The sequence below is a fragment of the Corvus moneduloides genome, chromosome 7 (assembly GCF_009650955.1).
Source record: "Corvus moneduloides isolate bCorMon1 chromosome 7, bCorMon1.pri, whole genome shotgun sequence".
Classification (NCBI taxonomy): Eukaryota; Metazoa; Chordata; class Aves; order Passeriformes; family Corvidae; genus Corvus; species Corvus moneduloides.
In genome coordinates this window covers 14,120,749-14,192,626 of record NC_045482.1, presented here as the reverse complement: position 1 = coordinate 14,192,626, position 71,878 = coordinate 14,120,749, and the positions used below count along the sequence as shown (strand labels likewise).

The window sequence follows — 71,878 nt, the reverse complement described above, 5'->3', positions numbered from 1 at the left end:
GGTCAGGTTGGACCGGGCTCTGGGCAACCTGTTCTAGTTGAAGACCTCCCTGCTCATTGCAAGAGGGTTGGACCAGAGATCTTTAAAGGTCCCTTCCAACCCAAACTACTCTATGATTCTGTGATCTTTTCTGAACTCAATTCTTTCATTCCTATCAGGTTCATCCTGTTTCTTATCAGAACAATACAGAATGCATTTTCCCATTTTCCTAGTTGTTTTGTTCATTCACAAAAATGGCACAACCTCAGGTTGCCAGACCACGTGTTAAAATGACCCGTATCTCACTCAGTTTAGTAATTTTATGTAGATCTATACTTGGCACTACAGTGAGTCTACTCATGGCCTATGAGAGAGACTAAAGAAACAGGGTTCTTCTCTAACATCTGACATCAGTAAATATGATTTCTCTCTCATGATTTGAAGGGGCTCTGGAGAACTACCTTAAATGCAGACACTTGCATTGGCTAGCAGCCTGCCTTAGGCACTTCCCAGAAAAAAACCTTCCCACCTCTTGTGCTCCACTCTATCTTCTGTTTGGCTCATCTTCAGTTTGAGCTGGGTATTCTGCCAGAAATCCTAAGAAAATAGAATCATTGCCCTAGTCCAGAACATCAGCTGGAAAGGAAAAGTGATCTGGGCAGGGAGTAGCAAGCTATCACTGCTGACATCCATCTGCAGCAGAGCAGGTGTTCCCTCACAGGTGGGTAGAAAACTGCTGCTTCTCCAAGCCAGACTGCTCAAGCTGGTGCAGAAAATTCAGATTAGAAGAGAAATCCTTCATCTGCAGACTTCTTTATTCTTTTACACAGTTAGAGAATTTAAGAAGAAATACTGTGGGCTTGAGTGCTTGTTAAGAGAAAAAGAATTTAAAAGCTTTACAGTGTGCAGAGCTCAACAGAAGCAGACAGCAGCCAAAGAGCTACTTAGCTCAAGTGGCCTCACAAAATGTGTCTATGCCTGCTCAGCTAACCATGTCAGTGGTACAGCAACTCTTACGTGCTCATTTGGGGGATGGCAGTACACTGCTCATCCAAGCCCGGCCACCCTCTAAGAGCTACAACACTCAAATGGGTCTGAGGTGTTGCCTGAAGTAGTTGTCTCACAGTGGGAAAGGCACAAGCAACAGCTCTATTTGCTCTTTCAATTTTTACTTGGCTGCATAGAAATTCAACTTTTCCCCTTGAACACATGGGCAGCCTTTGAGCTAGAAGAAGATAAATAAAAAACCCCAGAAGGACATAAATTAACCAAGATTTAAAAGGAGCATCTAATACCAAAAGAGGAAATGAGAAAATATAGAAAATGATCCTGAAATGTAATGCACACCTATGCCTTTACTGCTTTCAGAATAAAATGGCAACAATCATAGTATTAAATAGACCACTGTGTGTGCCTAACACCTGGAAATTCAATTGCTTTACTAAGGGTTAATGATACGAGTGTGCAATGCAGAGTGATTTCAAAAAAAAAAAAAAAAAAAAAAAAAAAAAAAAAAAAGCTTCATTCTTGCAGAGGAGCTTTTGAGTCATGGATATTAAATCAAAAAAATGTGGTCGAGATCATGTTTTACTTCTCCAATCTCTCCAGTGAGTGGATTATGTACCCTCCTATTTGCTATAGGTCTACTTGCGGGTGTGCTGATGGAATAGCAGTGGGCTTCAGCAGCATCCACAATTTACAGAAAGCTGCATTCACGCTGTCATCTCCTGTTCCCGTGCTGTGGTCGCAGCCAGTGACTCCAGGCTGAGGTACGCGCTGCCCCAGAGCTCGGACACGCCAAGCCCGCGCACGCCCCCTCTGGCGGCACACAAGCGCACTCCGTCCCCGCCCGGCCCGTGCAGGGGCACAGCGCTGGCTCCGCGGCGCTGCTCGGAGCGGGACGGAGCCCCGGGCGGGGCCGGGCGGGGCCGGGCGGGGCCGGGCGGGGCCGGGCGGGGTCGCGCTGTTCCTGCCCGCGGCGGCAGCACCGAACGCCGGGCCCGGCCGCCAGCGCCCCCGCGCGGCCGCCGCTGCGGCGGCTCCCGCTCAGCCCCGTCCGGCAGCCCCGAGCTCCCGCGCTGCCGCAGGCCCCCTCCTGCCTCTGCCCGCGCCGGGCCCTCCGGAGAAAGCCATGAGCTGCTGTTCTGCACCAAGAGTCTGCAAACCGCCGGTACGCGCCGTCCCCCCTGCGCAGCCGAGGGCTCGTTCTGGCTCTCTTTCCATTCACATTGATTCACAGACCTTTTGCCGCAAGCACCTGGGGACAGGAGAGTAGCTAGGAAAGGGGGCAGTCCCTGGTATCTCAAGGAGCAGTGTTTCTCCACCTGCTAATCCATGTAGATCAAAATTCTTCTGCCTTTACAGGCCCGCAGGGAGCTAGCTAGCGGCACCCCACAGATTGTGGCATGTGCCTCACCTCAGCTGTGGCCCATGGATCTAACTGCTCTGCTGCAAGCAGAAGAGCTAAGCTACACAGCTGGAAGGAACGCTGTGTGTCCCTTCTGGAAAACCACCTACTCTGATGGCCTGCTGCACATGATGGGCTGCAGTCCTCTGTTCAATATGGGCACTTTGTGAGCTGAGCCAAGAAAAACTGCATGTGGGAAAAGGAACTTGGAGGTGCCTCTTCAGCTGAGATCCCATTCAGCCTTTCCCCAGGGTCCAGAGGAATTTGATGCATTTCCGAAAGTAACAAATGTTCTTGAAAGCAGTGACATTCAGTGCTGAGTATCAGAGGTCTCCCAGGACAGCATTGGACAGTTCCCACATGAGAGGATGTGGGGAGGAGAGAAAGAGGTCAGGGGTCTGTTTGCTCATTCTTTATATGAAGGCCAGATGAGGGAACTGGAGGCTCCAGAAGGTTCACCACTGTTCTCACAACTCTGTTCATTCCATAGTGCTTACTTGTCTCAGTTGGTAAACAAAGCCCAGTAGTACAAAACCCAGAAATAAGCTTTACTCGATCTAGTCAACTATTCCAGATTTACACTTCTGCTTCCCAGTTTAAAACTCTGCAAGACAAAGTATGACTCCATCCCAGGACAGCAGGCAATATTCCCTACATTTCCCATGAGCTCCCGAACTACTGATAGACTTTGGGCTTCTCACCTCACATCCTCAGGCAGTGATATTCCTTCAGCCTTGTAAATTATGAAAACACCAGTGCTGAGCAATGACAAAATGTTCCCTGGCGGGAGAATTGGGCTCTGCACAAAACTGGCCAAAGGACAAAGCCACTGGTTTTCCTCCTGTGTGGTGCTCCCACCAGAACACCTATGAGGATGCTACATCTGCCATGCCTTACCTGCTGACTGGGGAACGGCGTAGTGACTGCACAGTGAAAAATGAACTTGAAATATTGGACTTGTCCAATATTGGGTTGGACCCCCATGATACTGATAGCGCCTTTTCCCTATCTCATCCAGCACCTGCCATGCTGTGCCTTGTGGGCCTTGTCTGGGTCCATGTGAATCTCTGTGACTGGACCCCGGTGCAAATGGTCTGTGACCTACAGAAGAGCACCGAGCTTTCAGCTGTGGTCTTCCCAGCACAACTGTGAGCAACACAGAGTAGAAAAAGCAGGGAGCACGTTTCCTTCTGGAGGACATCTGAGGGGGGCATCCAGCCATGCAGCCACTCCGCACTAAAGCAAAGATGAGTAGTGCTGAGGGGGATACGAAAGGACAGACTTGGCTGGCTCACACGTGCTTCATAGTTACCCTCGATACTTCATCATTCCTGCCAAAGGCATGGTATTGCTGGTTCTGAGAATGTAGCATGTCAAGTGACATTTGGCTGTGGTAGACCTATTTTACAGTGACGCTTTCTACAAACCCACAAACTCAAACTGAAAAGGGGGAGGGCTTGCGAGAAATGAATTCTTCAGGAAGGTATGGCAGATGCGTTTCTAAGAATATATTGCATGATAAGACATAATGCCCTTGACAAAGGGGAAAGGCCAAAGATGTATATTGCCCTGTTCATCTATCAAGGAGGCCTGGTAAGAACATTATTGCACAGTCAATATGTTTTTACTTCCAAGTTATTTTATTCCTTACCCATTTACACCAGAGTTTTTACTTAATTTGCTATGCTTAAATATTTTGGAGGGATGCTGAATTTAGAGAAATTTAGCTGAGATTCACTCCCCATCTCTTTTTATCTTCCCTTTTCTTTGGGGCTGTCAAGTTATAGTGGTCAGCAGCTGTTGTTTCTTGTTACACCCCCACTTAAAAGGACTAGATACAAGATGACAAACCTGGTCCTAAAGTGAGGATGACAACACCATAAATGTGAAGCATAAATATCATAGAATCATAGAATATTCTGAGCTGGAAGGGACCCATAAGGATCATCAAAGTCCAGCTCCTGGCCCTGTACAGGACAACCCCACACATCATACCATGTGCCTGACAGTGTTGTCCAAAGGCTTCTTGAAGGTGTGGGTGTATTTTAGGGGAAAAACTAACAATACTTTTAAGAGTTGAGGCCCACTCTTTAATGTAAAAGGTATGTTCTTCCTAGAAGTGGAGAAACTTGTGGGTTCCTTATAAAGCCTCAGGGTTCCAACCCCCAGAGTTACAGGAACATCGGCTCAGAAAGCTTGCAAGAAAAAGTTCCCTTCGCACAATTTCCCTCGGGTTAAATCTCGGTCTGTGTCTGTTAGTAAATCAAATGGGTTCAAGGACACTCCTGTGAAAACCTCTCAGCTTCCAAAGCTGGGTGGCTGCATCCAAACTGCTTATCTGGAGCTGGTACTGGAACATCCTCACTCCACAAGTGTGGGGCCCTTTGGTGAGAGCACTTGCTGGCTGCCCTGGGGTAAGGGCTGGCTGTCCCCCTGCCAGCACCATGAGCTGGTAACTAACACTTGAGCTTTGAGTTTAAATACCTTACAACACTCAGGCATGGCTGCTGGAGAATGGTGTGGGGACAGACAGGGTATTCCTGGAGCCCAGGGCCATTCATTCCAGAAACAAGTATCTTGTGGCAAACACCCAAAGCAGCATCTGCTGTTCACAGAGACATGTAGCAGGGTTCCTCACATCTCCATCATTCCCATAGCTATTGCTGATCCAACAGGATTTACCTTATAAACACAGGCAACTAGAGTGAAATCCTGGGCACCCCGAACTCCTTTTCCCTGACCTCCCTCTTTGAGGTTCCCAATATGCCCACATTTGCCTTATCCTTTGTAAAGAGAGCTCAGCCCTGCTTTAACCCCATCACATTCACTGGATATGTCTGTCTGTCTCTGTAGTGAACTGTGTGTTTCTGGAAGACATTCTCCTGTTCAAATTCAATATTTCTGATATTTTCACAGCTCCTCCTTCAGCCCTTTCTATCAGAACAAATGTACCATTTTGCTAGAAAACTTTACTACAGCAGTCATTGCTTAGAGGGCGTTTGAGGTCAAAGCTGAGTAGACCTCAAGTGCCTCACCAGACAACTGTGCAGAAATAAATTTCAATTTCAAAGATTCATTCAATTCATTTATTCCTTGAGCTGACACTGTTCACAAGTGTGAGCCATATCACACTCGTGTGTCAAGCCATATCACAGACTACATGGTTAGGATTTAATTATCTTCACTATATATTAGATGTACTGTATACAGTGTGCTGGAGAGTCAAGACTTAGAAAGATTTAAACACAAACAAAATGTATGTGGTTGAGGAGAAAGCCTTGAGGAATTCTCCAGCCCTATCCTGACTGTCAGGAGTGTTTTGTGCTAGGTAGTATTTTAGGACATGTTTTCATGATCTGCTTTACCTGATCTCAGTCAGCATCATCAAGAAAAGGCAGCACCATCCAGACTTCTTCTCTGGCCTCTAGCTGCACCACCACTCTGTTGTGGTGGCACTGGGATTAATTTGGCAGTGGCATGAACTGGAGCAAAGAAAGGATTTAGCTTGCACAGTTGCACAAAGGCTAATGCCACTACAAGGGAGAGAGAGCCACTGGGCTACTCAGCTAGGGATTTGGGGGAACAGGCAATGATCCTGCCTATTCTGGTAGAAGTTGCTCTTCCATGGGGTTAGACTGTCAGTGAAATTACACCCACAGGACAGGGACCCTTCCTTCTCTGTGTCATCAGACAATTCAGGCACTGTGCAGTGTCTTCTCGCTTGGATCACAATGATTTATACAGTAAAATCCCACAAGTTTAATCAATTAAAAGGTGGTGGTTTTAGCCTGCCTGAGGGAAATGATGAGTTGGGAGGGTGATAGCTACTTTAGTTTAAGAGATAAGAGCTGAGACCTGGCAGTAGCAGGTCAGTAGCAGGCCAGTCCTCCCTTGGCAGGGAAGGCTTAGTGCTGCCTTGTGTAAGATTGCGGTCACAAGAGGAATCTTTTAGCAGCTCAAAAGCAGCACCACAGTGCCTGCACGGAATGTGTGCCCACGGTGTAACAGTAGAGGTGGCCCTGTTGGTTGGCAAACAGTGCTGCTCCCTGAGGAGAATTTCCTCTTGAAGGTTGACAATTGCCAATGCAAATTAGAGCTGCCTGCAGTTTTAGGAGTACAAGGACAAACTTTTTGTCATGTCTTCACCAGAAATCAAGTCACATGAAACATGATTTGCCACTGAGACATGTTGAATGTCTGGGCTTCACAATGTCCCTGAAATGAGCACAAGCAACTCAGGAGGATAAGGTGCCGTCAGCTAAGCTCTGCTCCTGCCTGATCTTCAAGGACTGGAGGTCTCGGTGGCATTGGAATTAAAGAACTGATCTGTCCTTGATAACATAATACCTTAGCATCTGCCTTCCCTTTCCTGCTAAATGATGGTTGCTGTAGGCACACACTCTTGCAAAAAACTTCCAGATATCAAGGGGAAAAAATGTCCAACAATGACACAAACAACTATAGTAGGCATTTAAACAGCTAGGAGGATACAAGCTAGATGTGGCCTTCATGATATTTGCTATTAAACTAGATTACTGAGCAAAAGCCTTGAAGAACCTGTGGGCACTTAAGTGGATCCAAATAATAGCAAATGCAGGTTAATTAAAAATGCAGTTAAACTCTGAAGTTCAGAGCAAATGGATTACCATGTGCACTGTGTGCAGGTGGCTGCTGTCCATTTTAGTGCAAGGGGAAGGACCTGTGCTCAGCTGGGGCACCCAGGATACCACCCCGTGGCCCCACTGGCCCTATGCATGAGTGGGAAGTGCAAGAATGAGAACATTTCTTGTGCAAATTGCAAGCAGCAATACTAAAGCAAGAGGCAGGAGTGTTCCTCTTTAAGGTCAACTGAAAAGCCTGGCAGCATGAGGGTGAATGAGGTCAGACTCCTGCTTCAGAAAGGCTGCTGGGGAGGGACTGACTGTGATTCACTTTAGGAGGGTGTTGGTTGACAATAAGGAGGAGGCTGGCAGCCTTTGCTTCCCACCATGCTCACTGGTGCAGTGTTGGCAGTCGCAGGGCACAGAGAAGAGGGAAATGAAGAGATTGGTGTGGCTGCAAAAGGAGGGGGGAATCAAAGCTTCTTCCTTTCCCTCCTCTGCTTCTGGTCCCTCAGTTTGACCGTGTGTTCTGTTGTGTTTCTTGGTGTTTGTTTTCCTTAGAGGTTCACCTGCAAGGACAGACCTCTGTGAAGAGAATCCCTCCACCGTGTGCCAAAAAGAACTCCTGCTCTGCTAGAGATCCTGAGCAACATCAACTGGCAGGCCAGGCCTGCTCTCCCTGCTCTCCCTGCCATCCCCACCATCCCTGTATTGGTGCTACCTGGGGGTGCCATGGGTGCCCCAGGGACAGGTGGCTGCTCCTCGTCCTTTCTGCTCACACCATCAGAGTAGTAATAGGTTTTACAAGTAACTTCATGAACCAAGTCATGGAACCATTTCTGTCATCTCAGGTGCATTTGCCTCACAGGATGGCAGCATTTGATATCTCAAAAGATATAGAACATTTTGTTGTAAGCAAAAGAAAAGTAGAGAAGATTGATGATGGTATGAGGGAGGCTGGAAATGAGCTCAAAACCATAGACAAGGCATAAGTCTAAATAATCAGATGAGTGAGGAGGGTTATAGTGTACAAGTGAAGAGTCATTAAGTCATGTTTCAAGCTTGTACCATAAAATGATCTATAACTATTTCCCAGAAGGTGATTAGTTTGCATAATTCGGAAGTTTTATGAATGGTGTTCATTGGAACTCAATGAATAATTTTTTTTTGTGTTTCATTGGCAAATTTGGAAAGTCAAGAGGACTCATTTCAGTCAGACTGAAAGGAAAAAATTTGATTCTTTTGTGAATTGAGATGTAAACCAGTAATAATTTGGAGGCTTCAAAACAGACATTTAATCCTAAAAAAAATTAAGGCCTGATTTTGATTGTGGCTATTTAAATATTGTTGAATATTTTAAAAGAGAGGGATTTTTGAAAGAAAAATTAAATAATTTAATTTGAAAAAACATTGAGAATTATTTAATTTGAAATTCTGAATTTTTTTCCTTGATATTAAAGAATTATGATTGTACTGGCCAAGATCCTGAAGTGTATTACTATCTCCTGTGCTAAACTTTTGGCTGCAGAAGTTTATTTCAAAAACAAAAGCCCCATTCCAAGGCTTGACAGTATATTGGGCAAATCCAAATTTCTCAAGACTCCAGAGCCTGCAGCTCCATGTGTCTCTAGCTCCTCAGTGGCCCAGGGACTTCAACAAAACACTAATCAGTCACTGCCAAGTCACAGACAGAAATTATAGCTGCATCCTCTCCAGAGCCGGCTTTTGCCAGCTCAGTGCATTACGACTTAGTATGCAATCTACCATTAAATAGCTTGCAAATGAAATTACTCTGTTTCAGGATGCAGTATTAAAAGAGCAACAAGAAAAGTGCTCTTACAAAGCATTAGTAGTTAAACCCCTTCAAGGCAAGAATGGGCAGTGCTGTAGTTCAGTAGCTGAAGGAATGGTACTGAAGGGGGACTGAGTCCTGCTTCACCCGTGTAGCCCAAAGCCCTTGGTACAGAGATACCAGGTATTTTCACTGAATCTTGACCTCTGGCAATAACCCAACACAGGCTGATACATGAGGCATGCAGTATTGCAGCAACATCCCTTACAAGGCTGTGGCAGCAAAATTTGTTGATGTGCTTAGGTCCTTAGAGTAATGAGAACTAGGCAGTCTGCTTTCTTCTAAAAGACATCAGTTAGTTGCTGACATTTGAAACTCACAAAAAGTGGGTTAATACAATGGCCATTTGAATGAGCAAACATAGCAAAAAACCTTAGGAAGTGAAACTTTCTCAAGAAAGCTTTGCTTAACTGCAGTTCCTCTTGCTGAAAAAGGTTCCCTTCACCTTTTTCTCATTTCACCCATTATTGGTTCTAGATAGAAAAAAGAAAAATTTTTGCCAGTATGTAAGACACTGCTGGGTGGCTTTTTTTGAAAAAGAGCTAATAATTAAAAAAAAAAAAAAAAATTGTTGGGGACTTTAAAAAGTTTTATGAAAATAGGTTCATGCATTTCCTAAAAAACATTTCTTCAAAATTGTAGAATTCAAAACATTTCTTCCTATTTTGCTTAGAGTTTGATTTTTATTGGATCCCATCCAACACGTTTGTTTTCTTTGTATGTACCAGATATAATCTCACTGATACAGAAAAAATAATTCCCCAAGTGGAGTGTTACCCACAAGCCCATCCTTCTTTTTATATACCCTCTAACTGATTTTGCAGCCTTTTTTCATAATCTCTTTCCCCTCTAGGAACACATTTGCAAACTTCCTTGATTCTCCCCTTCATCCCTAGTACACAGGCCAACAAAGCTGTTCACTGTCATATGTTCTAGTATGTTATCCCTGTGGCCAAAACATTAAGAATTCTTTTGGAGGATGGATTTGAATTTTAAAATGTAGTTTTTCCTCGCTGAGTTTTCAGGTATGATAGCAGGAGGAACCAGCTAGAGCTGTGAAGAAGCACTTAAGTCGAATGCTCAGTGCAGTCAGAGGCTTTATAGCAGGCATTAATCAGTGCTCAACTTAAATAACCAGGAGAGCAAGCTGGCCACACACATTCAACTTAATATCCTATGAGTTGCTATGATGTGACTGTCTAAGAATATGAGAAAGATAAAGTTTGTAGGGAGCACTAATGTCTGTCAGCAAAGAGGTAGAGTAAGAAGGAGCTTCTGAGCAGAGCTTCTGAGTAGAGGCTTGTCAGCTATTTCAAACTTCACTTTGGCTAATGAAAGACTTCAGCCTCCCCTTGCACATCTGGTCTTTCAGACATTTCAGGGGTTTGTTTTTGTACTTAGCCCTGGTAGGCACTTAGGGAAAGGGCAATTGCTAAGTCCTAGAAATGTGGTTTCAAACACTTCATAAACTAGGGAAGACAAAGGGAGTTTGAGTTATCCCTAATCCGAGAGCAAGGCTTTGTACATGAGATCAGATTCTGTGGTGAAGAGTGGGTTGAACAACAAATCCTGCAGCTAATACATTTTGGAAGGTATAGGACCTGCTTTTAGTTTGCTGACTCACCTGATTCCAGCAATAAAGGCACTGCTTGGCTCTAGTGTTCCATTTGCAGAGCCGTCTGCCTTATGGAGTGACAATTTTTTTGTAACTGCTATACTTCAAAACCAGAAAGATTCTTGCAAAGTCTGGGATTTGTTCTACAATCCTCTGCTAGAAATTCTGTATCTTTGTTTTCCAGAGCCCCCAGCCTAGGATTTAATAACTATTCTAATGGCAACTCATAATCCTTGCATACATCACTGTAAACTTTCAGTAACATGTGGTGTCATGACCAAAGGCAAACAGATTGAATATTAAAGTTCCTTACATCAGGGCATCAACCCTACAGATCTTAGACATAATTCCCAGGAATACATTCTTGTACAAGCCCAGAATAAACAATCTGTGATAAAGCCACTATTCATTTTATGCTTTTTGTAAATAAAACTGCAAGGAAAGAGGCAAGGAGAAGCTGTCTGAAACAGAAAGGCAAGGCAAGGTTTATAGCAAGGAGGGATTCTGAAATGGTTCCCATCCCTCAGTGCTGTGTTTCCACATCACCTTGCTCTGTCATGCAAAATTTAAAGAGCATTATTGACAGGAATGGAGGTGGTGCATTATCTGGTCTTCACTAAAATGTTTTGTCACTCATAAGAGGCTTCTGGGGAGGTTTTGTCTGGAAGTATATTTCGCTCAGCCTAACAGTGACATCTGAAAGCTAAAAAGCTACATATACCCTTTACCGATCCAGGTACTCATATTTCTGCCAAAACATCCTTTCCCCCCATTGGTATTCCCATTTCCCTATCTCCATCTCATCACAAGCCCTCTGAAATTTCCATGTAGAAGCTGTTTCCCTAAGATGTCCAAGGCTTGTGGCCTGTGTTCCCAAACTTCGTGTGCCCCTGGGAAGAGATGCATACTGTGCTGTAGTTCTGAGATCTAATCCCTGCAAAGGCAAATCGGACAAAATATGGATGTGGTTGAATGTGGCCAAACAAGAAGCCTTAGCTCAGGATTCCCATACACCTCAACTGCTGAAACAGTATCTGCTGGCCTTGACAAATGTTGGCTCACTGCTGCGTATTCCAAATGTTAGTGTAAATCTGTCAGTTTGAACACCTTGTAATTCTCTTTGTGCCTGTCCAGTGACTTCTGCCTTCTGCTACATTACTGAATTCTCCCTTAATTTAATTTAATTTACTTTACTTTCATTTTCTAGCCCATCCCATTCTAACTATCAGCTCACATCCACTCTTCAGAAATGGCCTCCAGACTTTGGCAAATAAAGCTGATCTTCATTACTCACTTGTCAATAATTAGAGAAGTACTTTAGAATCTGCTCCACGCGCTTCCTTGGATGAACTTCACACTGTGAGCTTAGGAAAATGCCTTTCTTTGTTAGGTCTCTTTCAAACATCTGGATTCTCCATATGTCAACTGAGCTGGAGCACTATCTCCTTTATGTAAACTTCATTGAGTCCTTTGCTTTATAAAGGTTTAATTCTAGGTTTTCCAGGAGTCCTGCTTTGATCTTAATCATTTGAAATGCCATAATTTTCTTTCTTGGTTGGTTTTTTTTTTTTTTGGGTTTTTTTTGGGGTTTTTTTTTGTTTGGTGTTTTTTTTTTGTTTGTTTTTTTTTTTTTTAATAAGGGACTTCATTAACCCTGTGTAAACTGGAATTAAGCCCTTAATTATGCTCCTCATCTGTACCCTTTAAAAATATTTATTACCCATCTCATTTTTGATTAGAACATCATTTCTCACATGTTTTCAGCAAGACTTTATGATTTATTCTTGTGTCCCTCACTAAATTCAAACTGCTGCACTTTCAGAGCCAGAGACTCAGAAATATGTCTATCTTTTGCTGTTTTTCCTTTTTGCAGTGCTTTAAGAAATAAAGGAAAGTGGAAGTAAAACATTTCTCCAGTATTTCTCCAGTCATGGGGTACACTTAATGGCTTAATTTTAGACTTGGGGGATTCCTTTGGTTCTTCTCTGCTTATTCATGAAAAGAGACTAGCTTTCAATGTCTGCTTTGGGGTGAAGATATCTGCTTTATTCTGTGCGCAATCCCAAGTGATTGGTCTAGAAACAACAAATATGTGGAGCTCTGCTTTGGAAAACTCCTTCCAGTAAAGGAAAGTCATTAAACATCTGCCAAGACATTTATGGTCTCTTAAAATTTGTCCTAGAATCTTTCCCTTGCCACAACCCCCTAAAGGAAACTGGAGAAGAATAAGGAAGTCGGTGAAGACCTTTTGCCTGTGTTGTTTCTAAGCCTTGTGTCTCTATTTCCTCTTACTTCTGTCTGTATCTCTTTCCATACATCTCAGACCTTACATTCTGACAGTAAGCTGCAGGGGGATAGGGTGGGGGCAATACATTCACACAGGCCTGGTTGCTACTGGGATATAGGTGGCTTCTGACAAATAACAGGTAGCAAAGCCAGCCAGGTAAGGGCTAGAATGCAGACACCCAAGGCTAAATGAGAACTGGTAGCACGAAAAGTTGGGAAGAAATTTGCCCTCTGTGTTAGATAATTATAGATGCTGTGTGTATCAGAAAAGCTTGGATATAATTAACTTTACAGTAGGGGAAACAAAGCCTAGCTTCCAGAAAAGAAATACCAACTATTGTATCACAAAGAAAAAGGACAGTCACACATCCACCCCCATCTCAAATCTTTTTGGACAATCTGCTGGTCATCAGAAGTGCACAGGAAGACCAACCCTGTGTGCCCTAAGAAGTAGTGGAAAGAGAATTGCTCAGCTAGTGCTGTCCTCACCTCTTCTGAGGCTGGATTGAGGGCACAGGCTTAGGACTGGAGAGCAGCATTTACAGAACCAGGTTAGAAGCTGAAACAAAGGCAGTAATTCTGAGACACTTAAAAATCAGTAGTTTTGTGATGTGAATTGTGGTTCCTTCAGGAACTAAGCCTGATCCACCAAACTTGGTTACATCTAGGTCTTTACTTACACTAACCAGGTTTTAGTCCTTTAATGGTAATGAAACAGTATTTTTCCAGTCACTCTGTTATTTCCTTTTCTCTTTACCTCTTGTTTTGAAGATTTTTTTCTTCAGCCATACCATCTGAGGTATGGATTTTTTCAAATGACAGTGCATTTCAAAACCCCAATAGGTTTGTGGCAAACTAACATGGTAAAAACGTGAACTGTTGAACATAATAAGACATGATCTCACATTAGCAAAATATTCTGAAACCAGATACTTATGCAAATTATAAGAATTTCTTCTCCCCGTTACATCTCAAGCAATTTGCCAAGCAAGTTCCTGTCATAGAAGAAAAAAACATGGGCAGCATGAGACAGGCTTAAAAGTGTGAAAATAATTTTGTGAATAATAACATTTTGCAATGGGAATTCTGACAGAGTATCAGCAGGAAGGTTTGTCCTAACAAGTGTTAATGAAGAAAAGCAGATCACTAGAATGCAAGTGACTAACTCAAAATGAGAAAGAAACTTAATGAGAAGCCTAGTTATTTAACTTCCTAGCAATCTGAGTAATCACAGTAGTGTAGTCCAGTGTAAAACTGCATGGCCCTCCCTCAGCTAAGTTCAAAGAGGTTGTGAAGCCCAAACCACTCCTAAGCTGAACCCTTTGTTTGAGGCTCTGCAGCTTAGCACTGCAAAGCCCTCAGTCCTCTCCCGTGCTCTGACACTTTGCTGTGGTAGCATATGTAAAGTATAAAGATTTCCTGTGACATGGGAATTATTATCACCCCTAAGAACAAAGAGCACTATAGTCTAAGTATGTGCATTAAAGGAAAGAAGAATATAATATTGATCTTTTGGAGCACAAAGCACAAACTTTTAGAAACAGCCTGAGGAAATACCTCACTTAAAGACCTGAATCTCAAAGTCACAATTAGGGCTCTTCTTTCAGCCATTTCCTTGCCTGGCCACTAGGCCATGTGTAAGGTTCCATTTATGGGAAAGGGTGAAAGACGAAGAGTTCCCAAGATAAAACAGTCAGGGCAGGAAGATACCAGACTACACAGACAAGAAGGTGCAGTAACTAGGTAAGATAGGTCCTGTGCCCACAAAGCATGGCCTGTATTTTTCATGTGATATATTCAGGGAAGGTGGGGCAAGCAGAAGTCCAAGACTCTTGACCAGCTGAAGAGTAGTTAGATAAGGGATACAGAAGAGAGAAAAGCTGTCTTCAGAGATTCTTGTGGATTTTATTTTAGTGGGAAACTCATTCTGTTACCAATACTGTGTTCCATGCTGTAACTGAGCTGGGAAGGATGGGAGCAGTGAAAGTGAGATCTTATTTGGAACAAGATGTCTTTTACTGCATGATCTATCTGCTATCTGCATACATTAACTCAAGATCCAAAGTCTGATTAGGAAGGGTAGAAGGCACCATGGCAAGGTAGTCTCTATCCATTGGAAGAGATAACCCAAGGCAGCCTGGGCTCACTTCAGGCTGCCCTATCTGCAGAGACAACTTCAAGAGATTCCACAGGGAGACATGGTGTGCTTAACTTAGAAGAGTAATTGTCATAAAACAAGGCTTTTAAGGAGGAACAAGGGTAAAAAGGAAAAAGTAATGGATCTGAAAAGGCACCCTGAGAACAAAACATCCAGGAAACAAGATGAGTACTGCTGGAAACAAAGCTTGCTAGAGCAATCTCAAACAGGAGAGAGAGGAGTGCCAGAGCCCTGCCTCTCACTCTAGCAGTGCAAGATCCTGTGGATATGTGTGGCATTAGCACTGAGTTTTACATGGCAATCTTTCGCCAGTATTTAGTGGCTAATCGCACCATCAGTTTGCAGTCCCAATCAATCATCAGGAGATGACACTATGGTTGATGAAGCTCAAATGCATCATTTGTTTAACTGCATGCAAAACCCAAGCTCAAAAGATAGAAAAGGACAGATAATTTAGTTACTACTCTGGATATGAAAATGTCAGGCATAACTTGGTAATTTCATGCCATAAATCTCACTGATAGTCTGGTACATGATATTGCAATAGCATTTATTTAATATTACATTTAATATTAAAATTGATTTAAGCTTGTCTACCCATTAATACAGTATGTGCCTGTCTCATTATTAGGGTGCAGTTCTTAATTTTCCCATAGCAGTATTTATATTTATCATCAGTTCTGTTTTGAATGCTGGTTAAGATTAAAATGACTGTGAATCTGTCATTACAAACAAATATTGCATAACGTAGGTATGGAAGCAGTAAACTTATTTATATCATTAGGTATTTATGTGATTTCAAGACTAAGTATTTATCCTGGATCTTTGTATTGGATGGGCTAGTGTTCAAGAACTAATGCTGTTAGTTTTTCTAGGTCACAGTGCAAAAGCAGGTCTTTGCAATCTACTAGATCTACATATATAAATGATCAAGCACCTTCTAAAAGAACTTCTCAAAGTGCGGGTAAGAAAAAGAATGTCAACCTTCTGAATAACTGAAGTGAACCTTCATTTTTATGGAATTCTTTAGGCAATGATTCATGGATATGACAGGCTATCACATAAAAAAGCAAAACAATTTTCAGAGCTTACATGACTTTTAAAAGGCCAATGAGCAAAAACTGTTTCACTGAGATTTGAAATGATGCAGGTGCTCTAAGCAGAGATAGCAATAATCAAAGCTCCTGCAGTGTTTTTCATCTGTTGATATAAAGGTAGTTAGGCAGTAAAGTCTGTAGGTAGCAAAATTCTGTACAGATGTGAAAGTCATTAGCTATAAACCTAGATAATTTTTTCTTGGAAACACAAAAGCTTAAAGAGGCTGGGTTATGATTCAAGTCACATTGCTGATACAAAAAGATTAAGTAATTGCAAGTGTAATCAGTATTTTGAAGGGGGTAGCAATTTTTAAACATGAAAAGCACTAACATTAAAGCAAGCAAAGAAATTGGGGGTGGAGGCAAGTCCTCCATAAAAAAGCTAGCTTGCAGTGATTCACTGTGCCACATTAGGCAGAAGTACAGATCTCTGAATGTTGTCCTGGTAGGAAATATCTGATGATTGCTAAAATATTAAGTGCTGTGATTCTGCAAGCTGTCACCACCAAGGGGCCTGAACTGCTCTAATGATGATTACCTTTCCTCCCACCATTCTTAAAGCAGAATGGACGGCAGTTTCAGATTGAATATATATTTTCCATCTGCTGAATAGTTGTTTTTGACATGCTGTTTGAGGTTAACTGTGCACGTACTAATCAAACCCACTACTTCCTTTCTCGTAAAACCAAAACAAAGCTTCATACTACTCTCAGGCACAGCATCTGGGATCAAAGCTATATATACACACTGGCTCTGTGTGGTTTCAAACATTTCGAAGATTCAGTATCCTGAAAGGTGTCACCTCTTTTCCAGTCCTGAGAGTTCCAGTTTGTCTTAAAGTCTGAAGGCATCAGACACCTTCAGCCCCTTCAACATCTGTCCCAGCACAGGAATGCTCTCAATATTGGTCACCGTGGGCTTTCTCTGCACAGCCACTGCCACTGCTGAAGGTGGGTAGATGAAGGAGTCAAGGTATCTGGAGGTGTCGACTTGTTTTCAGTTTCATGTTCTTGCAGGAGACAGACTTGGTACAACAGGGAGAGGAAGGTGACATAGGACTGATGGGAGCAAGGTCTTGGGGCACTGCAAGGTGTCTGGAAAACCAGACACAGATTTCAGAGCAATACTACCTGTAGGGACACTGGGCAGCATTCAGAGTAGCTCAGGCAGGAAAAAAAGATCTTGAAAAACTAGGCCTTGCAAGTGAAGTTGTGACAGCCGATAACATGGGTATAGAGGTTTGAATGGATGGAGAAATTCTGCTCTTTATCTGGAATTCTTGTGTGCAGAACTGAAGAACATAAGCCCTGCCTCAAAATGGACTGATATAAAATGAGATTGAAAAAATAATACTGAGTCTTCACAGCTTACTAGAGCAAAAGACAGTGCCTTCCCATCATGTGTCAGTATAGAATACAGAAGTTGCAAAAAGCTGTCAGTGGGGCTGTACATGGCACAGTAATTTCCCCTGAAGATTTTTTTTGGCAGTCTGTTTATCAGGCTTTGCTGCATGCTGCTATATTGGCTCGGGGTATATACTGTTGCTATACTGTGGCTTGGAAGTAGCTAGTTAAAAATAAGGAGAAAAAAGATCAGAAACAAACATATGCAAACAGATTTTCTCTTCAGTTTTACCTTAATAGTTCTGTTCCATGTTCCATACAGGACGTCAACTTTTTTGTTCCTAAATGTAAACATGTTTATTTCTACCAGGCAGAAATTGTGGTTTAAAAGCTTGATTTTAAATTTCAAATTTCAGCCTTACCATCTATAGTCTACTTTTTTGGTTTTTCTTATGTATATTAAAAAGTTTGTGTTGAGGGAAACGGAAGCATGCAGGTCATTCATTGCTCAGTTAAGTGGGCCAAGTAACCTACTATTTAAGCAACAAGTAATTGCTGAGATTTATAATATCATTTTTAGTAATCAAAGCATTTCTTGAGCTTTTTAAAGAATATTAATGCAGTGCTAACATGAATTGTGGTCTTGGAATCCTTTCTTTGAAAGCAGCTTTTCTAGGAATCCCCCATGGATAATAGGAGGTGGCAGGAGTCCCTTCCTACTGTGCAGGTTTGAAGCAAATGACTTGGGATCCTTTCTTGACAGTTCACTTACCATCACACTCTTTACTTCCTTACAGTAATGGAAGTGACTCAGCCAGCAATGGTTCTGGCCAACAGGCAAGGAGTTGCCAGCTTGGTGTGTAAATACAAGAACATTGGGAATGCAAAGGAAATTCGAGTGACTTTGCTTAAACAGACTGGTGATGGCTTCACAGAAATTTGCGCTTCATCGTACACCACGGAGTTTAAAACATTCTTTGTGGAAGAGATCATTCAGTGCCATGTTACCCCTGGCCAAAACAATGTGACCCTCACCCTGGCTGGTCTGCAAGCAAATGACACCGGGCTTTATGTTTGCAAGATGGAGCGGATGTACCCCCCACCCTATTTTATGAACAAGGGAAATGGGACACATCTCTATGTCATTGGTAAGCCAAGCAGGTTTACAGTACTGTGATATTTCCAAATTAAGGGAGTTGCTATTACCTCTCAAAGGTTTTCAGAGTTCTGTTTGTAAGAAGTGAGGGTAAATACTGGTTTGAGCACTAAAAATCTTGATTAGCTGTTATTTCTTTCAGGTCTCCCTGCACACATCCAAAGCAAGCATAGCCATAGCCATGCAGTGTATTTAGCAGCTTAGGGATTTTTGATGGCATAATCAACACCACCAGTGTTGATCATGTGTGTCTAGGCAGTTAGATACAGAAGTGCAAAACTAAAAAAGTAAGGTGTATATGCTCTTCTACAGATAAAGACTCTTTTCATTGGAGCTTGAGTGGGCAGTGACTCAGAGCTCAGTCCTGGTGGTATCCTGGGATAACACATGCTAGAGGAAAGCTGTGTAGAGGCTGATTTACAGACTCTAGGGCCATCCTTATGAGGCTCATGTGTGACATGACTTGTGTGGTATCATATGTTTTAGATCCAGAACCTTGTCCAGACACTGCCATATATCTCTGGGTATTAGGAGCTACTGCCTCAGGATTTTTTCTTTACAGTATCATCATCTCAGCTGTTCTTGCAGGCAAAGCGGTAAGTCCCATCAACTCAGCCTCCTTCTGCTAATAATATCCCTTTGTGTGATGAGGACAAGGAGAAAGAAATGAGAACAGGGAAGAACACTGGGAACAAACCCAGTGGGATGCTCCATTTTACTAGTGCAATGCTATTACAGAAATGCAAAATAAGAGAACTTGATGGAGCTGCCACTTATATTTGTTTATGACTCATTGATGTTGCCAGTGTACTAGAAAGCACTCAGCTTCCATCAGCTGGACTGAGCCTTGGCTTAGGTCTGGATGCTTAAAACCAGGCAAAGTCCTGGATGCTTCTGTGATTGAAGGCAACAGTCTTCATGTGTACTATGATTTCACAAATGATTCACACAAAATCCCAGGATTTGTTTTTTTCCTTTTCTCACCATTCACCTCTGAAAAGCAAATTTAAGCAGGCTACTCCATGGATGGGGGAAGTGTAACTTAAAGCATTTTTAATTTCACAGCTAGAAATGTCTGCACAAAAGCATGCAAAATGTAAGCCTGCATTGCCTTTTTCCACAGGGGTCTGCAGTACTCATAGTCTGTTAGAAATGAAACTGAGCTTGAAACCAAACAATATCTCTGTCCCATATTTTTCAATCAGTCCTTGTCCCTAGAAGTTAAATGAAATTGTCTGGTGTGAACACTTCTAGCTTTGAACCAACACTGAACTCTGAAGCAGGAGCACCTTCAAAGTGCTAATGAATGGCAGGACTGTTTTTTTTAATATAAATATCCCTTGTACATCCTGATCCTCCCTGAAATGGTCTCAACAGATCTTCTATAAAGAGGCAGAGAAAGGTGTCTAGAATACATTCTACTCAGTAAAGGCAGAATATCCATTGGTGTCTCTAAAATGTGCTGGTCAATGATTATGCTGTGATCACTTGTTTATTTTACTTTCTTCCCGTATTTTACAGATAAAGAGAAGACGATGTCTCACTACAGGAGTCTATGTGAAAATGCCTTCTGAGAAGCTAGAGAAAAAAGTGATTCCATTCCACATCACCGTTAACTGTAACCAGGAAAGAGAGAAACCATTTCCTAGCTGGGATGGAGAGTCTGCTAACTCATTTCAGTTAAAGAAATAAAAGTAATTGTCTTTTTACAAAAGGTGTGCAGGAAGGTGAGAGAATAGCCTTTGTAACTTCTATGGTTTGGAGGAGAATAAATAGTATATGCATTTGTATTTGAAGATTAACCCTGTCACATAGAAATGGCTACATTAGGCCATTGACTTTTTTGAGATGTATTGTACCAATATGTAATATATATGTGTGTATAGCATTAAGAACTATTGCTGTTGCAGTTGAGCATCTTACTGTCAAATTTCATCATGCCTACTGATCAACTGAAATCCAAACACTATTATGACAGAGGCTTGTGTGTCATACAAGGGGGAAGGCTGACCCACAGGTCTGGGGGGCAGAGGTAGGAGAGCACACTAATGTACAAAGGAATGTTAACTTTTTTTCCTGCATTGGTATTTATTGGTTCCATTTCTGGCATTAGTGCTCTGCACTTCCACAGAGGTCTCCCCGTAGGCTGGCACTGATGACACTGCTGCTCTAGAAGACTGATCTTAGCTCTCTTCAGTGGCATTGTGTCCCAGAAGTGCTGTGATGGAGCTGACTGATGGTCTCTGAGCCAGTGCTGACAGTTTGGTTGGAGAAAAGGCTCCAGCAGGAGCCATCTTAGGCTGTGATGGGAGAATGTTCCAGCTCTGCTGGGGCCTTGTGTTTTATAAATGCTAAATTAGCATCTATCCAAAAGGCAGAAGTATGTTGCTGTGTTTAACGAAGTCTATTTTCCATGAAAATACTGACAGTGTATAATCTTGTTTATTAGTTATGTACCATTCAATAAAAACCTTGAAGCTTTGCCCAAATTCAAGTTCATTTCTTGTTCACCTTTCTCAGAAGAAACAGGAAGTGGCTACATGTTAGAAAGCAGTGAAGACAACATGAACCTTTCCTCTCTGACCCTGTGTTTTGCCCTTCAGAGACAGCCATGCCATGCTCATGCCAACACTTCTGTTCTCAGCTCTCCTCCTCAGCCGGCCACCATTACAATCTGTCAATTCTTCTATTTGTCTAGCTACAGCTGCTGTGATGTGCTTCAGAGACACTACCAATCAAGTTTTCACTTCCAGCAGAGTTACTTGCAGAAGGTAGCTGTAATGCCTTTGACAGCACCTCCTGTACATGTTTAAACAAAAAACTTGTCCTAGTTTCAAATCCTGTTTTCTTTGCACCACTTTGACACTCTCACTCACTAAATGCTAGTCAACACACAAAGCTGCTGAAGCTTAAAACAATTTCAGCATTCTCAGCTACTATCTATTAATATGACTCTTTGTTATCAAAATTTCACCTTGCAACACTGGCAGCATGTGTCTCTGTTTCACAGCTGTGAATCCATCTTGGCTTCACAGCTGTGAAGCCAAACCCCAGAGCTCTTTATTCCATGTTCTTGCAGTGGCAGCAGCTCCCAGAACACCAAATCTCATAGCTCTTCTAGGCTGCTTTCCCCCTCCTGCCCATTTATCTGGCACCACTCCAACTGTGCAAAGACACATTCACATTATCAATTTGCCAGTGTTTGCAGGTGCTAACTGCTCTCTCAGTGTTGATATACAAGTGTGCTGCATTAAGTAAAAGCAGCCTCTGATGACATATCCTTTTTTTGAAGGTATTTTAGTATTCTGACATTAGTCTGGTACTTTTCCATAATTTTTCACTACCCAGTGTTTTAGGGATAAAAAATGATAAAAGATCACATATCTGTTGTCACTGCATGAATAATTACCCAGGGCAATTTTTTCCACCACTGCAAGAAGTGAATCATATGTCTGACTCCTAATCAGGAATCAATTGTTTCTTTTTCCTTTTCTTGGCAATTCCTCTTAAGCAATCTAAAAGCAGTTCAAATACATTATTTTCTAAGTTTATCTTTCCTGGGTGAAGAGATGTTTTGGATCCGTATCCACAACCTCATGATATCTGGCCACAGCTGGCAGTGAATCTGTATCACCATAGAGACTGTGTATATTCCAATTCACCTCCATTTCTGGCCACTAAGTTGACCATAACTAGGCCTTCTACATCCACATGGACAATTTCCTCTTGGTACACCCACATTTCCTTGAGATATTCAGCCTGTAACCACCAGTGAAGAATTCTGCCATAAATAAGCAACAGGTTACTAAAATAGCTGAATAGTGAAGGTTATGGGAGAACAGAACAGAAACAATAATCTCACATATGGTAATAGCAATATTTTGTATTCGCCTCCTGCACTTAAATAATTCTTGGCATGATGTTGATTAATTATCTTATTAGAAATTACTTTGCCCAAATTCTCTGTCTGTTCTGAACTGTTCTTCATCCTCAGTGGTTACTTTTTCCAACCTTCTCTTGTTTCTGCAGTGCTTAATTTTCTTTGGCTTTCCTTACCACTGTAGGAGCCTTTTCTGATCTAAATGTTATATAATGCTTTATGAGTTTTTGCTCTAAGCCAGGTTCCCCTTTTGAACTTTCTGGCAGCATAGTATGTGCACTCAAATCAGCAGATGTAGCAGTGAAGACCAAAGTGAGATTTCAGTTTAGATTTTATTGACAATTATATTCTCATCATTTATATGTGGCCCTACAGAGATGAGTGGAGGCTATGTACTCGCAGAGATGATATTTATACCTACCTCCATATGGTCCATATAGCAGCTAGTTCTGATGAGGACAGAGCTCAGACCTCAGGGAATTTCCATTGTCCTGTGATGCCCTCCAGAACCTCGAGGTCTATGCTTTTCCCTGATACTTGGAGAGCATCTTTCACTAGCAGCACCCCAAAAAATTTTACATATACAAGTCAAGTATAGTGTTCTGTCAGATCACAGCAGTACCAAAATGAAAGGTGCAAACGCTAGGTCAGTGTACATCCCAGAAAATGCAATAGAGGAAATTGTGCCTCTTTCTGGGAAGAATGTGCAAAGCAAAAGTGAAAGGATTTGGTCTCAGAACTCTGCTCATTAGAATGGGGAGTTTTAAAACACAACCAAGTATCATACCTGGACAGCCAAATTATGAGACCATACTGCTTGGTAAGGAAGAGTCAGGAAGAGTCTCTTTTGATGTGCTCTTCATCCCTTTAGAAGATCTGTCAGCCTGTTTGTGAAAAAGAGAGTGTGAGTTTCTGGCTGGATGAGTGAGAATTCACAGGTATACTTGTCTGCATCGAAGACGATGGCATATGCATACACCACTCCCAGCCCTCAATATTCTACTTTCATTTTCATCCACTTCTTTATCTGAACTATTTTTTTCCTTGTAATTTTCAATTATCAGAGTCCTATCTGATACAGAAAAACATAGGGCAGAAGTTTCCCACACAGCTACTCTATGAGTAGGCAATGAGTAGTCTATCATTTTAGGATTACAGATTCCCCACTCTTGGAAGGAATATGTGAATCTGAACTCACTACTCAGTCAGGCCTTGAGGTCTGCAGGGAAAGTTCATTAATTCTGTTTTCCACAGATACTTAATAAATTTAAAAAAAAAATTATCAAGGACTCCTAGGCTATGCAAGAGCAGATATTTTTGACCTGTTGCTATCTTTCCTAACCTCCTGACTTTTGCTCCAGACTCCCTCGGGCCTAATTTCTTTTTTTCCAATAACCAATGTTTGCATTGGCCAGGTAACTCATAACTCATTCCTGTCTTCAGTACTGACTTCGAGCTTTGCAGGTCCAAAGAGTGTATGTGTGTGAGGGGCTCAGGTGAGATTTGGAGGCAAAGTACATTGGAAGGTAAGATACAACAGGCTTCTTCCTCTCACTAGACAAAAGCTAGCGCTGGGGAGTGAGTTCTGAAAAATAAAACAGAAAATGCATGATTTTGCCTACGACAGGAACAGTCTGAACCATGACTAAAGAGCTCTACCTCTAGAAGAGGCATAAACAGGAATCAGATGATGTATGCAAGAGTTATAACATGAAATCCAAACCAAAGAAGGCTGGTGTATAGCAGATGGATTTATGCATTACTAAAACGAATTTATTGTTGACATTTGCAAACTGCATTCTTGCTTGAACATGTAAAAGTTATTTCAAGCTAGCTTCTATCACAGCTAAGCAGTGGGGCCTCTGCACATAACAGTTATTGACAAAAGATCTAAGAAACTGTGGGAAGGGGGACGTGAAAAAATTGCCCCTGAAGTCAGATAAAAACTTTTTGTTGTTTACTAGAGGGACAGAGCAAGGAAGAGTTTAGGTAAGGGACGAAACTTCACTGGGAATCATTAGTAATTGCAGCTGAGGTGACATGGCAGATGTTTCCATGAACTAAGAAATTGTTACGTACTCAAAATTTCACTATCCTTTCCTTTCTCGACTCTTCAAATGTAATTTTCTTTCTATTTCTGTAGCAAGCTGTCTTAATCACAGTCACGTTTTTATATCACAATGAACATTTTTTAGTGGTTATGAGGTTACAGTTGAACAAAAAGTTCTCAGTTTCTTCATTGATGGCTGTTCTTCATTCTTTTCTGACTGCTGTTTTTAAAGAGTAGTACTTGAAAATGTTCTGTCTGATCTGCTTCATTCAGCAAAAAGCAAGACCTTGCTTTTAGGGAAAATGGAAATCCTCACATAATTATATGATGCCAATAGGTGGTAATTTTAGATGACCACATCCCATAACAACACAGGTGATAAAACTGGGAAAACTTGAAACACTGGGTAACATCTGGTTGGACTATGCAGTGCTGTGGGCAGGATTTACTGACATTCATGCTCTAGCCTGTGATGCAGCAGTTTGTGTGGAAAGCTGGAACAAGCAGCAGGGTGCTCTATTATTCCCACACAGATCAGTGCCTGGGATGTAGGTTTTCTACAGAAAATGAATGTTAAAGTTTGGGCCAAGATTGCCACTGACATGCAAAATATAAGATTGCTGGTTTTACATAAATAAAAATATATACACTGAGCAAATACTCCATATTTCTTTCAAACTAGGAACTCAGTAGCCAGACCCCAAAGACTCTTACAGTTCAGTATATACAGGAAATAAACAAACACTGCTCTACATTAAATGGGTTATTGTTAACTTACTACACCTTAGTCTTGTTTTTAGAGTTTCTCCTTGGGAATTTGCAGCTTCCCTGAACTAGTGATGAAAGGGGCCAGCAGAAGTACTGCTTACTTTTGTGCAAACTAGAAAGTCTTCCCTCTGCAAACTAGGAAACATGAGGGGATTGATATTTACTAACTTCCACAGCACTTAGTGCTGGGCACTTGCAACACCATAAACTGTAAGAAATATTTCAAGATCCTTTCTCCCTGTGAAAATTCTCATTGGAAGTTGGGTCTCTGTTGGCCTTCAGCTGAATTCCAGATACCTCTTTCCATGTGCTGGTGTGTGGGGAAAGCCAAGTTGTTTGAAGTTCTGTAGAAGCTTTGATAAGACTTCTTTTCATCTTGCATGCTTTCAGAGTTGACCTTCGTACCTGCTAGATAGAGCTGCTAGTTTTTGCTATTGTCATCTTTCTACTTCGTTTGAAGCCAAACAAATTGGTGATTAAAAATAGACCTTCTCCAGTGCTACAAAGGGTCTTTGGTGTACTATGGTCTAACTGATTTGCATCATACAGATTAAAAATGTATATGTAATGAGCTAGATAAAAATTGTAAAAATACTTGGTGGTGGGGAAACAAGTACCAAAAATAATCCACATTTGAAACTGTCACAAAACGTGGTATGCTAGCAGTACTTAATCAAGATCAGAAAGCAAAACAGTTCATTTCTCTGTAAGTTATCAAATCCTTCTGGTAAGTGACACTTTGGAAACATTCAACAGCTTCATAACTGGCTGACTTAATGTTTTACAGGCAGGAAAGATGGCTAGAACAGCAGTAATCAGCAGAATAAGTTGGTTTCATAGTTGAGCTCTGTGAGGTGTTAGATTGTGTGGGTAGCATTTATAAAAGCTTTCTCAGTTTTAATTCTGTAGCAAAGATGACTGTCTGCTTCACAAATTAATAATATTTTCCTTTCCCTCATAATGCCAAACTAATTCATTATATCATATTTTATTCTATGACTATTTGTCTAGTCTTTTTATAGTACTCTCTCACTAAGATGAAACACCACTTAAGCTCTTTTCCCTATTCGTCTCTCTGAAATAATATAGTATCATTATTATAATCTTACCAATAGGTTCCAAACTCATGTTATTCCTCCTCTCTTATGTAAGCCACAGGCACATATCTGGTGTAAAAATTCCTCTCATTAATGCCATCATTTATACTGCAATTTTCAGAAAAACTTGCATTCTTGTTTTTCATGTTTTTACTTCATATTTTATGACTAAAAAAGACCAGGCTTCCATATACTTCATTAAATACAGCAATTATTTTACTGTCACTGGTCACAAGGAAGGTGTGGTTCTTTCATGGGAGTCAACAGAGATGCTTCACTCATGCTTCAGATGCCTCAGTCAGAAATATACCTTAAGCAGTTCATTTATGGTTCCTGGAAGGAGGGCAGTCCCTATGCTGAGTGTGTGGCTGCGTTTTCTTGGTTTGTTTTGCAATGCTGGATGCTCCATAAGGGCAGATTGCTCGTGTCTAATCCAACAAATCCGTGAACTAGAAGGGGGTGCAGGCTGTCTTATCCAGAGGGTGACTTGCAGGAGAGGGTAACAACCTGCACAGCCCTGATGGAAGTCAGGCAGCAAAAGGAAGAGGCTGGAGGAAGTGAGAGAGAGTCAGCTTCTCTGCACACAGCATGACTGGCACCTCCAAATGTGGCACCTTTTGAAATGGCTCTCCCTCAAAAAGTTTATTTAGATTCAGCAACATGGATGCTCTTGGTTTACTTTTCAATATGCAGAACATGAAATACTTGGCACCTAATGTGCTCTAGAGACATGAAGTACTAGAATTTAATAACCTCTTCCACTCACAGTAAAGACGTCAATATTTATTTTGGCAAATTTTTGTGTATTGAAAGATCATGGAAAAAAAGGAAATTTGTTGGTATTTTTACATCAAATACTTGGACTTCTCTGAAATAGTGTTTAACTTTAAGATTTAACTATATCAAATTTATAACAAAACAACTCTTTTTGTTAAACATAAAATTATTTTTTCTCAACTCCCTAGTTTGTCAAAATTTCCAATTTTCAACTTTAGGCGGTGAATTTAAAAATATTTATTCTCATAAGTCTAGTCTTTGCAGAACAGAAATTATGGATGTGAGTGTTAAACCTGTAAAGAAAAAAGATATTGAAGCTTAAATATCACAAAACCCAGATGAGGCCAAACGTAGCAAAAACTATGGTATTGATCTTTCTTTCTCAGCTTACAATGAAACCAGAAGTGTTCTGTGTTATTTGTGACAATTGAATGGCTAATGAAGGTCCAATTACTTCTCAATAACTAGTCAGCCTTTTTTCTTCTAATTATGCTATGGGTAGTTACCATTGTACGATTCCAAGCTCAAGTCACTGTTATAACAAATAGAACTTTAGATGCTGCTAGTTGGACCTATCTGGGTTTTTCTAACTTCCTTTTAACTTAATCCTTTCTTTACTTGATTTAATTTCCATGGAGGCCAGTATATGGATTAAAAGCACTGGCACGTGCAGCAAACGAATCAGATTCACACATGCTGTTCACATGGCTTTAAGCTCGTGAATAAGTCACAAAATCTTACTCGTCATGCAATAGTAACAACAGGGTAAGGTTTAGTGAAATATTTAGGTGTAGCAGAAAGCTGTCCCTGCAACAGAACTGGAAGAAGAGAAGCTGGAACAGCCTGTTGCATGTGAAGCAGGTAGTGTGGGAAAGTAGATTTAGAACTTAAATCTATTAAATATATACAATGAAATATAGTAATATAAAAATATGCTTATGAAATATGCATAACTGTATATTGAGTATGCCTGGAGGCTTCCCTTGCTACTTAAACCCACGGTCTATTATAAAAAAAAACTCTTGACAAAACCTGTCACTTATTCAGCAATACATTGTCTTGACTCTATTCTGAAGTAAAACCTAAAAATTATCAGAAAATGGAAGTGTTGCCACAGTTTCTGTCTAGTTGCTAGAAAATACTTCCATGTTTTGCTAAAGTGCTGCTTTCAGTCTTTTCAGCACGAAACTGATGCATTGATGATATGTGATCGCTGGAGATACCTTGGCCCTTTTGTAATAAAACGTTTAAAAAGAATACCCCAGCAAAATTTCAAATAAAGAGATTTTACAAGCTCTGCAGAGTCCTCTTTTGTTCCTGCCCTAATTTCTTCACTTAGGTTTGTATGAGTACAAGGCCAACACTTTCCAGTGGGGGTGAGTTGATGCAATTAGTCACCTTCACTTAACTAGAACTGTCCAGAAAGCTCATACAGAGAGTGCTCATCTATTGAAAAAGCCTCTGTGCATGTGTGCAATAAAACCATGCATGCTAAAACTTTCCTTGGGTCAAAGTAACACTTTGTGTTCAGCACCAGAGACAGGAAGGAGAAGAGCCACTTGCCCAAAGGCTGTGGTACTGCTGGGAAGTGAGACATGCAGGTTGCTGCTGCCCAATCCGACACCAAAGGCAAGAGAATGCCTGGAGCACCGACTAGTCTCACTGTCTGCACTTCCAGTGGAAAACTTCAAAGGCTGGCAGGCCTTCTTGATTTCTACTGATAATCTGTAAAAGATGGCAATTTTGTATTGATACAGACTGGGAAATTATTATCTTGAAACTTTACAAGTCTAATAACAAATGTATTAATTTTTTTTGTTTGTTCCATTAAAGTCCTTTGAGATTTCTAAAGAGGATATACCATTATCGACACTGTCCTGTTACAGCATGGATCAGCAGCAGATTTAGTAATGAGTACTGTGAATCTATATCTTGCAACAGAACTAGGAATCACTGCTTTCAACAATTTTCAGACACTTAAACATCCTTTACCCAGTAGATTTTTATGACAGAAGGAACAGTTGTGTGAAGTTCAAAACCAATAAGCACCATTCTTTTGTATGCAAGCAAGATCTCTTATCTGAAAAATTCATCGGTAACTCTTATCAATGATTTAGGTGCTGCCACCTACCAAGAATTAGTATTTTGAATCTGTTTCTGGCTGGAGCTTTTTCTGTGCTGCTAATACCGTGCTTAGTTTTTCTTTTCCCTTTCCAAGTCACACACATACTGCAGTCATGCATCTTATTTGTACTGTTTGTAAGTAGTTAAACATGAGGTAGCATAGCTCATCTTTTTGAAACTGGCAAACTACATAGCAGGCTGTGCTCTTGGCTTCCAGCTCTGCTGCAGTCACTATTAACTCACTGGGAACACTAAAAGACACTCAGTTCTACTAATGCCTAACATCTACTGATGATGAAGAGCACAGCAGCAGTAACTCTTTATTTCATATGTGGTAACATTATTTGCAATAATCAGGAAGAGTACAATATAAATGAATACTAATAGAATAGAACCTGTTCTACAGTGTCTGTAGGCATCATTCAAGACCAGACAGAGCAGGCAGGGAAAAAAAAGGTGGGAATGATGCTAAAAGACACAGCAGCAGCTGTCCACTTCCCAGCAGTGTCCAAGAGCAGATGGCAGGAAAGAGTATACAACCAATGAAAGCATGCTATGAAACCTCCCTAAAATACTGTTCCAGCCCTCCTTCACCAGCGGCTCAGGAACTTCAAAGGGTGGTGTCTTTGTCTTCAACAGCCACAGGGGATTTCTCTTCCAGGAATTTACCCTTTCACTTTTTGAAGTCCTGTGGACTTTTGAGTTCACAGAAACAAGGATGATCAGCTGTTCTGTATTACAGAAGAAATGGAAGAACTCAAAGCAACACAAATAGCCTTGAAAAACAGTGGGTAAACCTAAATAGACCAAAGGGGATCTCTGGAGTAGTCTTCAAAGTTTGGAAACAATGAAATGTTTCTTTTCATAGTGGAAAGCCAGTTATGTTTCCATATCAACTAGAACAATTTGTACCTGTCTGATATAAAGCTAATAATAAAATCACCACTTTCTTCTCTGTAACCACTAGCACTAACCACCTACTTATGAAATTGTAACTAGAAGGAAAGATGCAAATGGCCAAATTAATCTTTTCCCCTTTAACTATTTTTATTCTTCAAGCAAAAGAAGCACCAAAACAGTCCGTCATTCGAAAACTACAGAGCCTTCACTGATGTCACTAGAAAACACAGTGTAACCACAGAACCACAGCAACCCAATGAGAAGTAGAGTGGTGTGACTGGCTTGCTTCCTTTTTTTTTTTTTTACAGCTTTTTTCTTACCTAGCAGGGAAGGGAAAAAGCCAATGGCTTGTGGAGGTACATGCCTAAATCAATATAACGTGAATCCATGATCTTGTAACTACAGAATCCTGTATTTGTTGATTGCATGTGTAGCAAGACACCCAGCATAAGAAGTAATACATTTGTACCCTCACCATCATACTGTGAACACCAACAAAACAGCGCTTACAGATTTCTGGGTCACAACCAGCAGCCCCTAGCATCAGGCAAGAGGTGAGTCTTAAAAAGGAACTGGGATAACCAAGAGGAATACAATCACACCCAATAGTACCTTTGATGAGTTACACAGCAGCATCTGAGGGCCACTTTTGTCAACGGGAGCCTAGTTCAGCTGAAAAAACAAGCATCAGCTGTGAGGCTGACCTCTGTGGTATGTACTGAACACATCTTCACTGCTCATGACTTTGCAAGGGCCATACCTTGCCTCTGCTGCTGACAAAGTACAGCAGACAGACAAGGGATAAAGGATTCTAGCAACCAAAGAGGGCAGGCAACAAGAAGAGATGACTTTGAACTAAAGAGAGATGGGACACATGCATGTGACTTTTCAGTGGCCACCTGAAACAATGGAATAAGCACTTGATCTATAAACAGATCTACAGACAGAAAACTGAGATTTATCACACCGTATTTTCCAGGGCTATCTGATGAGACATAGCTCCACTCCTGGCCTGGCAGCAAACCAAGGCAGCTCCCAGCCAGAAGGAGGTTCCTGAGGAATTCTGAAGTTAGGTCCGGCCGCAGATGCTAATGTAACATTAATGTTTAGTAGCAGTATTAACACAGTGAGAATGGAGAAACACCAACTTCCACCTTTTCTGACAGTCATCTAAATTCATGAGAGTAAAAATGTAAAGGCTGTACCAGATGAGAATAAAAAATCAGAGGCAAGTATCTTGCCTCACAGATAAGCATCCAACAGCGGGTGCTTAGTGAAGAATATAACATGAGGAAAAACATATGGTAATGCTATCCTGAAAGACTCTCATAACCTACAAAAGTTTTCAGGTTTAGGGCTTGTCTGGTTCTGACGAGGAGGCAGAAAATACAGGATTCTGTAGTATCTACAGGAACAGTATGGACACCTCTATTCCCCTAGCTTCACTGTGCTGCAGATGCTTGACTTCTCTGGATATGGGTGTGCTTTGCTGTGGTTCAGTCAGGATCACATGAGGCTACAGACCCAAATGGAGCAGCAGTTCAGTGAGGACAACAAAAGCCCCCTAAGCAAACATTCACTTTTAATGGCCAGTAACCACAGAGTGGAGATCAAAGAGACCCAGCGTGTAAAGCTTGTTCTTTTCAGTCAGTCATGGGCAAGCAAGGAACTGCTCATTCCTATCCACTGTGTATATATCTGCCCGGACCAACTTAATAGTAGCTGGGAACAGCTTAGACTGAGCAGAGTTTACTGAGGTTTTATTCTGAGTACAAGGGTGGATTAGCTACTGGGGAGCTTGTCTGAGTGAACTAGATACTTCCTGCATTGACACTGATACTGTGATCCTGTTACAGCTGGTTTGGATAGTTCACCCTGAACTGTATTGAGAGTGCACTAGAGACACAAGGCACCTAATCAAGACGTGAACCTGGCAGCTGCAGAGCTCGTTCTTTTTGTTCCACTGCTGTGTCTCCCAGGAGCAGAGAAGTCCATGGCAGCTGGGAACTTCAGTGAAGAAATCTAGAGTCTTTACATGACAAAGGCCAATTCACCAGAATATCCTATGGTGATCTGCAATGTGATCACTGTGGTTAAAGTCATGTTTTAGAGTAGTCATTTCAATCACACGTTCTCTAGATAATACAGATATCTGATTTATATTTTTTTTCGTTTTCACTGTAATTATTACTGCAAATTCTTTTTTTGTGTGGTGACAGCATCCAAGCTAGCTGCAAGAAGTGTGCCTAGACCCCTCCATTACAGTGAGATCCTGAAGCACACCAAAGGCTTTAAGGCTCTGTTTCACTGGGTTAAAAGTGCTCTGGGACAAATAGCAAAGACATCAGAGAGGTTTATAGTCGGCTCCTATCCTCTTGCAGGAGAGAATTTGGTCCCGGGTTAACTCGGTTACTCTGAGTGGCAGCAAACTCTGGTGAGTTCTGTCTGGCCTCGGGGGAGTTCCTCATTCACTCTTCACTACAGCACCTCTGAGACCACATCAGCCACACACTTGTAGTGGCTCCCTGAAAAGTGACTTCTACTCAAACTTCATTACCTCTCGGCCTTTCCCAGCCTGCTGGAAGGATTGTTTTCACAGCTTGTTCTTTCTCATAAAATTAGCAAGAACACATAAACAATGTTCAAATACCTACAAAAAAGACCAACCCCCCCTTCTCGGCGATGTCACTTTCAAAGCCTCCTGAGCCCTAAGAAACTTGTTCTGTCCCTCCAAACGCAAGCATTGGCGACACTGACATTGCACTGCTCTCTGCTGTGCGGTTTCAGAATTTCTTTCTGATGAAAATAAAAAAAAACCCAAACCCCTTTAAACATAAAGCCACGTGCACGTGAAGAGGCTCGTGTGGGATTCTAGGAAACCACAGAGAGCAGTCGTACCTTCGTGAGGGCCGAGACCGGGGCCATGCAGGGTGACCCTGAGGGGCTGCACTGCAAGCCAGGAGTTCGGCAGTGCCGAGACGGGGCTGAGAGCGAGCCCCCCGTATGGCACCGGCAGCACGGCCCCATCCGCCATGGCCCGGCCCCATCCGCACGGCCCGGCCCGATCCCGCACAGCCCGGCCCGATCCCGCACAGCGGCGCTCCCGCTGCCGCCTCACCCGCCCGGCCCGCAGCGCCCCCGCGCGGCCGCAGAGCCGCCCGCGGCCGGGGGACCCGGGGCTCGCCGGGTTCCGGGGGCTCCGCTGCAGAGCCGGGGTGCGCGGTCACGCGGGGGTATGGAGCTTTCGGCCACGGGTCAGCAGTGCTGCTCCCCGCGTTTCACAGCGTCCGGGTGAGCTCAGCCTGAAAGGCAGCTCTTGGAAACCTCTCCTGCAGAAGGGGAAACAAATCCTTCACCAGTCCCTTGCGGCAGGAGTCCGGCGCTGACACAGCACTGCAGGGTACCCAGCTTTGGTTGTCTTTGCTCCGGCGCCTATCAGAGGAGTGCGGCTGGAGGGAGCGAGGGATCTCACCTTTGCAGGTGGGAGTACTGCCTTCCATAGCCTGCATGTACAAGGCACTTTGTTTCTGTGAGATTCTGAATGACAGACACAAAATAGAGACTTAGTTACATATTTGTGATTTCATTGTTTTTACTCCTCCAAATCCACCAAGGCCTGTGCTGCCTAAGCCTAGCTCCAGTTAACCACTAACAACAATAGTGAAGCCTGACTTGGAGACACTTGAGAAACAGGGTTTCCAAAAGCAGTTTAAGTCAGCTGGGAAAAACATGTGTGTGTCCTCAGCCACTTCAGTGTTTCTAGAAGTCCAAGACAGGGTTATGCTGCTTCACCTGTCCTTGCAATTTTCAGCATTAACTTTTCATTTATCTCTTATCTGCAAGATTGCATCACAATTTTGGTGACTGTTTCTTTGGAGAAAGTTTCTCTTTGTTACACTGCCAAGGCAGTGGTAGCAAGAGTTTACCTTTAAAAAGTAATCACAACAATGCTGAGATAAAAACCACACCACAAACCCCAAGCATCACCACAGAACATGGCTCTTTCCCTCCTAACTCCTCAAAGGCAGCTGACCAGATAACCACATAGTAGGAGTCCCCACCCTACTGCAAACTTTGAAAGAGCTGGGGTGTGAAAATTTTACAAAACGTGTATAATTTGTCACTGTCACACCTAGAAAAACTCCTATGGTCACCTAGCTCATCTGCATGTATCCGTCATGCACTGCTCCCCCTAGTGCCAGACAGTAACACTCTGGGTCTCCAGGTTTGCACTTCACTCGGGTTTTACGTATTTGCCATCCGTTCTGAAAGACCTCCTTTCCAAACCTAGATATAAGGGGCCCTGTAAAAAAGTCCTACACAGCAGCATGTTGGCCATAGGGAACTGCAATGGCTTCAGAAGATCTCCTTCTCCTTCTGGAACACTGCCCATGAACACAGGCTATCTACAACCCTCGTATTTTCCTAAATACCTCCTGCACACTCAGGCATATGCCAATGAAAAGTACCTACTGCTCACAGTCCTCTTCCTAGTACAAACTTGAAGGGCAGGAACATGGTCATTACCTTTGTTGTTGGTGTTTCTGAAGACAGTAGACTTTCCCCAGCCAGCCTGTAGGTCTGCAGTCCACACCGACAGCACATGCACATGAGCTCCACTGAGCCCTTTCTATCTACACCCCATATCCTGAAGAAGTGTACGGTACCTCTTTTAGGTAACTGTGCTGCAGGAGGGACAGGGCTGGATACACAGAGGCAGAGAAGTTCCTAAGATCAGATGGAGACTGTCTTTTCCTGGGTGGCTCTCAGTTGCCTTGAGTCAGCCAGTCCAAAACATTAGTCCCAGGATCTGAAGCAGCATTTAGAATCATAGAACAGTTTGGTTTTGAAGGGACCTTTAATCACTATCTAGTCCAGCCCCCCAGCAACAAGCAGGGACATCTTCAACTAGGTCAGGCTTTTTCCAGGGATGGGGCATCTACTGCCTCTCTGGGCAACCTGTTTAGACTTGACTGAATTTCCCACTTAGCGCCTGTTGACTGAATTTATAGGTCAATGCCCTTGCAAGCCTTAGAACTGGGCTAAACTCCTTAATATACTTTTTTCTTCTTCTTTTAGGAAGCTCAGCAGCAACTAAATAATCTCAAGCATCATCCAAAGAAAAAAAAAAAACAAAAAACAAACCCTAAAAAGAAGTTATTAATGGGGTAATTGAGCTTGCATCAAGAAGCAAAGCCACACATAAACCCACCCCAAAGGGGACTGTCTCATTAGATCTGCTCTGCAGGGAGGTCTTTGCCCGACTGCTGAGCTGGCTGGGCTGAGCCCCAGTAGCCTCCACTGGCACATCGATGGAGAGAATATTACAGGATGCCCACAGGCCTGGGGGAGAGATCAGACCAACATATCAGCAAAGGAGGCATCAGAACAAACGAGGGAGCACATGAGCTGCGTTTCAGCTGAAATCTCTACATCCTGAATGACTGCAGCTTGTTTACACACCTAATGGGGAGTGGTGCAGATGGGAAGTGGGATTTAAAGCCATTACAGAACTTTAAAAATAGCACAGTGAAAGTCATTGTTCCCCTTCTCAATTAGGAGGACAGGAAATGGAAACGCATGTGTGTAGAGGCTTTCTGCTCCAGCCCTGAGGGAATGACCTGGAGTCATGAGAATATAGGCCAGATATTGAAGCAAAGAATGAGAAGCAGCAGGAGACAATGGAATATAATTTGTGTGGATAGACTGTAGCAGTCTCTGAAGAAAGAATTGCAAAACATTCTACGGAGAGAATATTTTTTATTGCTGTGGGCAACTGCTCATTCATGAGCAGAAGTGGAAAACTGCTGGTGAGATGGAATAAGAGCCTTCATTGAACCTTGGTTTCACAGTGAACTATGCAGTATCATTTTGCTAACATGGACATTGTTTTGAGTGATAACAGTAAGTATGTGATTAAACAGAGCAAAAAAATATATACATCATACACACAGGGAAAATCTTTGCTGCGTCCTTGGGGAAAATGCAAAAGTGTTGTTTTCCAAGTTACTTGGAGTTAGAAGGGAGAAGTACTGAAGACTGTGTAGTAGAGAATACTGGTGTATGGTCCAAGGGATGAGCAAGCCGGTTTCTCTTTGGAACTGGGTGTACTACTGAATGCATTTTTAAAGGCACGAAAATTCACATAAGGATTTTCCAGTTTGTAAACAGTCAGAAGCAAGATGATAGGAAAAAAAGGAGATTATCACTATAGGGTAGCATTTGGAGTAGGACATGAAGAAAGAATAAGGCATGGGGTGAAGGAGAAGCTACATTCCAGATGGGAGTTACTGCACATGGTGAAAGGAAGCTACTGCTTGAGGAGCAGGATAGTCAGGGACTGGGGGACAGTCAGGTTGGAGGAGGAAAGAAGTCGGCTCTGAGAGGCGTATGTGGATGGGAGAGTGAAAATCAAGACACAGAGAAATGAAATGAGTGAGGATGGAAAAAGGAAACACGTGTTTGTGAGCAAAAATAGTTACGGTCGTGGGAAGCCTGTGGAAACAGACGACTTGTTCCAGGTGTTTAACCGTAACCAACCGTAGCATTTAGAAGAAACACTGCTAAATCGCAGTAACAATATCTTTGTGAAGTACGTAAGTGCTGATAGGGGAGCAAGGCAAAGATGGAAGGATTGAAAGGCAGTGGAAGAGTCCCTGTTGGTGTGGGACTAGAAGGTGAGTATCCCTCACACTGAGTGCAGAGCTAGACTTTGTGTCTCTTCGCTTGTGAGTGTACACTGTGAGTGCCCCAGGCTCTGCCGGCTCATCATCCAATACGCCTGAAATCACTGTTTAGATCAAATTTCAGAGTGCTGCCAAATGTACCCCAAAGTGTTCTCTGGGCTTGACCCTTTTGAAATAAAGAGATCAGTGTGTTCTGGCCATCCCAAGTGCCAGGAAGCAGAAAAGGAGAAGGTGTAATTGTTGACTTGAAGCCATAATTATAGTAAAGAGACAGGACTTGACATATACAAACTGGACAGTGAGACTTTCTTCAATTGCGGTAGTGAGATGTATACCAGTTAAGCTATGCTGGTCGCTATTCTTCCCCCAGAAGTGAAATAGATGTGTATTAATCATCTCTGCATTGGTGTAACTGATACCATCAAAGGGAGGGAGGGAAGGAATAAGTTGCTCCAAAATAATTATATTGGTTAAAAAAAAAAATCCTCTGTAACAAAATTACTTTCCTAACAAAATGTTTGAATTTTTAAGAAAGACAACAAATTTTGGAACCCTAACAATACTGATTTCTTTTAAAGCCTGTTTTCATAAAAAAATAGCTAAAACTTTGCACATGGAGTACATTCCCTACACCTTTATTGGCCTTCCCAGTCAGTGACAGGCTTTGTAGGGACCCCTTCCTTGGCGTGCTGTCACCATGCTCTCCCAAATATGTGCGTAGGAGTACTTGACACCTGATTCTCTTCCACCCTTAGTTCTGTAGCAGCAGCAGCTCTTTTTACTGTAAGCTTCTCCAGGGGCCACTCTTAAGTTTATTTGGGGGGCAGTAAAGGTCATCTCCCAGGAGAGGGTTGCTCTGTTCTTTCAGCACTTCCCATTAGTTTTTATGGGGGATAGAAAAGATGATCCTACTTGGAACCTCAGTAGATCCCAACATGGTTCTTAACTTCATAGGCAAAGCTGAGGAGTCAGATGTATGTTTTGTGGGTTTATCATTGTTTGAACCTCCATATACTTTTGGGCTTTAGAAGTAAAAGCATACTGCAGAAACTTTCTCTACTTCGAGTTCCTTAATTTTGGTCTCAGAGACTTGAGCTGAAAATTAAGATCAACACCTGACTTGACTCAGATTTAGCTCTGAATGTAATTTTTAAAATGGCATAGATTACCAGGGCTTTGAAAAGATTTGAAGAAAGTAAAACTCTGCCAATGTCCATTTGAACAGATCTTTAGCAGTAACAGTGAAAGAAATTAAATCACTTTTTGAAGAAGAGTAAACAAGTGTGAGGATTTATTCACACAGTATAAAGTAGGAGTGAATCTGTAACACAGTCCTGTTATTTACCAATTATTTGACCACTACAAGGACTCAACCCTGGCAGTGTCTGTCAGGCACCACTAGCAGTCCTTTGTGTTTTGTCTTTGTGCAATCAGAAATGTGAATGGTATCTAGCATATTGAATATGGTTTATAAGCTGTTTTTCTTGCATATTTTCTGCACTAAAATTAATATTATAGACATAAATAAGCAGCCAGGATTAAATGATTGCAGAACATGTTACCAAGGGTCCTAAAACATTCCCAGAATAAAGATGGATAACAGGCCAGAATAGAGTGTGCTGCACAAAGGCAAGGAAGAAGGAAGGAGAGAGTCTTTTGACCTGAGGCTCTAGGGCACTGAGTCAGATCTCCTCTCACAGAGCCACATGAAGTTTCTCATGAAACTTCAGGCAAAACAAGCCTGATCTCCAGGATGGAAGTCACATTGGAGGGGATCTTTTAGAAGTCACAGGGCTGAAGGGATCTTTCTGCAATTTGGCCATGTTCTTCCCATGAATTTCAGGACCAGGACACACGAGAGACTCCTACCCCATTACGAATGGTTTCCACCATTCCACAGAGAGCCAGACCATAAGTTACATAAAACCAGTTGAAACTGGTGGGAAGAAGCTAGGCTGCCAGTTACAAATATGTATGTACTGTAAGTTAATACTAGTTGCTGCCCATGGGCCAGCTGCAGAAGTCTGCTGTAGATGACTGCAGCCTCTCTCGTGATACACTTTACCAGAAAGAGTCTTTGCAAAGTGAACATCAAAAATAACATCAGAAAATCTTTCATCCTCCTGTCTGTGACAGCAAACCATTAGGTAGGAAAAAAAATTACAGCATTAAACCTCACAGGTATGAGCAACAGCTGATGCTGACATAGCTATAATGTAGTCAGGGGATCAATGTTAAGTTAACAAGTCATTCTGATTATCTGACAATTTTTCCCAGAGCCCACAAACCACTTCCTTTTCTACCCATGTGTTCTTCCCCATCTTCACAGTAGACAGAAGGCTGATACCTCTGTGTCAGGCAGGCATGAAGGCAGTTGCTGTAACTTTCTGTGTCCTCTGCTTCCAGTTTGAAGCCCTGTACGGTGAGTAACATTTTGGGTTATTCTCCTTGCAGTAGGTGTCTCTATAGAATATAACTTGGCAAATGATGGGAGACAGTAAATGAGGCATGATAGCAAGGGGTTAGAGGAATAAAGGTAACAGCTGCAAAAAGACTGCTCTCAATGTTAATATCACTAGAGTTGGGGGGAAGAGAACTCCTGCCAGCATAGGGCATTTGCTCTGAAACTAAAAAGTACAAGTTCTCATTGTTTATGGTCTTTAGCTCATCTGCTCAGTGTTACCCTTTAGCTGTTTAGATTGTAGTGTTCCAGCCAGCTTCCCTTGATGGATATAAGATTTCATAGCAGCATGATGGTGAATAATAAGAGAAACCACGTTATCGATATTAAACCAGCTCTCGTTTGGGCAGGGAATTTTTATATAAGGAAAAATGTATATGGCATGGAAAACTAGATGAGATCATTTTGGTGCAGGCTTGAAACACAGACTTAAGAGGAAGCATGGCATTCCTGTGCTGTGTTTGAGAAGGTGACAGCACCAATCTCAGTCCAGCCATAAACACGGATGTAGATTTAACAAGATTCAGTGCTTTATATGAGCTATGCAAAGTAAAATATCACAACTTTATCTGTTACCTCTCTGAAACCTACACATTAATGGATCAGGATGGAAATACAGATAATAACTGATTAAAAAGTCTTTTTTTCCATAAATATTCTGTCCAAGGATTTGTTATGATGCATCATATAAGTAAGATCTGAGATTTAGTGTGCACAGTTGCTAAAAACCATCTAAATATGCTCCTTTGAAGGTCATGCCAAAGGCTATTAAATGCTTCTTTCACACATAAAGAACATAAGCTTTTCAATCAATAAAATCTAGTTTTCAGCTCTTTAGGTAATGCAGATACCTTTTTGAAGGCTAACTAATATATGGATAGTATACTGAGTTTTCAGATAGAATGAAAAGGTGGGGGAAATCACAGGAAAGAGTAATTGTAATCAGTTTCTCTGAAATCACTCCTCTAAAGGGAGTTCTCCTTGCAATGTTGTTCTTAAATCTACTAACAAAAAATCCTTTCAGTTTGGTTCCATACTTCTCACCTAGTCAATTTAGCATGAATACCTGACCAGCATGCTTCTACACATGGCTGAAGCTATCTAGAAGTCCCTTCCTTGTGGGAAGAAATAAGCTGTAATTTCAAGGGTGCAAATTGTTCCATCTGATACCACCATTTCTCCCTTCTTTCTCACTTCCTTCAAATATGGAGGATAGAATTTGGGCAGGGGACTGGGGAAAGGAGATGACAAGAGAAAGAGACTGCCTGTAAGAAGAAATGGTACCTCTCATGTTTTTTGTCGTACAGTGTTCTCAGCATAACTTGTGACCTATGGCTGTAAATAGGTCACAGACAGTGATACCTATGTGTGCATGTGTGCATTATGATTTGAGAACCCAGTTGTGATAAAGAAATAGTTCATAAGAGCAGGGAGCCTCTCTGTTGCCTGCAGAGAAACACGGGCAATGGGATTCTGGAGTACAGAGCTGTAGGCAGGATTCCATAGCACTTGTGGCCCTTGCTATGAAACATTGCACATGAGCTTTTGCACACCAACATTTGCAAAGCGTCATCACTCTTCACCCACGGATCTCCTGTTGTCAATACAGGAGGAAACCACGGTAAATTCTTAGAAGGGCTTCTGAAATGTTATCAACACTGGCTGTTGTTTCCATGGTATATTTTATAAGAATTTCGCTATTTCTCAACATAAATTATACCATAGAAATAATTCAGATTAAAGATGGCTTCCTAGAATAATTCTAGCTTTGCCCTGAAGCACTCTTTCCTCCTTAATCCTGGATTCTTGAAAGATAGAAACATGTTAGTTTTAGGCATATGACTAATGACACTAAATTGACAGTGTCATCTTTCAGAGTGGCTTGAAGGGTCAAAACTATAGCAACTTAAAAACTGTATGTAGTTTCATTATACATTTAGTATGAACAAAACAAATGTGTTTGTTGTAAAGGTGGCGCCTGCAATTTCCTTGCTCATTTTCAAAGGCAAACACACACAAGTGAAATTACGCTTGTTCTTTTCATCAGCTAGTTAGTTTTCTGAGAGCTGGGGCAGATAATACAAACAGCAAGAAAACCAAGTAACAGTATTCTGTTCTACCCTAAACCCCAAGTTGAAAAGTGATTGAAAGTGGTTTCTACACTTCTGTTAGGACCAAAATGCGTAACGGACTGGTGATGTTTTCAAATAGTGCTCTGTCTGCCAAAGAGCTACTAGAAAGCTCAAAATTTCAATCCCATTAAAATGAAAACAACACATTTTCCATTGTCCTTGGTATCCAAGCGCACTACCATTGAAATTCCCAAACTTCTGCCAAAAGTCTTTCCTGCTGCCCTGAAGATGAAATTGAGACGGAAATGTACGTAACTGTAAATACACTTATACACGAATGTACACACACTCTCCTTCAGAGTTTAACATAACAAGATGTAACTTTCATACACATGGTAATCTCTTAGATTTATATCTAAACCACAATATTTGTCTTGGCACTCTGCTTCACACCAGGTGAGCCAGGAACAACTCCATGCAACTCCACATTGTGACACTGTTAGGAAAGAAACTAAAGATTTGTTTCCTCTTGTCTCAAACCTTTGTATGCAATTGAATTATCTCTTCTATGAAAAATAACAAAACAGAATCTTACAGCCACATCTAAGCATTTTTACTGCTGAACCAGTGGAAATCTTCTGTTCAATTTCAGCAATACCATAATGTAGACTTTTATTCACATATTTTTGATGTAGAATTAGGGAGAATTAGTCAGTGAATCTCTCAATATTATTGGATGTTTAAACCCCAGTTTCCTATCTCACATCCCACTAAATGTACATGCATTCTGACTGGAGCTTGGCAAGAAACATCCCAAATGTGTCTGGCCATTAACAACAGAGTGCTACAGGTCCACATGATTACCCTAGGAATAAACGAGTACAAATGGGCACAGCAGATCAGCAGTTAGGCACAGGGAGGGGGAATGAGCAACTTTTTAGTATTCAGCAAGTGCATTTAAATTAGGAGCTGATCTGGAATAACTAGTGAGCTGGAAATTTATATCAGCTCTCACCCATTGTGGTCATCCATGTGGACAATTTTGTGTTTTAATCTCAGGCACTGTTAATCTAATTCTAAAATGTGCCGCCTTTATCCTATGCTAAGCACACTCTTCTACAGGGGCGCTTGTTTCAGAGGAATACTAATTGCATCGCATTTACCAAAATGCTCATTCAGAGAAATGTATTACTGAGTCTTTCTTGAAAACAGGCATTTTAGGCTTCTGGGTTGGAGAGAATACAAAACAATCTTTCAGCTTGCCACAAGGTCATATGAACTAAATGCTTAATGACCTCTCTCTGCCCTTTTCCATTAAAAACAAGGATTAAAATCATGATCTGTGACAAACATTTTAACCCACATGGTATGAAAGGGCAATTTCATTAGCTAACAGTCAAATTGAATTCTCAGAGACAAACAGAGAAAACAAATTTGAAGTTGATCTTTAGTGCTCAGAGTAGGGTTGTCCCAGGCTCCTCTGGGACATCGAAGGAATATGGCACCACTTGGCTCTGTAGCTGCCCTGACAGAGTCAGCATCTGCCTTTCCCCTCAGATGACCAGTGACAAATGTAGAGGTTTCAGCTCCAGGCAGATGCTTCTTAAAAGTATCAGATTACCTTATGCATTCATCTTGCTCCCTAGCTTCTGCTGTACATGTGGTTTTTTCTTCCATTCCCTAAATAATTTGTTGGCTGTTTGGCCTAATTTTTAAGGTATGTGCTACCAAACTACAGATGTCAAACTACAGAGCATTTTAAATGACCTTTATCTCAAATGCTGTTCTCATAGCAACTGTTTTCTTTCATCATGCAACGTATAAGTAATTAAGAATTATTTCTTTGTTTGACCTTTGCTTTCAGCTTTTCAGACTATATAACATTTTAAGGGTTTGCACTTTCTCTCTGTTCCTTCAGTGGTTCTAGAGCTGTATTCCACTGTGGCTTGGCAAGTTGTGTGATTTCTCTGCCTTGTCTTCACACCAGTTGTGTGTTTTCTCTGCCTTATCTTCACAGAAGATGCTAAGTACCTTGTCTGTTATCATACACTTAAGTAATAGTCCTGAGAGAAGTACAGATATTAGAACTGTCACTGAATTAGATAAGGGCGCTGACTGTGCACAGTAAACCAGGAAGAATTTGATAACTAGGAAAATGGTAAATCAATCAAGAAGGTATAACAGTTTCTATTGCTCTCTGAGCATCGCAAAGTGTCTTCCAGAAATCTATTAGCTTCTGTGTCACACTAAAAATATTTTAAATGAGTATCATTCATTTAAATGCCCTTGCCAATGGCAGTAACTGGGGAGCCAGAATTCAAAGAAGGAAAAAGCATGAACACTAAAAGATTGAAAGAGTTGAGATCGTACAAAGGTACCCAAAAGAGAATGATCCTATGTTTCTGTGCCCATACAGGCCAAATGTCAAAGATAACAGGTGCCTTGGAAAAAAAAGATTATTTGTTATGCAAGCCGTGCAATACCTGGCACAGCTGGGGACCTACTCTGTGTGGATCTAGACTACCATGTAGCAGTAACAAGAATAGGATAGTGCATCAAAGTCTCTAAGTATCTGCCCTGTATTTCCTTAGCATCATAAAATCCTGTTGTAGGTACATTTCATTCCAAGCAGCATCCGAAGAACTTACTCAGGCTACCAGAAAACAGGAAAAGCAGATAGAGTTTTTTTCTGTTTGTCTGTCTACTTATCTGAACATTTAATTTTAGGGCACTGCAAAAAGAAAAATTCTAAATGAAACACTATCAGACTGTGCTGTGTTGCCAGTACTATTAACCAATCCAAAGTGTTGCCATACTGTATGGTGATGGAGGCAGCAGTTTAAAAAACAAAACCAGAACAATTATTAAAAACGTGTCTGTGTTCTGGTATGAAGGTCACCTATGAAGAATGAGAGAAAAAGTTGCTATTGGAAAAGGAACTAAACCATATGCATTGCTTGAATGTTTTCTGGCTGTATGTATTGGAACATTGTCCAGATAATTATAACATATTTCGATGCAGTGTTAAGCAGTGGGGGAAGCAGAATAAACCTTGATGGAAATGAATAATTTGGTCTGGGAAAAATATAATGCTGGCTCATTGCAAAATCAGGATTCATGAGAAATCAAAAGTATGCTTTTTATTTCGGGCAGATTTCCTCGGTATCTTGGTGAAAGTTTTACTTTCATATCAGTTCTATTTCTGAAGTACACATATTACTTTGCAGAGGTGTTTTAAGAATTTGTGAATGTTATATGTATGATCAATATAAATGCTTGCCTTGGGCATTTTCTTTCTACTTTGATTTTTGTATTTCATCATTTTATCATATCATATGACTTTAGAGTGTAGCACAGAAAGGATCAGATAGGATAATGATACAAATTTAAAAATAGCTTCAGCATCTTAACATTGCATGGCTCAACCCCTGTTTCTGCATTGCTCTTCTTGAATTTTAAACAGAAAACAATTTTGTATTTTTCAGGAGTTGACAGCTGCTCATCATGCCTGTGCAAAAATATAGGTAAGATGCATTTGCCTAATTTGGTTTATGGTTTTAAGTGCCTCTCTACATCAGAAAATACTGCCCTTGAAGAAAAAACTCTCTTTTTTTATTGCACATTTAAACATATTTTTGTCTGAGGGAGTTTTCTGTGCTATTGGTTGCTGACTTTACAAAATCAAATTGTGAGGTAGCAGGACATCTTCGGTCAGTTTACTTTCTTTGCTTCTCCAAGAAGTTTGTAGAATGAGAGTTGCACAACATCTGAGAGTTTTTCACAGAGATTTTGGGAAGGTCAAATGTGATTTCTGGCTTTCATGAGGGTGCACACACAGAGAGACATTTGTCCTCTATGCCTTCCATTATTTGAGCGATAACGGTTCTATAACCATCTAAGTAATTAGGTTGAAACTTTTTGTCATGCCTCAAATCACAATCTATGCCACAAAGACAAGTCAGGTCCTGTGGTTAAGGCAGTTATGTAGGAGCTTGGGGTTCACATCCCATTTTAAATTTTCAGCTACATCATCAAACTGGCTGGGTGGCCAAGCCCAGAGAGCGGTGGTGAATAGAGTTACATCCAGCTGGAGGCCTCTTAAAAGTCGGGTTCCTCAGGGCTCAGTTTTGGGGCCATTTCTGTTTAATATCTTTATCAATGACCTCAATGAGGGCTGCATCTTCAGTAAATTTGCAGACGACATCAAGTTAAGTGGATGTGTTAGGTTTAGTTGTGGGCTTGGCAATGCTAGGTTAATGCTTGGACGTGATGATCTTAAGCATCTTTTCTAATCTAAATGATTTTATAATTCCGTGTTCAGTAGGGTACAGATTATGAACCATAACCCAGAGATAATTATTATCATCATCACCATCTTTGTCCCAGCTGTTTTATCTGTGAATAGGACAATCTGACACTGAGGCAGGGATTACATGTCTATACAGTGTTTGGTCCAGGGGGCCTTTAAACAATATCTAGTAACTGATATTGTAAGTAATATTAATAACTTTATCATTTACTAACTTTAGTAGCAAGTAATATTATCAAGGTCACTGATCTAATGCTAACAGTAACCTCCTTAGAGCTGATAATAGGCCAGGTCTCATTTATTTTATCAGTAATGTCTGACACAACCAGAATGATGAGCTGGTATCTCATCATGAGGGCTGCTTTCCACAACCAGACCATTCTGAGTACCTACATGCCTTAAATTACAATCACATGGTTCATTTGTTTTGTTTAAATGAGTTTCTTAGCACTTTAAGGATTCTTTTCACTGCTAGGTGAGTGACTAACTGTTGTCATGTCTTCAGATCAGCCCCATGTCTCTGATCCCCAGGTGATGGTGGAATTTGAAAATGGAAACTTCAATTTCACATTCCCCAACCCCAAAAATGTGAGCGAGTTCAGCATGACCCTCTTCAAAGGGAGTGAAAAGAAGGAAATCTGTGCACTCCATTTGAGCGAAGAGAGAGTTATCGCCAAGAGTAATGTCAGCTATTGTCAGACACAGAATTCAAGAAGCAGCACCACTTTCATTCTTAAAAATCTGGAAAAAAAAGATATTGACATTTATACCTACTGCCTGGAGATATTCTTACCCCCTCCTTACATAGATTGCTGTCTGAAAGAAACCTATTTGTACATCCAAGGTAAGTTTACTTCTCCCCTCACTTCAGTTTACTGATAAGTAGATGTTGGGCATAGCTATGCTGCAGTGAATAATGTGACTTGAGTTTGCACAGCTAATTACCAGGCAGCTTAAAACTACTTAGCAGGGGGCTGGTAACAGTGGAGCTGTGTTGGCAGACTACTCAGCATGTCCTCTCCATATTTATTCATCTTCTTGGGCAGGTTTTGCAGGCCATGCTGAGCTTTGCATATTGGTGGTGGTACCCAAGTTAGCTTGACTACAGCTTCTAGAATACTGCACTCTCACCTTTGCCTGCAACAGCAATTTGCCTTGTCCATTTTTCAAGCTGCTGAATATAAATGTTAAGATTAGGTTTAGCCAGTGGGAAAAAGATCCATTCTGAGAGCTATCTTCATATGCCTAGGATTAAAGAAAATCAGTTGTCAATATCCATACTAGCTGTGGTATATGGAACTCTGTGATGCCATTGAGGTGTGAAGAAGATGGTGTTCATCTCTCTGAAGCAGACCTTCAGCTTTAGAGCCTTCTTAGAGCAGAAGAGATACATGACTGCTGAGAATTTTTGGCCATTTACTGAGAAGGGCTTGGACTAACTCCAGAAGACTAACTGCCCAGGCTTTAATTTTGACCTGGATTTCATTCAGTGGCTCTTCGGTATACTAAAATGAAAGGGTTAATAGTGGTTTGACTCACACCGGTTCTTGGTTCTCCATACAGTTCAGTTGCAACATGGTACTGCCTGTTGTCCTTCCCTTGCTTTCTTTTTCTCTCTCCCAGCACCAGGAATAAAGAAAGATAGAAGCTGAAATGCTAAGGCAATTACATGGTTGGGTCAAGTTATCTCTCAATCCTCTCTGAATTTAAAAACCTTCTCAGACTCAAGCTGTGACATTTGGTTTTGTCTGCAGTTTCCATTTCCACTTTTATGGATAGCCAGATGCTCGGAGTTTTTTCTAAATGTTTCACACCCTGTCATATTTTCTCCCAGATCTGGGCAAGGGTAATCTGGAGTACCTCAGCTTGCCTTCCTATCCAAACACGACTGCCAAAATCTATCCTTCTTTTGTCCAGGCTGCCCTTTAAATCACCTGTGGTACTTACTGCATATAAGCTTAAACCTTGTTCAGATCTGAAACACCATGTTGGAGGTTAGGATTTTTCTGGTTTTTTTTCTTTTTTTTCCTCAGCATGTTCTCAAGCCTGGCTTGGTTTCTTTTCAGTCTACACTTTCAGCACTGTGTACCAACAGTTTCACCTCCCTTCCTGAAAAAATGCCATCTTCTGCTTCCTGCTGAATACACTTTTCCAAGGTGGCAATTCACCTCAGGAAAATCCTTCTTCAGAGTTCACTTTTGCTAATTTATTTATATGAAGAGGGAAAAGAATTTGAAGTTATCTGTTGAAGGCAAAAATGAAAATTATCAGTAATGCCTTTTTTTTTTTGCCTCCTCATCTTCAGATAAGGAGGACTGCTTTTCACTAGGACTTGTGTCATGGATAATTATTGGCCTGATCATTTTTGCCATTTTCTGTGTCTTCTGTGTTGTAGCCTGTTGCTTAAGGAACAAGGTAAGCAAGAATATGAGAATATGCAGAACCCTCCTTCCAAAGCTCATGGGTGGGGAACAGGCACATACTCACTCAGCATGTGCTCGGTTTTTTGACAAAAAGACTGAGTTGTTCATTTACCACTGGAATTCAAGTAATTGATGACAGCAGCTCAGATTTAATTTTTCTAAGACGGAATTGTTTATTGATTTAATGGTTTGGAACCAAAGGAAAGAGGAGAAATGCTGCACAGGTCAGCAAAATTACTTTTTTGCTCTAAGCAGTTCACCTGATTGTTTTCTTTAAGGGAAAACAATCATCAGTGGAGCAATTCCAGCACTGTTCTGCTGCAAAACCACTTAAACCAAGAACTATTTGACTCAGGAAAGAAGGAAGACCATGGACATTAGCTATTCTTTTGGGCAATGTGTGTTTTTTATTTTCAGTTTGTTTTATTCCAAGTTTTCTATGTGAGTTTGACCTGTCTATTCTGACCTTAATGTTCCCACTGAAAACAGTCAGAATAACTGCCCTACTTAATGAGCAAAGGCAGGAGGGGCAAAGGTAAGTGACCACAAATTAAATTCATGACATTTTCTCTCTGTTGGCAGAATCAGAACTCCAACTCCCATGAGTACAACAGTGAATACATGCCCATGGCAGCAGTGAATGCAGCTAAAAAACCAAGAATCTGAGGTTGTGTTAAGTCTAGTTGTACCTCTACTTGTGTCTGTTACAAGGCTTTCTCTGGGAGGGAAAGAGCTGCTTGCTGTCTCTGCCATTGATTCTGGGTGGGTGGGTGACTGGGTGGGACTGTTACAATAGCTTCTTAATGGAGTTCATGTTGCCATGTTGCAGGAAGACAAAATTAAAAGCAAAATCTCTGGAAACCTATTGAGTCATAACGGTGGGCTGTTTCCTAGAAATGCCACCGCTTCACATCTGTGCAAAGTACTGATCTTATGCATGAGGAAGAGGTATAAAACTGTTCTGTTCAGATTCTTGAGATGATGCATGGCACGCAAAATCTCTGTGGTGAAGCGATTCACTAGATTTACTGAGTGTTACTGGCTAAGGGCAAATATTCTGCAGAGAACGAGGAACTTCCTAACTACTTAAGCCCTACAGAAGCTACTACAGAAGCAGATTTGGATACAGAACAGAAGCAGAATTTGGACTGATTCAGACATATGGTCTCCATTAATATTCTAGGTATAAGTTGCTTGTGGTGTGAAAATTTTGGAAGCGGAGTTTTCCAGCTACTAGAACCTGGACAATGGGAAATCAGCATTTCTCCACCTTTCCCAACCTCCCTTAGCTCTTGTGATGGCCCTGTACTCAGTCATGTGACACCCACTGTAGTACTGTTCTGAGTTGTGTTTTGCTCTAGCCTTGTTTGTGAACTGGCACCCTGCCTGATCCACTGACTCGGACATGAAATGATAACAATGTGTTAAAGATGTCAGCTTTTAGTTGAAGAAAATGTTAGATTCCTGTAGTGCTTCTACAGAGAGAACTTTTATTTTCTAGTCTCCTTTATGATAAACTTTCCACTGAGAACAACAAAAAAATACTACCTCCAAAGCCAATCCTTTGGTACAGCCATACTGCCATGTATTGCACATGCCCTTTTGTTAGGGTTAGTTTAGCAGGGGAACAAAACCTGAGAGAGTATAGCAGAGACTTCTCTGTGACACACTACCTCAGGTTATGTGCATCTGCATTTTTCATATTTGTGGTATCAACACATCTTTGCCACTCACATTTTGGGGCTCCTCTTATTTAACTAAATCCTGAATGTTTTTACTAACAGAGGAATATATTACAAGATGAATATATTGTAAGACTGCAATTGCTCCTTAGCTCAGTTCAAACTTACAAGATGTGTCCCTAAACTAGGAGGCACGATCTCTCCTGTTGATGTCTTGCAGCACAAACACAACACAGTCCTATGGCCAGTATATTCATGGACTCTGCATTGCAATTACCTTCCTCTTGTGGTTTGATATGAGACCTTTACAACTTCCCCAGTGGGTTTAATGTTTACTTGACCTGCCTCAAATTGCTCAGAACCTTCAGTATGAACGAAATGATCAATCCTTCATGCTCCATGTGAAATCCATCAAAACTCTGACCATAAATGACCAGCTGTGAATCCAGCCTGCAAATCTTGCCAGAGACCTTTGGGCTGCTGGAACCAGAGCAGTACAATGATTCTGAACCTCTTTGTAATACTTTAAAATACCCAAATATTGGTCAGAGGACACTATTGAGAAAGATACATGGCCTGCTTGTCTGGAAAACAGAAGGCTGGTTTCAAATTTGATGGGGCAAATGGGGACAAGGAGGAAATAAGCTGGTACATCAAGAACAGGGTTCTCCTCAAGAAACACCCGGACACCCTGAAGTACTGCAGATAGAAGGTGCAAACTGCTAACTGTGACATTAAGCAAAGGAAGATGAGTAAAGCACCAAATGTGGTGGGGATTGCCAATTGCACAGCCCTGCTCGGATAACCAGCTCCTAGGCAGAGATGGAGAGGGGAACCCTGGTGTGTTGGGTCACATTACATTCTCTCCCACCATTCTTTGACAAATTACCTGACCTCCCCAGCAAACTAAGCATGCCTCTGTACATCCATAAATACATTGATCTCACCATTTAAAAAAAAAATTCATGAAATTATTGTGTTTGAAAATTATTGGTGAATATATCTAACATCTACTACCTATGAGAAGAACTGGATGCAAGATCCTATGTAAGAGTGGAGAGTCCTATCCCCTAGAATTTTTCACCAGACTGAGAAGGAAATTCAAGAAATTAAGAGTTTCTGAAAGAAGGAAAAACTTGAGGTTTGCCTTGGGGTGCTGCTGGATAAAGGACAAATGATGAAGGTCTGAACAAGGCAGTTCAAAATACATACATCCTGCACTGGAGAGATAAATGATTTATACTCATTATAACAAAGCTTGTGGAAGTCTCGGGTTCCATTACTCCTTTCTTTTTGGAAAAAGATATATTTTTTCTTAATAAAACTTTTTTTTATTATGCTATATGTGTCCATAAGAATGTTCATGCATGTATGCTTGTCATGTGAAAGAATTAAGCTCAATAATATCCACAGCACAATGGGGAGGCAGTACAGGGCAATTTATCCTTGTATAGCATTTTAGTGGGAAACAGGAAAAGGACTAAGGAAAAAAAAATATTAAAAAACTGAAACCCAGAAATTTGGACCTGTTTCTAGGCAGTGAGGTAATGACACTATTTGCATGTGTTTATTTCCTTTTATTTGCATGAGAAAGTGTTTTTTTCATATTATTCCATATCTTGTTCCTTTCCTTTAATCTCTTATGCAGTATGCTTATAATGTCCCAGATTATTCTGGGATATTTTTCAATTTCCTTCTGCCATTTTCCAATACCTCCAAATCAAAAGGAGCTAGAATAAGACAAAGGATGACAGAATGAGAAAAAAAAAAAGAAAAAACTATGTAAAAATAACATGAACTGAGTCTATAGACGGTGTGACAAGAAAGGATTAAAATAAAATAAAAAATAACAGTCAGTAAGACTAAACAAAAAACCAGATATCCTAAAAGGTCATCATTTCAAAAAGTAAAAGCTCTTTTTGGAAACTCCCAATTTTGGGAAAAGACCATTTAATGAGGAAAGATAAATGATAAATATATCATAATTTGAACACCTGCATATCTAGAGATGGTTTGAAATGCAAACCTTGATATGTATTTTGCAAGCTTATCTTCCCAACCTGAATTATGAACATAAGTATGAATGCTCTTGGACTTTAATGATTAGCTTCAAGATTGCAATTTCATATCTAGTATTTAGTATAGGGAATGAAATGACACTAAGAGGACCATTTTCCCTTAGTGCAGGTATTTCATTGACTTCAAAGTTCAAATACTTCTAAATTCTATCATATTTCTTACAGACTTCAAGAAATTTATTTAAGGCTGGGGAAAAGAGACTCCCAAACTTGAGTAAAGCAAACAAATGAATCAAAATTAGGATTGGTACTGAAGATATCACACGCCATTATTCATAAAGTGTTTTATAATGTGGGAAGTTCCCTATACATTTAAATCTGTAAGTTGCCATGCAGAAGAATACAGCAAAAATAAAACAAAATTCAGATAATTGAAATTATTTCGTTAAAAATAAATCCATTTGGTCAGTAGGGACTTCTGCCCATACAAGATTTACTTGTATGGGAGCTGGATCTAAGTCTCTGCCTTCGTTTGACTTTAACTGCAATGAGACACTCCATATACCCAAATCCCCTAAGTTGTCCAGTCCATCATGGCTATAGCAGTCTACCCACCATCATAAAAATCTCCCATTTCCTTGAGAGATGAATGTTTGAGATCTGTATTTATGTTCTGTGATTATGAGTTCAGTTCAGTGTGTGGGGTTGCTTGGAGAAGAGGGAGGAATAGGGAGGATTAAACAGCTTTTCTGACAAAATGGACAGGACAGGTATGAACTGGGGATATGAATAAGAGGTCAGGGGGTGAACTACATCTAAATGAGTATGCCTGAGCTATTTAATTCCTCTTGGGAGTAATAAGATCTTGTATGGCTTGAGATCAATTTTTAAAAAGAGATAAATCAGCTCTGATTATCAACAAGAAAGATTTAGCTGCTGCACACATCAAGCATAATAATTTTTAAAAGCTGCAAACATTAACAACTTTGAAATATCGAATGTCTTGCACATATTAAATCCTGCAACACTCTTCCCAGTTTTTAGTACACTGTTGGCAAATCCATCACCAATGATATTTCATCCCCTGTCTCAATGCACTGCAGCAGCAAGTTTCACTGCAGCTTATATATTGTATTGCCATCTCTCAAAATTGAAGCCAGGATTTAACGTCTGGATCGTGCAAAGACTTGCAAGGGGGAATTCTGTTTCCACTGATGAGAAGGAAGACTTGTTTGCTGCCCTAGGGTTCTTCTGAAAGAATCTCTGAAACACCGAGAAAAGTGGAAGTTATGTTAGCACCAGCTGATGAGAGCGAGAGGGAACATATTGCCTTCCAAGGGTGGCAGTTTGAACATAATCTATGGAGTATGAGAGCACTGCATAGGCTTTCCAGGCTCCTGAGGCCAAATAGTAGAGGAAGAAGCTCAAAACTGGGATTCTCAGACCATTACCTGGCTACTTTGATCCACAAAATATAAGGTACTTGTTTTTATCTATTCAGTTGAATAATTCTTGCTTTGAAAAGCAACAACCCTCCCCCCAAAACCCCCAAAACCTACAACTCCACCTCGTCCCCCCCCAAAAAAGATTTGCTCATTAAGGCTCTTTTAGGCCTGAGTGAAACAATGGATGTTGTATTAAGGACTTGGCTGAGTGCCAGCAGAACAGCCTGTGTTGGTGCTCCTGTCTATGGGGCTACCACACAGCTGGGCAGGACCAGGACCACAAGACAAAGGGACAACAGAATCTCTCAAGGGAATCAGAGCTTAGTCCTGCTGCTCTCATGAAGCTGAGCTATGCCTCAGTAGCTCCTGTTACCAACATCCTTGAAAGCCAGACCAGTGCTTGCATTTCTGTCCCTCCTCCTGGCTGTGTCTCTGCTGTTCAGTCCCAACCACAGCTCCATGGAAATCTACCTCATTCCATGCCCTGGCTCTTCTTCATTCCTGTGTTTCACAAGCCCAGCCAGGATTTTCTCTCCTGTAGCAGTGTAGTGCTCCAGGACATGGGCTGACAGCAGCAGGACTTTACAGTGGCTCACTTGTGCAGAAAGGGGAAACTCAGGGAAGGGCCTAGCAGAAGCCTCTGCTTGGTTATACAGTGGTCATGAAAGAGAAATTAAAGACATTGTCTGTGTTAGAGGCTGTGTTAGAGGGATGTGTGGGTTCCAGGAGTGTAGGGAAGATAAATTAAATTAAAGGATTTAGTATTTGGGGAGCTGCAATATCTCACAACCATGACACAGTCCCCATTTGCAAAAGAAGTTGGCAAACACTGCCTGTGGGTAGCTTCCAGAAAAATACCTGACATCCACCCAGTTGATTGACAAAACCTTAGCTGAACAGTAACTTCTATGAACTACAGACCTTCTGCAGACTACAATAAGCAATTTTTAAGGCATACTTCCAGAGCAAAAAGTACCTTTGCTTCTAAAAAAAAGCCATGTTTTTTACTCAAAATGCTGTGGGTTTTTTATTAGAACATGCAGCCAGTGAATAAGGATCTCTTTCAACATAATATATTTATTCAGCAAAATAGTCCCTGGCCTGGGGGCTTCATCCCTGTATGAGGGTCTGGTAGAGACACTGTCCTCCCAAACACTGTTCCCACAGTTTTCCATCTGTGAAGGAGCTGCTTAGCCCCTGACAGGGCTGTGCTGTCAGCCGGACAGGCACCCTCTGGTCCACAGCAGTCTGGCCTGGCCAAGGAGCCACATCAAGGCAGAGTAAGAGCTGCTGCTGAGCACTTTTTCTGCATTTTCTTGTTTCTTTTTCACACTGTCAAGGCAAAGCGGTATGAAGCATTTCCTACAGCACCATCACCAGCTTCAAAAGCTAAAAGAAGCTTCATCTGCATCAGGAATCCAACCCAGATGAATCAGGCCCTGTCTTTTCTTCCTGCTAACTGGGTTTGTAATCTTTCTGTTTCAAAATCAAAGAAAAAAAGTATGTTCTTTACTGGAAAATATAGACATACTAAAGAAAACAGCCACCCATGTTGAATAGTGGCTCATGATTCATAATTTCCACTGAAAATCTGGGTAAGAGAAATACCCTTTTCAGTCAAGACGATGAAAACATATGTTTTATTTGGTGAGAAAAGAGGCCTCTGTATGTTTTAAGAAAAATCCAGCCACTAGGCACAATTATTAAACAAAAGTCTCCAAGTGACCCAAATGCCTTCACCACACAGACCCCAGCTCTCCTTCTGTAATTAGAACTAGCCAAAGCATCTTGCAGAGACTTGAACTGTGTTCCAGTAATGATGACTCATTTCCCTTTCCGTGACAAAAGGTGTTTCGTTAGTAGACACCAATAAAAACAAGAGCTGTGAAGAAAAACAAGCAGAGAATTGCTGCTGCAGCTAAGGTAACAGAATAAAACGTATGCAGTAGATTTTTTAAATGCAGACATTCAGTCAGATCACTTTGATGGCTCATCAAAGCATCCCACCATGAAATGGTGGCCATCCCACCATGGCCATGGAATCCTTTCTTAGTCATTTTTAAGGTACACTTTCTCTGCTTTCTGTGGTGCTGGCAAATGCAGATAAAGAATCTGAGTCTAGAGCAAGGGAAACAAGGGTAATTTTCAGACTCATTTAAGTGCAACTGAGCCATTCACAAAGGGCCTGCTTGGGTCTGTGGCACCTCGAGTTGTTCAGAGATCTTTTCTTAAGAACGCAGTAGCAGAGAAATGCTATTCCTTTGCCTATACACAGTAGGTCCCTGAAGCCATACTCCAGTAGCTCAATTCACAAGTGTTGTCACAGGATAAATGGCTTCAGTGTCAGAAAGGGATTTTTCAGAAACGGTTAGGCCATGCACCTAGTACATGGCTCATTCTCCTGTAAGATATTGGTGTCCTGTGTGATCTGAAGCACTCTGGCTTCTCCAACCTTGTGGTGTTGTATTTCCCACTGACTCATTTATTAAATGCCTTTCACATTGTTTCCCCCCGCCACGTTCCCCTGCCCCTAGCCCTGGCCACTCCCTCAAGTTCTCCCTACTGGGTTCTGTACCCCAACTCCACCCATGTACTACTCCTGAGTCCCTGAGAAAAAAACCTGAGAAAAAGTCCCTGAGCCCGGATCACGAGGTCTCTCTGTCTCTGAGGATCGCTGGACAAGATGTAAGATTTAAGATCCTCTTAAACCTTTATGGGGAGACCCTTTCTCGCCTCCTTCACCGTCACTGTGCTGTAAAGCTGATAGTTACCGGAGCAAGAGTGCGGAGCCGTCCGAAATGGACTACGGGAGGGGGAAATGGTCGCAGTGCCCTAAGCAGCTCCGCTGAGCTCTCAGGGAAAGCTGCAGCCTGCTAAACTAAACCTAGCACTACAACACAACCTGCTATACAGCTGCTTGGCTTGGGCAGAGGATGCCACAGCTGCCTGAAGTACTGCAGTGTCTTATCCTGAGGGTCTGGGGACAGCACTTCACCAGTGACTTCACTGCAGTGGGTCACAGACTTGGAGAAGAGATGGAGCATGCTCTGCAGCCTAATGGTTGCAGCATCCCAAGGAATGCTAATGAACTTGGTGTGAGAAGTTCAGGGTTAAAGTTCCAAAACCAGATTTTTAACCAGAGCTATGGCTTTGCCTTTCTCAGGTGACTGCCAGTGACTAGTGGGCTACAGAGGTTTCTCTCTTTCCAATACTCCCCCTCACCACACCAAACCTTCAGCCTGTTTCAGGTCATTTAAATCACCCTCATGTGAGGGGTTATTTGATAACCAGGCATATGCTCAGTAAAATACTTTTCATTGGGTAAGCCACATGCTACTGACACAATTATAAATCACCTAGTTAGGCATTTTGCAGCTGGATGCTGGCTACACTCTGTGCCTGCAGAGAGATGGTGGCCCATATCTGCCAAGGGCAAAGGAACACCTATCAAAGTTTAGAACATTGGGAGGGTTTTATACAACCATTTTATACATCATTGTCTGGTATCTTACACATCAGCAGTGCTTCCTGTGTCTCCTGTGTCTCCTGTGTCACAGACTAATACTGTTGTAAGGAAACTACCAAGCATGTTTAGAGGTACCCCAGTTACTGCCCCTCATACAGGCAAAATTCAGGTTGGCAGTAAGATTTTAGTGAGTGAGGGAAACAGGAAAGAGACCCTGGAATTAGTGGGATACGGCTAGCAGAAAGAGCTGTAACGTTTCAGGCATGCGTAGCAGGAAGAAGGGGGGGGGGTCTTGTTCTCTTCCCCTTCTTCCCCTTCTCTTCCTTCTGCTACCTCACTCCTCTGGGTTACAGAATTCCCAGCTGGGACCTTGTGATACCGATGCTTAATTTTCTCCCCTGCAGGCATCTCTGCTCATGGTTCTGCAGTTCTGACGGGAAGGAAGACAAGAAAGGGCTTTGCACATAACTCTGCTCATACAGGAAGCACGGTGGAAGAGGTGAGCCCTGCTCTACAAGCCGGATGAGGACTATCCTTTGCCTGAGCTTCAGGAAAGATTTGCTCAATGCCTGTCAACTGAACTGGGTCCCTTGGAGAGAGGAAGGGAAAATTCTAAGAGGCTAAACAGATGAGGAGGGGTCAAACTTGTTCCTGTCGATAACTTGTATTCAAGTAATGCTTTGCAAAGCCACTTTATTTCAGTGTAAACTGTACAGACAAACTTTAATAAAACTCCAAACTATGCAGAAGTTAAATGATCTGGACTTCTTAACCAAGGCTGAGATTTAGGTCAAATTTTCTCAAAATACAATTAAACTGTGAATACTTTTGCCACATCTGGCTTCTTTTGATTTGACATCAAAATAATGAAAATTTCACATTGCTTTCAGGATGTGCTTGCATTGTAGTAAAAAACTTGATGAAGCTCTGTGGTTTTCATTAGGTTTCCTTAAAGATTTAAGCCAAAGTCAATCCCTTTATTTGCAGAGGTAATTTAAGTAAGATGAACTCAAATAAAATGAAGAGTCAAACTGTTTTTCTCTGGTTTCTTGTAACTGCAAACAACTCTTCAAGTTAGTTCCAGCACTGCTACAGTAAAGCTCCCACTGAAGCCTCTCTCCTGCTGTCCTTAGAGGTCTCTGGGACTTTCCCTTCCAGGCAGCTCTCTGGGGTCCTGTGTAATGGCTGGACCATTAGGTGCAGCTTTCTTCAAATTTTTTCTGAGTCTTCAAGTTTTGTCAGGACCACAGATTTCCACAGATTTCTCAGACTACCAGCAAGAGACTTCAGCACAGTAAATAGCCTGAGACTAAACTGACTGTTGCAAACTTTGAAGAAATCCCGTAGGGTTGAAAATGGCAGAAAACAGTCTCTTGATGCCAGCCCCTTTCTTAACACAGACTGATATAGTTCCCTCTTCTAAATCAAAAAGGGTTGAGAATCAATGCAAAGAGCATGAAAAGCTGGTCTGTGATTTTGCACATGTGGATCTGGGCTTACAGCGTAATTCCACTGACACCTGCACCTCTTGGTAATTCTAGAAGAGTCCACTGAACATATACAGGGCAATGTTTAGGGTATTCATGCAGCACTGCAAAACATCACTAATAATGATGTTTGCTAATAACCGTAGAAGAAAATAACAGCAATGTGAGTTCACATGTGGAAAATCAAGCCCTTGTTTGGAAGTTCAGCCAGCCAAAAAAGCATTTCACAGTGTGCTGCTGCTCTTTGGGGCTACCAGCAACACGAAATAAGTGAAATATTTTCATAACGAAACTACACATGTACAAGCCTAAAGGCACAGAGTAAGCAGATCTGTTAGGAGATGAAACTCTCTCCCTGATTGTATTCAAAGCAAACATATGCTGCTACCAGCAGTCTGCCTTCTCAACAAACCCAGACAGCCTCTCATGATGGCCTGGGACCAAAATCAGCAACTTCAGCAAGATTCTCTTTGGTAAAGAAACAGTCAGAATCTTTTATCAAGATTGGGTGTATTTTGAGAATACCAACTTCAATATTACAAGATAAAAATAGCAGAATTTAAGTGAATGATTAACCACACAGCTTCCAGGAACCAAAACCCCTACAAACTAAATGTCTTTTTGAAAGCTGTATGTTATCTAAGCACATTGAGATGCTGATGATCAAATAATTCAATCTATCAGATATGCAGAAGTGTTTCTGAGGAGCATAGAATTGATGCACACTTCCTTCTAAGTCTGTCACATTTCCAAACAAATATATATTATCTTTTCTTTCTAAAGAAAAATCGAAGGAGCTAAATGATACTTGTCACAAATCATTTTGATTTCTCTACTCTTCTGTTTCATTCTTCCCCTCCTGTTCCTTCAGATTTGTCTCCTGCATCTAGTTTGGAGGTTTCTCAGCTGAGTAAGTGTTATGCTGTGCAAGTATAGCAAGGCCTTGACCCTTCCTTTCAGGCCTTCCGGTACACATAATGTAAATAAAATAAAATCACAAAAGTCTTCCCCATCTTCTGAACTCCACCTGCTCTGAGCTTGCCCAGCTATAAATGGGCAATGCTCACTTGGCTGGGAGGCAACAGCCGTAGAAGTGTCACCTCAGCTGCTGTCTCTGTGTGTACTGCAAAGCCACAGCGAGTGTGAGCTGATAGAGCATCAACATCCCGCTTTGATCTTGACCTTTGCCTATTCACTACAAACAACTGTGTGCCAAAACCTGTTTATCACAAAGCACAAACTGTGGTGGGAGTATCTGGGCAACTGGAGTCCACTTACTTCAGGTGCAGACAGTGTGGGTACTGTGCAGAACTAAAAAGTCACTTCTGCATCGCATCAGCAAAGAGGCTGTGAGCTTCCCATGGGAACTCAAAAGATCCCAAATAAGCTGCAGCAAATTTCTCTTTCCAGTTTCACAGCTCAGTACTTTCCCCTCAGATACTGGCAACTTGGAGCACCACTGCTGCTGGGAAGGAATTCCTTAGCAAGAATTCAGGCTGCATGGTTAAGGACTTCAGTGACCCCTATAGACATCTGAACCTGGAACAAACAGAAGGCAAAGCAGGAATCAAGCTCTGAATCTGGCTAATGCAGCACTGCTAGCAGGGGAACAAGGTCTGCCTAGAAATGCTGTGGTCCATGGGCTTGGTGCTCATTTCCTCTTCCAACTCATGGACACCCCTAATCCCAGTACCAAACGGAGCTGAAAGCTGAACAAGGTAACTTTGTTACCTGACTCCTGAGATATGACTGATCATTGTAGCAGTGGAAGCACAGCTGTCATGGCAAGGTCCCCGTCATAAGAAATTATGACAGACCCTTCCCCCTGCAATGACAGGTGGGTTCAGAGCACCCTAATATATTCTGGGGCCCAAGATACATTTGGGTCTCCCATAATTATACTCAGGCTTGTGTAAGATGGGTTTTCCTATTCTGGCTATTTCCTTGCATCCTGCAGCATGGGTTTTTTACCTGTGGGTCTCCTCCTCGGATAGAAACAATGAAAGCAAGGAGTCTCTCAGGGCAGAGGTGCCCTCCTGGAAGAAGAACAGGGTAGAAGCCCTCATTCAGAACCAAGTATCCTTGTGGTAATAACCTGAGCACTGCAAAGTGGGGGCAAGGCATTACTGACTCTATGCTGTGTAATATTTTCACACATAAAAAGAGTGCGTGCCTGGTGAACTTAGGATAACACAGTCAATAATCTATGTTTTGCAACCATGTTTGTGTCTCTTATGTCAGCTGGAGATGTGATGGTGCACAATTATAAAAGTGAGGATTCGGGGTAATCTGTTAAAAAGTCCATGCACAGTAAAACCATATGATTTTTAAACCCTGTGCAGATCAATATTGAGATGGATTTCTCCCAATGAAATAAAGATCCTGTTTGTTTGGTTTTTCTGTTTGGCACTCTCATGTGTTCCAAGAATGTTTTCATCAGTGGGTCTTTAGTATGTTACTCAGATGTGAAAGATTTCCTCAGTGAGAAAAGCTAGTGGATAACACCAGATGTGCAGCCACATGATTGCTGCTATGCCCTTGTCTTTGCCTGAGTGAGAAAGATGCAGCCATTCCAGAGTGGCCTTTGAGATGTCCTAGTTGCAGACAGTATTGGTGTTCTAAAAACTGCTTAGACACGTATGTGGTTTTGGTTTCTGAGGTGTGGGTTGAATGATGGCTGAAAACTTCAGTATAAATGCCACTCGTGTGTACTACAGTTATAGAAGATGAGGAAAAAATATAATAATTATTTTATATTATATATAAACAAATACTCTTTGTTCATTATGTAATAATTTGCATATATATACACATACATATGCATACATAAATTATTATCATCAATCTTCTGAATGACATATAAATAATTATTTCTGGTTTATGCTTCAAGTAAAAGACCCGAAAAAGTCAGAAAAATTAATTATTTAAAATCCTGGGTCTGTGAGAAGACAGGGACATACTTACCTTTTTTTCTTTTTGTTTTTTTTTGCAATAATTCCAGAATGGGAAGAACATTACAAATTTGAGGACGATTGATGTCTGCCATCTTTTTGGTAAAAGATTTACAGGAACAAAGTTGGTGAGCTATATTCTCACAGTATCCTGTTTTAACAGTTCCTGGGGTTATTTCAGTTTCATGAGGCGAAACACAATGTAGACTTGAGCAGTCTACACTGGGGAGGTTGATATGGTGTGCACAAAGCCTTTGGGCCTTTGCTTAATCAATCAAATTCTTTGCTTGGAAAAAAGGCAACCTCCTCCCTCCCCCTCCACAGGATGTGGGATTTGAAGGCTCTAAAGCCTATTGCCACAGGGTTTTTTGCCATTATGAAAAAACTTCATTACCTTGGTCCTTTACAGAGGGAGGAATAGTATGGCATTGCCAGCATGGTGCTTGGGAAAAGCAGCGTTTCTAGAATGGTGTCAGCACAACAGGGTTAAAACTTGTGATCTGCAGAAGAGGGTTCTTAATTGCTGCCTAGGAGGATGTTTGTATTTTGAGGAGAGCCTGATTCCTCAACAGGAAGAGATCATATCAGTGATGAAGGAAACCTTACAAAGAAGAAGAAAGATTTCAGGATAGGGAAACAGTATTCAGAGCCTTATCAGTACATAGCCTTGGTATGTCCCTACATGGCTAAGTGTACATTTATATTTTGAAAGACCTGAAACATGGCACTACAGCTTCCCCCAGGCAGCTATTACAAATATATTCAACCCCATCAATACAGTGGCTGTCTTATATCTCAAAGAGAACACTGAGAATTCTCATGCACTGAAGGACAGAGTTAAAGAGGGACCTCTAGTTTAGGAAGGTGATGCAGTTGCTATTGGGAAACTCGTGGCCTTTAACAGATTTTCCCTCCCTCATGTTGTCACCTGCTCCTGCAAAACAGAGTGACAGTTCCTAATGAGACCAACAAGGGATTTTCTTCCTACCAGGACAAGGCATATATTATTTACTGTGTCCAGTTCTGGACCCCTCAGTTTAGGAAGGATGTTGAGATGCTTGGATGCCTGCAGAGAAGGGCAACAAGGCCGGTGAAGGGTCTGGAACACAAGCCCTATGAAGAGCGGCTGAGGGAGCTGGGGATGTTTAGCCTGGAGAAGAAGAGGATCAGGGGGGACCTTAACACTTTCTGTGGTTGTAGCCAGGTGGGGATCAGTCTCTTCTCCCAGATGACCAGTGACAGGATGAGGGGACACAGCCTCAAGCTTCCAGGGGAAGTTTAGGCAAGATAATAGAAAAAAGTTCTCCACAGAAAGAGTGCTTTAGCATTGGAATGGGCTGCCCAGGGACATGGTTGAGTCACCATCCCTGGAGGTGTTTAAAAAAAAGACTTGATGAAGCACTCAGTGCCATGGTTTAGCTGATAAGGTAATGATAGGTCAGAGGTTGGACTTGATGATCTCAAAGGTCTTTTCCAGCCCAGTTTGTTCTGTGATTCTGTGATTTCTATATTTCTCTGCATGTCTAAAGCACGCTGCCTGGACAATTTCTGAATGCTAGAAATTGACAGAGAGCCTGTGGCTTGTTTAAAGGAAGCTCAACTACTGTGGCCTCTGGCCTCTGAGGATATTCTTTTTCGGGGAAATAATACGTGCATGTGCTTTTACACAATTCTAGCTCAGACTTCGATACATACTTCAAAACCACAGTGAATGAGAGCCATATTTAACATAAGTCTCTACTACCAGTGGGAAGTTTCTCATCTTTTTTCTCAGCTACTTCTTCCTCACAAATGGAGGAAGAAGTTTCTAAAGGGTTTAGGAGGACATGTATGTATAATGGGAACTAAATTCTTCTTTTTCTTTTACCATTTCTTCTTCTTTTTTTTCTGTGTATCAGACACAACCACTCTCCTGAGAGGACAGAATCCATCTTATTCAAAGTGTCCTACCATTACACAAGGCTTAACAATCTCTAGGCTCTTTCTCAGAAAGGGTACAATTCTGTGAGACAGGATGTCACATATGTGCCCTACACGTATCACCCTCATCACAGTGAATCAGGAACCCACTGAAGGACATGTTGTGCAATAAGTCTGGCATATGGAAGGGTTTTCACAGCTTTTACCACATGAATAAATATTCTTATTCAGAATCCAAAGGCCTTCTGATAACCTAGAGTTTAGCTTGACCATTACTTTACCAAGAAGTAATGTTATGATGGCCTTATTTGTCCTTATTGGTGTCAGCATAACTCACAGGAACTTATTGCAAATTGTCCCACATAAACAATAAAGAGTACTTGTTCTTTCCTTGAAGGTGGAAGCAGCACAACCCAGGTATAGAAAATCTGCCAAATGCTACATGCAGTACACTGTCCATGTATACGCACCAGAGGGATGTTTTGTGAATCTCTGTGGTGAAGAGCAATTCATGAGCAACCTCTGAGGAGAATTACTTTAAGTAAGGGCTAGTTTACCATCCCTGAAAAAAATTTAAGCACTGTTATAGATTTTTTTTCCAACCATCTGTTCACTGCTCAGCAGTGCCTCAGGCAGCTTAGCCTACTTGTCCTACCTTTGCTCATGTGGAACAATAATTCCTGAAGGGATGAAGAATAGCAGAGCAGCATAAATTATGCCCATTTTTTACCTCCCTCAGGAGATCTAAAAAGCAGTTTCTTCAGAGATGTTGTTCCAGCTGTAGGGATAGTTTATTTCCACTAAATCCTCTTCCCAAGAATGTGAAAATTTCAAGGATTTAACTGATGGCATTGTAAAACCCCAATTTATGGGCAAACTCCAGCACAGGCTTTGCTGCACAGAGTAGAGTAAAAGCTCACATTGCTTATATTGTCTTCTGAAAGCATCTCTGACCAAACATCACACACCTTTGAGACTTCCCTCCAGCTGCTGAATTTAGTGTGCCACCTCAGCTACTTCTCTTGCTAATTACTTGCAAGCTTCACTCCCTATCTACTATTGCAACAACACACCACCAGTAAGGCAAAATTAACCTGTCTCACAATGGTCTAACCCAGCTCAGACCCTCTTCTCTATTTACTTTACTCCTTTTACAGCTGTAGCAGTTTCAACTATGTAAACCCTGTCCATGTTGGTAGTTGGCTTTTTTATTTCTTGAAAGTAAAAAGAGCCAACAGTCTCCCCTGGTAATCTTTTACTTGGCACCTTGTTCTCAAGCACTCTAATAACTCCATGTCACTGGCCTACATCTGTTAATAACCTTTTTCAAGGTTCTTTTGATTTCCAGCACATTCATTCACTTCTTTGGTAAAGGAAGGCCCTTCCCTTTCTATTTTCTTTCCCTTTTTCCCCTTCCTTTTCTTTTCATTTCCTTAGGGAAGGACTTTTAAAAGGGAGTTTGAGACCTGGTAGCTCCAAGGCAGAAAACTGGGCCTACAACAGTGGCAAAGGATGTCTAGTCCTGCTGACAAGTGTTACTGGCAATGATTACAGGCTGGTTTCAGGGCTCCTATCTGAAGGACTTCAGCTGGGTGCTTAAAAGCAGTCTGGACCCAGAATGTGCTCCTACTCACAGCTGTCAGAGATTCAGTTCAGCTCTACCTGTGTTCCCCCACTGCTATTTTCAATGGCAATTAGTTTCTCCTCCCACACGTGCACTTGAAGTTTAGGTCACTGAGAGAAATCTATGCTGTTTAGGACACATAAACCTCAGCTCCAACATGACCAAAGAGTGAGGCGAGTTGGTGGCCAGGCTCCCACACCACCCAGTGCCTGGCTCTCAGCAGCACCACAGCTTGACCTCACTGGATTCTGGCCCACAGCAAACCACACACAGCTGCAGGTGTGCTCTTGCCTAGGGAGCAGGATTGTGCCTTGCACTCAATAGCACCTTGCACTCAATACTCCCACCAGGGAGGGAGATGATGTAAGACACGGATCACCCCATTCCCCCAGGTTCTAGAAAGCTGTTTTGCTTATTGACAGCAGACAGCTTCTGCCTTAAAATGAGTGGGAGGTTTAGGGGCTTGCTTTCAACTCAGAAAGCTGAAACAGGGGAAAAGCTGCTGCAGTGAGTGTGCTGCCTTGGATTTATATGGATTTATTTATCTGTTTATTTAAGTCTTTATATGAAGCGAGACCTGGGGAAGTCTTCGACTAAGCTCTTTTCTCAGGAAGGCTCATAATTTGATTTTATCAGGTGACAGTTTCAATCCACATTTAGAGTAGGGGAGGGGGAATGTGCTCATATCACTGCAAACCAAATTTCAAACAGGCTTTACTGGCACGCACATTGCCAGTTTCAGCTCAGGTGACTCAAGAATCACGCGAACTGAGTCACTATTTCAGTGACATCAATGCTACCTGCAGTGGTAAATTGCTGAAACTTATCAAAATAGTTGTATAATAAAGATGCTTCTGTTTTAATTAATCCTGTCCCTATCATGGACAGCTAATGGATGTTGGCTTTTAGCTGCAGTCAACTGTCACATTTTCTGACTGGGAGAAGTGAAAAATGGTGCAGTGACCATTGCCAGGGGCCGGATGAACTTTCTGTACTGGGAACAGCCAAACTGACAGCAGGCAAGTGCCTGTGACTGGGGCTTTGCTGCCTCTGCCAGCTGTGCCCCAGAATGGCCTCCAGTTCCAGAACCAAAGGGTTTGAGCCAGTCACTTTTGTGTTGCCCACAGCCAGAAAGCACAAGCGTGCCAGCCACCAGCCCTCTTCCCATGCAAGGAGAAGAAGAGAGTGAAAATTCTGAGGCTGGGAGTCTGGGTCCAAGCCACCCATTGTGGAATTACTAGAAATTTTCTCAAATGGAAGCACAACGAGCATAAATTTACTACTCTAATTAAAACCAAAGTAACCTGCATCTTTGGGAGGATACTGATCATGGCAGAGCTGTAAGAAGATATGGTCCAGTTCCTTTTATTATTCCTTTACCTCACTTTGTTCCCAACACTTAAGTTTAGGATGCAGCACTTAGAACAAACTCTCAGTGTGGTGTAGTAGGATGTTTAAAAAACCCTCACATTCTGTTTCCTTTCTGCTGGGTTCAGACTTTTAGATGAAATCACCCTGAAAAAGATGTTTGTACAACAGGAAAATGCGGTATCAAGATTATCAGAACGAGGTAGGCAGCAATATATTTCTTGACTTGCACAAGATGACAAGGAAACCACAGAACATCAGTGTGAATGCAATGGAACAAGGCCATGAGACATGTGCTATGTGTCACAGACATAAAGGTTTGTATAGATTTGAATGAGATTCAATTTAGATCAAAAGGACTTTCAGGGCTTTTTTTCCTCTTTAAGATAGAGGCATGTCTTTTGGCATTACACAGCTTGTGGCTATTGAGGCAGATCTGAAGGTAACAGGATGTGGAGCATGCACTTCTGATTTACTAGTACAAATGGCTTACACAGGCATGGAAAGTAAACTGCTTAAAGCTCTCTAAGATCAAAGATGAGACTTATTAGCAGGACTGTCTGGGGAGCTTTTTCTCATCACTTCCTTGCCATGTTAATGTGGTACAAAGGTACTTCCCCGACAGACCTATTTGCACAACACAATACCCACATTTTGTAACACATTCCCTGCACTAACATCCATGCCATGACCCCCACACCCCCTCTCACTCTGCTGTTGCATTTTGCTTCCTTCTATTTCTCTTGGGTCATAGAATCAAAGAATGGTTTGAGTTGGAAGGGATCTTGTAGATCATTTAGTTCCAACACCCCTGCCATGAGCAGGGATACCTCCCACTAGACCAGGATGCTCAGAGCCCCATCCAATTTGGCCTTGAACACATCCAGGGATGGGCATCCACAGCTTCTCTGGGTAACTGGTGCCAGTGTCTCACTGCCCCCCACAATAAAGAATTTCTTCAGCATATCTAACCTAAATTTCCCCTCTTTCAGTTTGCACCCATTATTCCTTGTCCTGTCACTACAGCTCCTGAGGAAGAGTCCCTCTCCAGCTTCATTGCAGGCCCCCTTTAGATACTGGAAGGTTCCTATCAGGTCTCCACACAACTTTCTCTTCTCCAAGCTGAACAGCCCCAACTTTCTCAGTCTGTCAGTACCAACTATTCTTTTGATTCCTGTTTTCTTACAGCATCTTCTTCTACCTGCAGGTAGGAAATAATGACATGACAAACACACCCGAAACACTGCAGAAATTGGCAATTTTGGTTGCTGTGACCTTATGGCAGAATGGTACTTTGCAGCACATGAAATGCTCCTACATAACAGCAGTCTGCAAGAACTAAAATACATGGCCATGAAGTACTGAGACAAAGAACTCACAAAAGATATTTTACCATATTCTTTCTGTATATTTTGCACTATTCCAGAATTCAGTTTGGTATAACTGAGCCCCAAAGAATTTTGTGCTGAAATTCAATGGCCTGTAGGACATCCTATGTCCTACATAGAGATAATTTATTCTGTAGAGCTGGTTTTAGCGAGGAGGCAATATTGTCTCTCCTTCAGAAAGCATTATCCTTCAGTTTTTTGTCAACTTACCAATTTAACACTCATCACAATTTAGAAACTGCAAATGTAGCTTCTTAAGTATCACTATCCAAGCATCCAGACCAAGACTTGACACATAACTTAGAACATGCACAGACCAGCTTCTCTCTACCTGATGAAGTTGATGGCTCCTTCATGCACTACTTGTTAACTACTTCATGTTCAGCTCTGTGCCCAGCCCCACAGATTGAAGCCAGGCTCATGGAGCAGACCTTCCTCATTCTATTGCTTCCAACCAAAATCTACAAAGTAATATCCACTCCTGACAACCACCCGCCTCCAACGGGACTGTGAGACAGAGCAGTTGGTCCTTGAAGAGCCTATTCCTTAATGTAAGTGCTACAGAAAAGAAGGGAAATCAAGCTCTTATCCTAGCACTTCCCCACTAGCTGTGTATCCCAATCCCTAATTACAGCTACCTAGAACCTGCTTTCATCCCAACAGCTCTCAGCAATCCTTCAAGTCTCACTCCAGAAAGAGAGAAATCTCCTACTATTTTCTAACTTTCCATCTCAGCTTCTCTCAATCACCTTCTGGAAAGTACTAAACAAAGATGCTTTCCTCAAAGCCTTATCGTTTTCTGCTTCTCATGAGGTCCTTGCATGAAGAATCTTTGCCTGGCTAACACCAATAAGAAATGCCATAAATGAGCACAAATCATCTGGGCACAGAGCCATCCATAAACAGAGCACAGGCATTACTGTTGAGGAGAAATTATTCAACTTGAATTTTTCTAACTAGAATTATTTCAAAAGAGAACATTTTAGTTTTCTGTTCACAAGTAAAGATCTTGACACAACCAGCCAACTGATTATAGTCTTTCACAGAAACAACACAGGGAAAATTATTTTAAACAAAAAACTCTGGAATGCACCAATACATAATAACCCATTTCTCTCTGTATCTTTCCTTCTGACTTTCTCAGAAAGAAAAGCTACTTTACATACCAGATTCTGCTAACCTTCAAACTGAGATCATGCTGGCCAAATTAATAGTACCATTCTTACTTGTACCAACTATGGTGCAATTCAGCGTATGTGAGTTCTCTAATAAAACGCCCATATGCTCTGAATTTTTATGTTGGTGCAAGCCAACATAATAGCCAATTCTATATGATGTTCTCTCACTGTGCAGGAAAATCTTTTACACCTCATCTTCTTACATCAAGTTTTTCAAAATTGGTGGCTACATCATGTTTCCCCAAGACATAATGTTCTGTCTTTATCACAAATGAAACCAACCTGTGGACTGGGTTTCTGGTAAGATGATCGGGAAGCAAGAGAAAAAGCAGATATGCCTATTCCTCATGAAGCTGTTCCTTTTCAGAGAGTAAATGTTAATAGGGATTTTCAGTGGTGAGAGAAAACTGCAAATCAGACATTAAACTATTGGAAATACTTATTTAGAAAAAGAGGTATACATCACTGCCACATCTAAGGTTTTCCAGTGTGTAACAATATACTAGTTTTTTACAAGAAGAACCTCTCTCTTTCACAGAAGCATTTCATAATCCTAAAACACGTCAATGCAAAAGCATCCCAGTTTTGATTTTGAAATGTAGTCACCTTCCCTCTCAGTTAAGAGGACTTTCGAGATTAAAATATCTCTTTCAGGTACATGATCCAAAATTTACTCATACTTGTTCATCCCCCTAATAAATATGGCTGACCAATAAAGATGTCTTTGATAGTACTTCTAGGGTATTTTCTTCAGTGAAATTTGAAAGATTCAAAATTTAAAAAAAAAAAAAAATCGGTCTATAATCTACTCAGGTTTGTTGTTGATTTCAGGTTACTTGCTTTCAGAAAAACATACATTTTAATCTCTGAATTCTTCATTGTCTTAATTCTAAATGAAAGGTGTCTGCAAATGCACTTTGTTACATATTTAAGGAGAGTGAGGAGCACACGGACACTGAGAAGGAGATTGCATTACTTTCTGCAAATCTGGTCTCTCTTTGCTTTTATTATTAAAACTGTGTCTGTTGGAAATAGAGACACTAAGTTGCTATTAGTCTGAAGCAAATTTTTGCTTGGTTTTATGCAGGTTCATGTATGAATGTTCCTTGTATATTCTTCATTCTGAGTCTCCCTTATGTTTTGTCTCCTCTGTTTAGACCTGAGTGACTTGAAAGGTTTGAAACATTAACTGAATTAATTTGATTTCTTTAAATGGATGGAATGTAGAATTTGTCTAGCTTGTGTCTGCTTGGAAGACAAAAAGTTGTGTTTGATTAACATGTGACATCCAGAAATATAACTGCAGACTGATTTCAAAACATCAAGAAACAGTGAAATCCTACCACTTCTTTTGAAAGTTTATTTTACTGGTTGATCATGTTCAGAGTTGAACTCCTGAACCTTTATAAGTGTGGGTAAATTCTTCTCATCAGTCTCATTTCTGAATTACTGCACATGTGCCGATGCTACATGGCTCTCTTGCTGTCACAGTGTTTGGAATTTGGGACTGCACCTTGAACTTGCTCAAACCTTTTGTGAGTACTGATCCCTTGCCTGTATTGTATTAGGAAATAGAGACACCAGCTAAGATTTCACTGACAGGTGCACAGTACGTGTCTGTTTCTGTGATGAACAGGCAAAATGCAAGGTGTGAGAAAAGTCCTTCCTCTTTTGACAGATGAAAAAATAGGAATTTACAAAGGAATAAATGAAGATCAGAATTTGGCTCTGAAACCTGCCTGAGAGGAACAAGAAGTTTGTGGGAACTGAACCCAGAAAGCAAATTCATGTCTAAAAAGCCCAGAAAAGGGCCAAACAACTTATATTTATAACAGATTAGAGCTCCTGTCCTAATTCTGTTTTCTGATACCCAACTGCTTACTGCTTCATATCCTGTAAACTCAGTCTGTGCCTTGATGCACTCCCACATACATGGCACCAGACCAACACCACTTGTGTCATTTCAGTCTCAGCCAATTACAAATTGGGAAGCTTTTAGTCAGCAGCTAATGTGATATTTTCACTGTCTTTAATGGATATGAACAATATATGTTGTGCCTTGTTACATACATTTTCTTTCTTTGCCAGTAGAAGCATTTCTGTGACCAGAGTACTGTGTGGCATGTTGATTCCGAGTGAGTGTTCAGTGACAAGCTGAATCAAACTCACTTTCTCTGGGGTGCTGTACAGAATTTTACCTTTTGGTTCAAATTTTCACTAAGTCCTTTCCTGAGATCCTTTGATTGTCTTTTTCATGTTTTGTCCTGTAACATCTCAAGTAAAACAATACAGCTGCTACCGTCTGCTATGGCTCTTGGCTTATCCATCTAATTATCTAAACCCTGAAACTATAGAATATTCTCTTACTTGGCCCAAGATGGATCAGAGACAGACCTAAGTATTGGTTTGTAAAGCAGCCTTAATAGTCTTCATTTTGGCATAGCATATTTGACCTTTTAATAGGTATTGTTGTTTCAATCTTGTGTTAGTTTTGCTGTGATATACAGAGGGTATTTCCACAAATCACATTATTTAAAGCAGATAGGTTTTTTGCTTGCTATGTGGTAGATTTGCATATATCACTCTCGTCAACTATAATGAAAGTTACACATGTAAAAACCCTGGTGGCAGATTGTGATAAGGCAGATTTGACACACATAACTCTGCAGATAAGGATGCTACAAGACATTGACATTTGTAGTGAAATGCTTTGAAGAAGGACTGTATATAATTGATAATGAGATGCAGATGGTTGGAACAAACTGGATGCCAAAAGGTGACCAGCCTTGGAAGAAAGTTTTGGCAGAACCCATCCCATAGAAAAGAGCAGACATAGAAAGGGCGGGCCTGATTTGCTCCTCTATCCTTACTGCAGAATAAGTGTTACTGAAAGTAAAAAAGGATTGGGGAGAAAACAACCCCTTCAAGATCAGAAGATGGGGTTGGAAGATTTGACAGCAGCATGATAGTTTGCCTGTTTCCTCTTTCCTATCTCCTTCCGTTTCACAGTGGGAGTCTTTGAGTGCCTGGTGAAGGTTCCCATCTTAAACACACTACGTCTTTAATGCAGGGTTAAGAAAAAAGTAGCAAGTGGTTATTGAAATGTCATACATCATTTCCCATGCCACCTGCATGAAGAATTCTTCCTGTCTTTCTGTTAAAGAAATGGCATCCTCTATTTACTTCAATGGTAGACATTACTTTCCCCTAGCTTCTACTTTAAATAGTTTTAGTTATAACTCAAAGATGGTTTAGAACTACAATGTTGATTTCCTTGCCACTACCTGATGATTTGTCATACAGTACAGCT

General features: G+C 41.4%; 2 protein-coding genes across 4 annotated transcripts; both read left to right on the top strand.

The window, feature by feature from the left end:
• Positions 1-16,738: 16,738 nt before the first annotated feature.
• On the top strand, positions 16,739-20,983 carry CTLA4 (cytotoxic T-lymphocyte associated protein 4). The gene is made up of 4 exons (XM_032115365.1): positions 16,739-16,945; positions 18,136-18,486; positions 18,981-19,090; positions 20,016-20,983. Exons 1-4 carry the CDS (start codon positions 16,888-16,890, stop codon positions 20,184-20,186), a joined length of 690 nt encoding a protein of 229 aa, XP_031971256.1. The 5' UTR covers positions 16,739-16,887; the 3' UTR covers positions 20,187-20,983.
• Positions 20,984-39,094: 18,111 nt separating this feature from the next.
• Positions 39,095-57,572, top strand: LOC116446754 (inducible T-cell costimulator-like). 3 transcript variants are annotated; one of them, XM_032115099.1, is made up of 6 exons: positions 39,095-39,198; positions 44,795-44,833; positions 46,124-46,462; positions 47,924-48,033; positions 48,624-48,708; positions 57,057-57,572. In XM_032115099.1, exons 1-5 carry the CDS (start codon positions 39,141-39,143, stop codon positions 48,705-48,707), a joined length of 630 nt encoding a protein of 209 aa, XP_031970990.1. In that variant the 5' UTR covers positions 39,095-39,140; the 3' UTR covers position 48,708; positions 57,057-57,572. The 3 variants fall into 3 exon arrangements, with proteins under 3 accessions (XP_031970990.1, XP_031970989.1, XP_031970988.1); XM_032115098.1 differs by lacking the exon at positions 57,057-57,572 and adding an exon at positions 49,225-51,065; XM_032115097.1 differs by lacking the exon at positions 57,057-57,572 and having other exon boundaries at positions 48,624-51,065.
• Positions 57,573-71,878: the final 14,306 nt, after the last annotated feature.

Excerpts from the sequence above, each read along its gene's own strand:
- CTLA4 (XM_032115365.1), top strand. The coding sequence starts at position 16,888 with ATGCTCTCAATATTGGTCACCGTGGGCTTTCTCTGCACAGCCACTGCC. Across the intron at positions 16,946-18,135 it reads AGCCACTGCCACTGCTGAAG|TAATGGAAGTGACTCAGCCA; the intron begins GTGGGTAGATGA and ends ACTTCCTTACAG. Across the intron at positions 19,091-20,015 it reads CTGTTCTTGCAGGCAAAGCG|ATAAAGAGAAGACGATGTCT; the intron begins GTAAGTCCCATC and ends CGTATTTTACAG.
- LOC116446754 (XM_032115099.1), top strand. The coding sequence starts at position 39,141 with ATGAAGGCAGTTGCTGTAACTTTCTGTGTCCTCTGCTTCCAGTTTGAA. Across the intron at positions 44,834-46,123 it reads ATGCCTGTGCAAAAATATAG|ATCAGCCCCATGTCTCTGAT; the intron begins GTAAGATGCATT and ends TCATGTCTTCAG. Across the intron at positions 48,034-48,623 it reads CCTGTTGCTTAAGGAACAAG|AATCAGAACTCCAACTCCCA; the intron begins GTAAGCAAGAAT and ends CTCTGTTGGCAG.